The 56,644-nt window shown below is 41.1% G+C and overlaps 4 protein-coding genes across 4 annotated transcripts; all 4 read right to left on the minus strand.

Moving 5' to 3' along the window:
- Positions 1-3,938: 3,938 nt before the first annotated feature.
- Positions 3,939-13,535, minus strand: LOC146607482 (protein-glutamine gamma-glutamyltransferase K-like). Its single transcript, XM_085347660.1, has 13 exons — positions 13,253-13,535; positions 12,936-13,127; positions 8,970-9,221; positions 7,720-7,838; positions 7,520-7,627; positions 7,043-7,220; positions 6,820-6,958; positions 6,266-6,458; positions 5,919-6,072; positions 5,502-5,786; positions 4,432-4,592; positions 4,198-4,334; positions 3,939-4,098 (listed from the first exon to the last, which is right to left on the minus strand). Exons 1-13 carry the CDS (start codon positions 13,533-13,535, stop codon positions 3,939-3,941), a joined length of 2,361 nt encoding a protein of 786 aa, XP_085203786.1.
- A 13,404-nt stretch (positions 13,536-26,939) lies between these two features.
- On the minus strand, positions 26,940-37,788 carry rabggta (Rab geranylgeranyltransferase subunit alpha). Its single transcript, XM_085347603.1, has 17 exons — positions 37,698-37,788; positions 37,335-37,371; positions 37,079-37,189; positions 36,284-36,408; positions 35,993-36,180; positions 35,590-35,847; positions 35,372-35,455; positions 35,193-35,275; positions 33,659-33,754; positions 30,384-30,489; positions 30,245-30,296; positions 30,072-30,160; positions 28,972-29,060; positions 28,754-28,870; positions 28,545-28,658; positions 28,306-28,393; positions 26,940-27,639 (listed from the first exon to the last, which is right to left on the minus strand). Exons 2-17 carry the CDS (start codon positions 37,335-37,337, stop codon positions 27,491-27,493), a joined length of 1,752 nt encoding a protein of 583 aa, XP_085203729.1. The 5' UTR covers positions 37,338-37,371; positions 37,698-37,788; the 3' UTR covers positions 26,940-27,490.
- Positions 37,789-45,465: 7,677 nt separating this feature from the next.
- On the minus strand, positions 45,466-46,062 carry LOC146607484 (GTPase IMAP family member 9-like). Its single transcript, XM_085347878.1, has one exon. The coding sequence runs from the start codon at positions 46,060-46,062 to the stop codon at positions 45,466-45,468; it is 597 nt and encodes a 198-aa protein (XP_085204004.1).
- A 4,785-nt stretch (positions 46,063-50,847) lies between these two features.
- On the minus strand, positions 50,848-55,992 carry LOC146607485 (GTPase IMAP family member 8-like). Its single transcript, XM_085347257.1, has 6 exons — positions 55,977-55,992; positions 54,074-54,775; positions 52,619-53,317; positions 51,417-52,196; positions 51,151-51,318; positions 50,848-51,068 (listed from the first exon to the last, which is right to left on the minus strand). The coding sequence occupies exons 1-6, from the start codon at positions 55,990-55,992 to the stop codon at positions 50,848-50,850; spliced, it is 2,586 nt and encodes an 861-aa protein (XP_085203383.1).
- Positions 55,993-56,644: the final 652 nt, after the last annotated feature.

Genomic DNA, 56,644 nt, shown 5'->3' on the forward strand with positions numbered 1-56,644 from the left:
TATAATCAGTCAATATAATATATGCAGTCGAAGTCCCATTTGTAAAAACCCCTGGGCCATGTGGGTACTAAGGGTATGTTTTCTTTTGTTGTGCTGTGCTTTGTCCTGCAGGTGCTGATCAGAGCATGTATAGCTGCATGAGCTACGCCTGGGCCTGGTGTGTTCAGCTGTAAAAGCTCACTCATTCCTGCACTATGCATCTAAAAGACTTGTCCAGTTCTATGACAGCATGTGGTTTATTTTTTTGTGCTTTCCATAAGCACTAGCAACCACCCAGACCTGCTTTACACTTCTTTTTCTTTTCTTTCTATACTTTTCCTTTTGCTGGAATCATTCAATCTTTTAGGGACATTTTACCAACTTTATGCTGATGACATTCAGTCCTAAATCTCTTTTAAGCTTCGCTAGCAGAAGGTCCATCCTTGTTGATTGCTTAATCCAGGCTGGTTACTTGCAGTCTAATAATGATCTTGTTTTAAATTCCAAGAAGACTGAGACTGTGATTATAGCTCCTCCTGAATTACATCCAAACATCAGTCAAGTGATTGCTTCCTTTTGCTCATCTGCAATGTCACATGTGCAATATTTGATTCCTCTCTGGGCTTTGGCTTACATGTAAAATCTATTTCTCATTCCTGTTTCTTACAGTTAAGTAACATTTGCAAATTGTGAGCAATAGTCTCCTCAGTGGAACTGGAGAAAACTATTCATGCATTTGTATCATCGTGCCTAGATTACTGCAATGCCCGTTACCAGCTCAAACAAATAATCTCGTTCACACCTCCCCGCTATACAAACTGACAGACTATTAACACTTTCTAGTAAGTGAACTCACATTGCTTCTATTTTATATTCTTTACATTGGCTCCCAGCAGATTTCAGGGTTTGTTTTAAAATTCTTGTACTTATATGCAGAGAACTAGTTCCAGTTGATTTATCTTAGCTTCTTATCAAACACACCACTGCTTCCAGTCTTTGATCACAGGCTTGTGGTAGTCTACTTGAAGATGGTGTGAGCTTTTAGGATAATCTTAGACAAATATGTCCATTCCCCCAACTGCTGACTCTAGTTGCTGTCCATGGTGCTGATCAAATCTAGAATGATGCTATAGTTAATATTGAGAATTGCTATATGCTATATATTGCTTTTGCACCTACTGTGTGTGTGTGTGTGTGTGTGTGTGTGTGTGTGTGTGTGTGTGTGTGTGTGTGTGTGTTACAGAGAGAGAAAGGGAGAGAATAAGAGAAGCTCGATTGCTCCAGTACAATATGGTGGTATGGGCCCAATAAGAAAATCTGCCCTGGGACCTAACTCAGAGTTGTTACACCTGTGGAGAGAAAACTACTGGGAAAGCAAGATGAAAGTAGCCTTTTGTGAAGGAAGTAGTTTGTGTACAGGAGGTAACCTTGGGAAAAAGACAGGACTGGAGCCAAACACTGTACTTGATATGTTTTCACACCACTGCAAACAGCACACTCCAGTAAACAAATAAAACTGGAGTGGCTGTAGGCTATGTGAACACCTACAAGTGGTTTGGCTGTGGAGAGATTCAGTTTGCTTTTACCAGTTTGTTTGGATAGTTTGATATATAAACAGATGGTCTGTAACTAACCATAGTGATTTGAAAACTGCTACATTGGAAATTGATGGAAATACTGAAGGTCTGTGAAAGCAGGGACAGCAGCATCTACACTTCCTCAGAAAGCTAAGATCATTTAATAGAGAAAGACATTGATGAAACAGTTTCATAAATCCAACAGACTCTGTCCTTCCGTGTTATTTGTTGATTTAGAAATTTCTATGTGAAAAGAAAACCTCACTGAAACCTTTGGAAAGAGTGAAGAGCTCAGAGGAAGAGCGACAAAGCGGGTGACGTTTTCCAACGCTTTTATGTTCACCACATGTTAATTTTACACACCACAGCTGTAGCTGTATGTACTTATTTCCTGTGATGTGCCATTACTGAGTCAACATAGCTTCACTGGCTATTCTGGGTCTGTGCTAGCATTTTGTTGTAGTTAATATCAAAGCAATTGACAGCGTTAAAGCAAATACACAGTTATGTTGTTTCAGTTTCTTTATGTTGCATTTCACAGTCTGTTTCTAGGTTTGATTGACAGTGTGTAGAACAAACTCCCAGAAAGTTTAAAAGTCAGCAGGAACAGCAGCAGCAGCCACAGCAAGCAATTCAACAGATAGTTTGTGGGAATTTTTTTGACAGTGAAACCCACCCACACTGCAGCTGCTGATGCCACTGTAAAGGACAAAAACAAATACTCCACTGATGCATTTCTTCCAAGGGCACATAATCCAGTTTATTGGCAGAGACGATGCAATGCATATCCTCACCTTTATAGCGCTCTATAAGTGCAACTGCTATGTTGTGTAAATGGATTTTTGCCAGGGTTGAAGAGGCGATTTGCAAAAAGAGAAGCCAACGCTGTGTTAGACAAGGTGCTTATGTATAGAGAAGAGCTTGTATGAATGAGTGCGAGTGTTTGAGTGCTCAGTTAGAATGAAAAAGAGCTATATAAGTACTAGGCCATTTACCAAGGCTGTAGAGCAGTGGACTCAATACACACCCTTGTGGGGAGTCAGCACTCAGTGTTTGAGTGCATTCTTTGCATTCTGATGGTCTTTGGCATACTTTTAATTATAACAAGTAGTTATTTGAGTTACCATTGGCTTGAAGCTGCCTGAACGCTCTTCTCTAAATTCATCATCAAGAATTTTCGTCTAGAGAACGGATACTCACTGGATATTTTCTTTTTTGTATAATTTTCTGTAAACTCTAGAGACTGTTGTATGGGGAAAACCCAGTAGATTTTTAAAAATACTCCAGCCAGCCTATTTGCCACCAACAAACAACATTCAAGCACATGCTAAATAGTTTAACACTGGCAACTGGCAACATTGAAAAAAAAAATTCTTAGCAGAGACACAGAGAACTTTTGACAGCAGCTGCATAACAATGGGCACACGCTGACATTAAAAATCAATAAATCACAGAATAAAACATAATTTTAATAAGTGGCATTTTATTAATATAATAGCATTTAAGTAGTGATTTGATATTTAAATGATTCTTTTGGCATCACATAATAAACAAAATAAATATATATAAAAATAGAATCAAAGACATAAACATAACGCCAGTCTTTACATAAGCACATCTCTTACATTAAAGCCAGCAGATGGTCCAACCTCAGCATCTACTGTGGGTCCCCAGACTGTTTCCTAATCATAGTAACCACATACTTTCATATGCATACTTTTTGCATATTCCAAGAAAACGTGAGGTGCTTATGTGGTGTGTCGATTATGTCTCTATTGCACTGGTTGGTTTAGAATAATGTTCAATGCTTCTTTTTTTTTTGCAAGTCTAGAAGCATACAAGATGAGGAAATGTGAGTAATTGTCACTTTAGTTCAATACATCAATACATGTCAGTGCTAGCTATAGTGCTTGATCGGCTGTCAGAGCATAATGATGACATTTACAATGCTTACATAAGATTTCATAAAAAGTCATGATAAAAACTTTCTGGTTCCACATGGACACCTTTGCAAGAGCAAACATGTTCCAAAGAGGTTTTATGGATGCTGCCTTGTTCAATGCATTGTAGAAGTATGTTGCAAGAGTTTGAGCATTAAGATGTAAAGAAATTTTTATGCAGTTTAATACTGGTTTTCTTATTGTAGAAACAGTCTATTCTCTGTAACAGCCCATAAACGCCACCATGTTATCAAATATTTTATGGTTACGCGTGGTTATAAGTAATTTCAATATTCTACTGCAAAAATAAATCAGTACTGTGCTTTGTGAAAAAAATACTGGCTTATCATATAGAAAGCAAAAAGCAGAAAAAAAGACACAATCAGTGCCTATATAAATGAAATAACTGTCAGCATTCAGCCTCAAAGTGGCTCTATTATCACTATAGAGGGGCGTTGCTTTTCTCCTCCACAGTGATGTCACTCACACCATGAACCTGCGTGAGCTGCTTACAGTCCAGTGAAACTAGTAATTTTCTCGTTCCAGAAAGGGTGGGGATGAACTGCTCAGTGAGAGACACAGAAGCGTGGCTGCCAATATCTCTGAGGGTAGGACAGGAAATGACAGTAGCAATCACAAAAGAGATAGCTAGACAAGGTATTTAAAAAAAACACAGTATAAAGTATATTATTCCTCCTTACCCATAATTTATCATTCGAGCAGTCAGAAGGCCAAGTCCTTCCACATGGAATATCACTGCTTTCAGCACTTGTGGCAGTGGATTAGTAAATGAAATCTCTACTGACATCTTCTCTCCTACCACAGCCTTCCCCAGTGGCTATTTGACAAAAAACGGAAAGAAAACAACTTTAGATATAGATTTATATCTTAATCTTCTTTCCTGTAATAATCACCTGATTAACTACGTGGCTTACTTTAATGATGAGGTCTGGTGTTCTGAGTCGGAAACTGAACTGAGTAGCAAGGATCTGCTGTGTTTCTGTGACCCTGCCTGATACTGTAAGCATCAGGGCAGCCTGATCTATCAGTTTGTCCTTGTAGTCTTTGTATTCCAGGGCCCACTCCAGAATCTTTTCTGTAGACAACAGAATAGTGAAGATGGCCTTTATAATTAGTGAAGATGGCCTTTATAATTAGTGATATATATATATATATATATAGTTTGTAATTATTCAGGTGCAGTCGGTACCTCCCACACTACCCCTCAAAGTCACTCACTGGTTTCCTGTATTCTGCCTCCTTGATCCCCTCAATGAATGCGAATGCAACTGTATCATCCCAAAATTTGACAGAACTTGGTATTGTAATGTTAGGCACCAGTACATTATAATTTTTTACAATAATTTACCTGCAACCATTGTCAGCAGATGTTTTCAAACATATTTAGCTTCATAATATTATATCAAGTTAATCTTTTTTTTAATATATATATTTTTTGGCCTTTTTTGGGCTTTATTGGACAGATACAGTGAAGATTGACAGGAAAGCTACACCTAGACATCATTGATTCCTTTTATAACATATATGGATACAATGTATGGGCACCGCTGAGGGCAGAAAGCATCTCCAAGTCTCAAGCCAGCTTGAAAAGACTGGATTGCAAACTGTGGATTAGGAATGATTGAGTTTCTCTCTGGAGTGGAGGAATTCAAGTAATCTAGGGATTTGTTCACAAGTGGGAGAAGAATGGACCGTGTATTGTCAGATATTTCGGTGTCATGTCTGTGTGGTGATGCAGTGGTAACGGCAGAGATGAGCCCAAAGGCTTCCCCTCTTCATAAGTTTAAGACTATGGAGTCACGCAGTGGAAATTGGCTTCTTCAAAAAGGTGTCTGCCCTTGCCCATAGAGATGGTGGTGGAGGGAAAAAGGACTACGATCCAGACTTCAATAAATAATAAAAAAAATATTTATTCTGCTTGTGAGATAAGCCTTGTGATCTTGCTGATGAAAAAAAGTCATCCAAAATGAAATGCTCCACTCACCCTCATTGGGAAGTACTTCTATATCTGTCGTGTCAGTTCTGACTGTAGCTTTGTGGACACCGGTGTAGTACATGACTGACACCTGGCTGTGCAGACTGACACTGCGTTGCTGTGAACTGCTGTTTTTCAACGTGATCATCAGCTCTGCATCTTTTCCCATTTTAGGACCTTCACCATCTAGCGTAACTTCTAAAGAGACATCCTGAGCTGTAGGAGATGAATAAGCTTTTGCTTTGGAGCCAAAGCTACATGCTGTTTCCACAGCAATGCGTTCCTCATTTGAGCCTGAGAATGACAAGAAATGTTGAGATATTTGAATAAGTTATCCAAAAATAATATCTCAGTTATAGCCCTTTTTAAATTTTTTGTGATCTCCTTTAAGTCTAAGTAAGTGTCTGCTTTTTTGTTTGATGCTACCTTCAGGATGTTTGTAAAGGTGGGTGATATCACTGCGTTCATTAGAGCCAACTGCTTTGGTGCTGATGGAGATGCCCACAATCTTTTTCTCACTGTATATTTGAGTGAAGGTCCCATCTGCATTCTTCTGCCAGTAGATTTTATCACTGTTCACCTGAGATATCGATGAGACAGACCATGAGAGAGAGATGGGGTTAGAAAATAAAGTCCCCACCACAAAGGAAGCTGTCATGCATATATTTAATGCGTGCCATATGAATCCTTATCAGTATACAGTGTTTTCATATCTACTATGATAAATGTCTTCTACCTTCCCAAAACACAGTAAAGAAGAATATTTCACAAACCTCAGCAAACACAAAAGCTGTGTCACTTTTCAGGTAGACCTGACCATAGCGCACAGCGGCGAGAGAAGCAGGGCCACAGCAGTAGGTGCCCTGGCTGGTCTCTTGAGGCGTGGCGTCGACAGCCTGCCATCCTCCGTGGCCAGGAGGTAAGTCCTTACGAGCCATCCAGCAGTCATTCCACACATGGAAGTTCCTTCAGAAAACAATTATGGTTGGTAAACTAAAGTTATAGTGAAAACAGCTGTGGAAATTTTAGTTCTGCGTAAATCTGTCAAGTACTATGAGGTTTCTGTGGGTAGTTTTTAAAACCTGTTGTAACAATTTTAAAGTAAATCAACCACATACCAATGTATAAATGAAGACACATGTGCTGATGTTGCCATCTTTGTATCGTCAGACTTAAATTATTAGGCTATACCACTTATCTTTTAGTTGTTTCCAAATACTGGTACTTGTACCACTGAGGAGTAACTTTAGATTAAGCCACTAGAGTCATGCAACGCTTAACCTCCTTCTTTGTAAGTCAAGGTAAATGTGACATATGGTGAACATACCAAATTGAGTCCACATTGAGGTTCTCTATAGGCTCCAGGTTCTCATCCAGGTACACATCTGTTGTCAATGAAACATCTGTGTCATGTGCTGAGCTGAAGTTGGTCACGGTTCGGGTGGGAATGCCTAAACACCGTAAAACTGAAAAGAAGACAATGGGTTTAATATCGTATCAGCCACTTAGTTTGATCAAATAAATTTATTGTTAGCTGAAAAAAGTCTAACCTGTAGTGACTACACCAGCAAACACCCAGCACTGGCCATATTTAACAGGGGTTCCATTCTTTTTGTGGTATTCCTCAAGGATTTCTACACTTCCACTCCACACTGTTGGAGAAGTTCCATTTGAATAATCTCCTGACCAGTTTCCCTCCAAAACACCTTGGTCATCAGGGGAGTTTACCTGAGAAATAAAGGAAGTGTTTCATGTTTTCATGGTTGACTTTAAGGACAATACCCGAAATACCTTAAGTTAGCTAGGTTTTTTGTTTATTAATTCAAATCTGGACATTTGTTTTTTGCATTTAATCCATAGCAGGTGTAAGCAGAAGTGTGCAGCCACCATTTGGCCACTTGGTATCCACTCCAGCTTTCAGCCACTGCCTGCGTTTAGGGGACTATGATATGGCATATGCGGTTTAACATATTTTACTGTTTGTTGTATGTCCAGTGATGTCGTTGTTAGTTGGGATCTCGTCTCACCATTGCTGAGATGATTCGCACCACATTAACTGGGTCACCCCACCCAGATGGAGAAGTTCCACTCTTTTCCATGACAAAGAGGCAAGCAGCCAGAATCCTGTCATTAAACTGATATCAAATGAAAGGAAAACATGAGGAGACCATGTCAGTTTCGACCGCTAAGCTTGGTCATTAAACATTAAGATTCAGAGCACCCTCACCTGTCCGTAGTTCCATGTCCTCGCTCCAATTTGATCCTTTGTGCCATAGTAGATTCGTCCAGTGTCATTTAGGATGTACTCTTGCCTTTCATCTTCAGAATCCATGTACACAATGTCATCTGACAGAAAATAGGAAAGGCTAAATTTTTAACTGGAAATAACACAAGGTCACTCTGAAGCATAGACTCTACAAGTAGGCTTTATCTTCTAAATTTGGTTTCTTTTCTATCACAGTTTCATGGTATTTTTACCACCCTAAATATCTTTTATTAAACTGTCTGAGTCATTCTTGAAGGCTGTCTGTGGAGATTTATTTTGAACTGATGACAAGGGTATATCCATACTGTGCTTGTTGTATAAGAGCACCTCCTACACATATATTTGGAAACGATGGCATACGTCTGTTGTCGTCTGGTGACGCTTGTAATTTTTGTACTGAACTTTTGAGAGGTTCAGTAGTTGTCATTTTAGGGGCTGTCACTGCTTTGTATAGGGCATTATTTCAGAGAAATAGTGTGGTATTTTTGGAAAGATACACTCACTACAACATAAGAAGATGAAGCTGAACAGAAGGAGGGAGATGCTGGCAAGAAAAATACTCTTGCTAGCAGCATAACCTGAACATGTTATATTTAGTGATAACTGTGGGAAGATACTGCTATTTAGCACAAAAGATAGTAGCACCATAAGTGACCAGCCTACCACAAATAACAACACTGCAAACAAAAACTAACCCTTTAAAGCCTAAACAAAAAACAAATTTGTTTTTTTTTTAAAAATACATTTTAATTTCCATATATGATTTTTATTTTGTGTTGTATTTGATACATCTGGCATTTTTTTCTTGTTGTGTAACTTCTTTAGATTTATCAGGGGGGAAAATCACACCGATGATTTTGAAGTCACAAAACACTCACAAGAAACTGTATGTATCAAATATGATACACTAGGTGATTTAATAATTTTTTTATTTGCCATTCTCAATATGAGAATTTGATTTTCTTATTTAACACTAATGCCAGAGGACTTTATTCCAAAAAACTCCAAGTATGCAATTTTGTATGTACACAATAACCTACACAATAGCCTGATGTGGCCCAACCTAGAAATGTAACTGCACATCACCATCACCACAACCCACACAGGTATAAATACTGGTAGCAGGGTTGGCCACTTGCATAGGCTGCATTATAGGCTCTGCATAGATTCATTCCAGAAGTATAAATTAACCATAAGATGTCCATATTTACCTTGACACCAGGGGTTAAACAATATGTAGATGTCATTGGCAGGGTCATGTGTGGAACTGGCCGATCCATTTTGATTATTTGTTTCCACTGTGAGTTGATATCGGCCAATGACGGCTGTGGCTGGAGAATTCACCAACAGTTTTATCTTTTTGTCCTCCTGTTTCACAACAGCAGCCTCCCAGCGATCACCCTCCAGCTTCGCCACCAGTGGGATGATTACATGAGTTCCCTTTGCCACTACTGCCAATGGACCTTAGTAGGTGAAAAAGAAAAGAAAAAAAGTGTTACTGGCTGTTATTCATAACATGCCCAAACAGTTACTGTGCTTTTTTAAGAATCACTTCCCTCAATTAAAACCACACCTGCATTCCCAGAGTATGTTTGAACAACAGAAACTAAAAAGAAGGAACACAGAAAGCTCTGTCCTGACAAGCTGTCTACACACACACACACACACACACACACACACACACACACACACACACACACACACACACCTTGCGTGACAGCATTTGATCTCAGCGCAGCTGTGCTATAAAAGTCTCCATGTTTTCAGCTTCACTGTTACTGCACTATCTTGACGTTTGAAGTTAGTGTGGCCTCATCATTATCAAAAGAAAGCTTGATCTTCAAAGACAACAAAAAAAATAGTGTTTTCTATAATATATAAACTCACAATTTCCCACAGTACAAACAGCTGAAATGTTCAATTTGTTGCCACATTAAGGAGCTCTCCTTCTAAAGTGATAGTGGAAAACAACAGCTTTCCATGGCTATCACTCTCTACCCTCAGTGGGTGTGACCTTGTCTTGACTGTGTTTTCAAATGCCTTAAGAGAACTGATTTGCTTTTCTCCAGTTTCACCCTGAGATGTTTATCTGATTCAGTCATGGACAGACAGGCCACTGATTGTGTGTGACAAAAGGAATCGAAAGCGGCTCGCAAAGACATGAGGAAAATGAATGAAACGGCCATTGTTAAGGAAAAAGTAGTTGCCTCTGCATTATAGTGACCAAGAGGGAGGGAAAAAACAGACAGGAGATGCCAGGACGCCATAATGACTTACTGGCTGATGGGAAAGCAGCAGCTGTGCACCACTAGCCACCACGAGTGATAAAGATAGCAAGTTCATTAACATGGACAAAGACTACACCTTTACATAACCACTGAGGGACTCTAACCCAGTGACAGCTACTCGAGACTCTAACTCTGGTTCAGGGAAGACTTTATGATTTTCTTTTATAAAAACAAAAGAGAGCAAGAGATAAACAGAGGGAGAGAAACATAACACTCTCAGGCGCACAGCTCTGAGTGTGAACACATAAGCCCCTCCCACCTGCTGTCTAAACCTTCTGTTTTCATGAGGCTGCCAATCAGAAGAAAATTGACTTAAAGGAATGTTACCGGGAAAGGAGAAAAGTTAATACAGCTTTTTTGTTGTTGTTTTTTCCCAAACAGTGGATGAAATGTTGGGGTTCAACATAACTCATGAGAAGATAAATTAGGATATTTTAAACTAAGAATCAAGAAAGAGTTACTAAGGCCTCTGTAGCTGAGTCCAAGAATGAAAAAATATCCTTGGAAAGGAGCAAGACTCCTTTATAATTCGACAAGCTTGTTAAATCTAACAGATAAATATGCATGATAAGTGCTGTAGATATTCAAGGAGACCAGTTGATGAAGCCTTCTGTTTTCGGTGGCTATTGCTCAATAATTGGGACATAAATTATACCAGTGCACAAAAGAACTGTAATTAGCAGATGGCCATGACATTTTCAGACACTTCTGGGTACAAATGAGCAAAACCCAAAAAGTCTGATGATAATTGTTAAAGAGTTTACTCCTAATTGATGAGTAACTGCCACAACTTGACATTCTTACACTTTTGTTTTGTATCTTCAGTTTATGGTTTCCTGCTGCGCACGGCCTGCATTTCTGCAAAGCAACAGTAAACAGCTGCTGGCTAAAGATTCTAAAGACAACTATTCCTAGAAATATTGAGATTTGATAGTTCCAGGGTGTATTAACCCTTTTGTTTACTGCCAGGCCTTTTCTCTGCCTTACAGGGGGAAAGAACAGAGAAGAAAAAACTGTCAACGTGCAGTTCACTGTGCCTGACACTTTCATTTTGTCAGGTGTGACAAGAATCACCTCCTTAAAATTTTTTGCAGGGCTTCCAAACCAAAAGGTCAGAGCATCTGTCAACTGTCACTCTCTTTCGCCTAAAAAATCCTTGACTATTTAAAACAGTGTGTCGTTTTAGGTTGTGCTGTGATTAGCTTTTGTGCTGTGTGTCTGATGTGTCTCAGAGTACAGTCTTTAGACTGAATATAGGGTACTGTAAGCATGCCTGAAAACAGAGAGCTGGGGGCAATTTAGTTAGTAATGCAGTGCCATTCTGGAGAGCGGTGTTATGGTTTTCAAAAGCATAAAAACTGGCATTGTCTGCTGCTTTTGTTCTCCTGCTTATTGCTGGTATTACAGATGGCTTTTTAAATTAGTGTTCACGTTGAATGTCGCTGTTGTTTTTGTCTCAAATTATGGATAAAATAGGTTAGAACTATATTTTTTTCCCTCTAAATGCAAAATCTAGAATTTAAAATGTATACATTATTATTCTGTCACTTTACCAAAACAAAACCTTTCATTAAACAGTGCATTATAGAGCCCACCTTTTCTGTAGCAGCAGCACTGTAATTATTCTGCTTAAGTGTCCCTAACTTGCTATCACACACAGCTGTAATTGTAAGATCTATATTGGTTTTCCCTGTCTGACAGCATTCAATTCTCACAAGCAGTGTGCAGAGACAGGCATGCACACTGGGTAAACAGGTGGCGTCCGAGGCTCATGCAGCTGGCAGTGGCAGCAGTGACAGTGAATTCTCAGTAGAAGGGATCTCTAGTATCAGCAGGACTGAAGATTGCATCTGTAAAACACTCTCCCAGGACCATAGCAACCCCAACTGTTACCATAGCAATCTGAACTAAAAAATCCCCTTCTCTCATCCACAGCCTTCCCATATATCTATAAGTATCTATTTCACACATCTATGCAGCCTCAACACACAATCAGCAAAAAAACACAGTACAAGATGTGAGCATAAAAGAAAAAAATGTATTTTTTTTGTAAATTAGAGAGCTTCTACTCTCCGGAGAGCCATTTATAATGAATGAATGGGCCCTATAAGACCTGCAGTCCAAAACCTTTGATGCAATCCCCAGCAACTTCTTGAAATTGGCACTAAAAAAAAGTCAGCATGTGTGCATTCCCATGTTAAAATGCCCAATTTCAGCTGTGAGAACAAGTTTGGAGCCTGCAAAAGAAACAAACAACTATTGTGGTTTCTAGGGCTAGCTTAACTTTACAAAGCTGTCCAGTGGATTTTTTAATTTAAATACCGTGCCTTGACTTCAGATAACACAGGAAGCTGTTGCTGATAGTGATCTCCTATTTTACTGTAATTATTTGAGAAGTAATATCATCTGGTTTATGGATGCATCTTGGTGCTTAACTACTGCAGAAAAGAAATACTTCACAGGAGAATAAGAAAACAAAATTTCACTGCATTTCATTGAGTTTCATTTCAGTTCAGGAATATAATCAATACTGTAACTACAAACAATTAAAAATGGGGCTGCTTTGTCTGGAAGTGCATGTAGAAAAAAGAAAAAAGAAAAAGCAATTTAGCTCCATTCATTCCTATTCACAGTAGACTATATTAGAACAGGCTCCCCACTATATGCACTGTATCATGTGCTGCTCTGCACAAGATTTCAGGAAAACATGTGAGTATGTTGTGACCAGTTTGGATCCTTCCCATCCAGTTTCATACTCTGGCTCTAAATATTTCTGGCTAGTCTTGGATGAAATTCAGTCAAATTTGAAATTTTCTGTTGCCCCAAAAAACAAAACAACACTATAACATGTATTACTTTTATAAAAGTCTCCATTCACTTCTCACAAACCTGTTTTAAGGTCGAGATGAAGCTCATCGGAGGAGGGGTTGAAAGGTCGAGATAAGGTTATCCACATCTCGAAACTCTGCCCCCTGCGGATGATTAAATTATCACTTTGGTAGAGATGAGTGTGATGCTCTGTGCGATTCGCCCCTGATTTGCTTTTCAGGAGGTCTATTGACTTCACTTTGAGAAGGACTTCTGAAGAAAAGAAAAGAAAAAACATAGGACACGTTGAAGTATTTCATATTGTTGGCATTTCTTCCCTTTTGGGGGGGGGGGGGGGGGGGGGGTAAACAGTGGCTATATGGAGTCTCTCTAATCACCGTCAAGCTCTTTGTCACCAGGCACAGGTTTCTCGCCGTTTCCCCCGTCCTCCTTACCCGGCCCATCAACCAGCGTGACCTCAGTGTCTATGCCATCATCATGCTTGGGACAGCAGCATGGGCAGACCTTACGCAGCCACTCCTTGCATGCATTTCCTTTTTTAACATTGTTTTCCTTTGGCTCTTCTTTTTCTGCCTCTGTGTCCTCCCCAAATCCAAAAGTGACAGATGGAAAGCGACCTACTGCAGATCTGCCTCTTGCTGATCGCCTCTCTGCAGGCATTCTGGAGAAAAAAAAATTATAAAGAACAACAATTAGATAATCAATGACTTTGGTATTAATAATAGTTAACATCCCAGCCTTTACAAATGCTTCTATGCATATATTTCTTTTCACAACTGTTCATAAAATGGTCATAAATGATTAAGGTACCACAGTAAGTGATCTAAAAGGTAATCCATTGTCACTGTGAACAAAGACAAGAAGGGTCTTTTCATCAGCTAAGTTCAGCAGTATTTTTAATCCATCAAAGCTTCAGTATCTTATGATCTAAGCTCACCGGCTCATTACTGATGGATTCTATGCATCATGTCTTTGCTTCAGTGTGAGAAATTGCTGATTTAAGTCCTTTGAAATAAATTTAAAAAACCGGAACATAATCTTGCAGTGAAACTCTACCCTAACATATTATTTCCCAGAGTGCAACATCTGGGCAGGGAAAAAGAAGAAAATGGTAATGGCATGGTAATCTCAAGAAAGTATTATAAATATTACATGTTATTCATATTAAACTGCAACCATTTCTACTGTTTATTGGTTATAGTCAGTGATTTCAGTGTTGCTTGACTGCTTACAGATAGTCTTTCAACAATTTCTTTATCTTAGCTAACCATCTGAACGACTGAATGGCTGCTTTTAAATGGAGAATATTCATTATCCATTACCATTATCCATAAGAATGTCTATTAACTGGAGAAACATGTCTGGATTTCTGCTGCAACATTCGGTGTAAACAACATGAAAACGTCCATGATCTATCTTGCCTTGAAACAACAATTCATGCTGCTGGTAATAATGTCATAGTGTGCGTGATATTTTCGTAACACACCTCAGGCCCCCTTAATACTGACTGAACATTTTTTAATGCATGCAATTCTACACTGCAATCATCGAGTCCATCCTCACCTCCTCCATCACCGTGTGGTACGCTGGAGCCACTATCAGGGACAAACAGAGACTGCAGCATGTTGTGCGCTATGCTGAGAAGGTGATTGGCTGCAGACTCCCATCTCTGCAGGACCTTTACACCTCCAGGACACTGGGGTGTGCAGCTCGGATCACAGCTGACCCTTCTCACCCTGGACACAGTCTGTTTGACCTGCTCCCCTCAGGCAAAAGGCTCCGGTCCATTTGAACCAGAACCTCTCACCATAAGAACAGTTTCTTCCCCCCTGCTGTTGGACTCATGAACAATAACCATATGACTGTTCACACCACAAACACATGACTCTATACTGTGTTCTCTGCATCTGTTCCATTTTTGCACTGATCATCACTTATGTTTATTTAAGTGTTGTCTTACAGTATGTTTTGCACTACGTACCGCAGCAATTTCCCAATGCTGTAAACCTGCTCAACATTTGGCAATAAAACCCTTTCTGATTCTGAAATGGAGCACCAACCTTGAAAATGTGGTGGAATGGGAGCTTTTAATCACACCCACAAATTTGTAGGAGCCAACGATGCTATCACATCATTATGAACCAAAAACTGTGAGGAATATTCGTTCCTTCATTTATGAATCATTGATTTGTTTTCAAGGAGAAACTCAAACGTGTGTTTTGATTCAGCCTAGTCTGTCTCTAAATCTTTAAACTACTTTGTTCAACTTAGTTCTGTATGCATAAAGAATGATTCCCCCCCCCCCCCCGGCAAGACTTAGGAGGGGTGTTTTGACTCTGCAGTAGGCTACCCTCAGGAGAGTTCTGTAGCTGATCCTCTGAAGCTGATTTATGAGTCTGTGAAAGCATTTGAGTGGTCCTCTGGGGAACCGAGCACATGTTCTTATCCACAGCTGTGCAATGACAAAGAATTTTGTCATTGCACAGCTGTGGATAATGTAGAAACAAAGACACACATTTATCTACACACACAGAAACTGATTTATTGCCTAGCAACAAAACACTTTTTAAAAATATATGTATGTGTATATATATTGTACTCCACACAGCTACATTTATTAAAGATACAGTGGTTTTTCCCCCCCTTTTTCTACAGTCAATACGGCAAATCAATTTGTTCAATCAAGGTTCAAGAGAAGTAACCAGAATACCTACAATGTTGTGCCATTACAGTTTTAGCAGACTTGTATTCTACTGTGGAGGTAAGCATCAACGACACAGCTCTCAGTTCTCACTCCTTCTTTATTCGTCTCCAACATCAACTGCGCATATCGCGCCACAAAACACAGGAACACACTTCCTATACACTGGGTGTGAGTGGAGCCCTCTAGTGGTCCACCACACATGCCCCCCCGAACACCCAGCAGAACTAGTCCAGGACCCGGGGCTTAAGCAAACGGCCGGAACGGCTGAACTGGGGGGGTGGGGAACTGACAGAGGGCAACCCAGCCCGGGAGCGAGGCTGGCACTGGCGGTCAGAAAAAGCTGCAGACGACTCGGATTCCGTTGATTTTGGGTCGCTCCTGGGGGAAAAAACAGAATCCATCAGCCCGGTGGCAGGTGGGCGGCCGCGGCGAGGGGCCTGGGCCGGGACCACCTGATCCTCTTGCATAACATGTGCAGGCTTAAGTCTGTCAACAGAGACAACTTCCTGCCGACCGCCAAAGTCCAAAACGAAATGTTTGTTGCCTGGTTGAAGAACCCTGTATGGCCCGTCATATGGTGGACGCAGCGGAGTCCTATGGGCATCGTGCCTGACGAAAACGAAACGAGCAGAGTCCAATGAACTCGGAACAAAAGTGTCAGGCAGGCAGTGGTGCACAGGACCAGGAACAGGAAATGAGTCTCTTGGGGGGCGAAAAGGCAACAAAGAGGTATCGAAACATGGGGGAGGGCTCTCAGGTAAGAATTCCCCGGGGACCCGGAGAGGCTGGCCGAGGACCAGTTCAGCCGGGGAAACCCCGAGGTCTTCTTTAACCGCGCTGCGCAATCCCAGCAAAACCCACGGAAGACGGTCGACCCAGTCGCCACTTGTCAAGGAAGCACGGAGCGCGGCCTTAAGTGACCGGTGAAACCGTTCGCACATCCCATTAGCTTGCGGGTGGTATGCTGTGGTGCAGTGGACCTTGACTCCCAGGCCGTCAGCCATAGCAGACCAAAGCTCGGAAACAAACTGGGGGCCCCTGTCCGAGGTAATGTCAGCAGGGGGGCCGAAACGTGAAACCCACGTTGACAAAAATGCCCTGGCCACCGTCGCCGCTGTCGTGGACGCCAGGGGTACCGCCTCCGGCCACCTGGTTGTGCGGTCCACCACAGTCAAAAGGTGCGTGAAACCCTGTGACTGTGGCAAGGGACCAACCAGGTCCACATGAACGTGATCGAAACGCCTACCCGGGACACGGAAAGGTTCGAGGGGTGCCTGTGTGTGCCGGTGGATTTTCGAGCGTTGGCATACAAACCGCCGCCCATTCTTTCACCGCCTTGCGAAGGCCCGGCCAAACAAACCTGGCGCTGACCAGCTTGACCGAGGCCCGGACGCCGGGATGAGAGAGGGCATGCACCGAGTCAAAAACACGACGACGCCACGAAAGGGGAACCACCGGGCGGGGGCGGCCGGTGGAAACGTCGCAAAGAAGGTGCGGACCGCCGTCCCACACCGGGGTGTCCTCCAGCACGAGGCCCGTTTTTGTTGACTGAAGGGCAAGGACGTCCGGGTCAGCACGTTGCTCGGCGGCCATGGCAGCGTAGTCGATGCCGACATACACCGGAGAAACCAACACACGTGAGAGACAGTCAGCGACGTGATTGGACTTACCAGCCACATGCTGAATGTCTGTGGTAAACTCAGAAATGGCCGCCAACTGGCGCTGCTGGCGTGCGCTCCATGGGTCAGAGACCTTGGACATCGCAAATGTCAAAGGTTTTTGGTCAACGTACGCAGTAAAGTTGCGACCCTCGAGGAAAAAACGAAAATGTCGTGTCGCGAGGTGCAGGGCCAGCAACTCCCTGTCAAAAACACTGTACTTGCGTTCAGCATCCCGGAGCGTACGACTGAAAAAGGCGAGCGGTTGCCAGAGACCTGAAACCCGCTGTTCCAACACTCCACCCACTGCCACGTCCGAGGCGTCGGTGGTCAACGTGATCTCCGCCGATGGAAGCGGGTGGGCCAGTAGGGCGGCGTCAGCCAGCACAGACTTGGCTGCGGAAAATGCACGGACGCGTTCAGGCAGCCAGTCAACCGGATCTTTGGCTGTTTTACTTTTTAAGGCAGCATAGAGTGGCTGTAGCAGGTGGGCAGCTCTGGGGAGAAAGCGGTTGTAAAAATTTATCATCCCCAAGAACTCCTGCAACGCTTTAACCGACGTGGGACGCGGGAAAGCCGAAACGGCCTGGACTCTGTCGGGCAACGGAACCACACCTTCAGCGGAAATGCGGTGCCCGAGGAAATCCAGAACAGGCAACCCAAACTGGCACTTGGAAGGGTTGATGATCAGGCCGTGCGCTGCCAAACGCTGGAAAACCTGGCGCAGATGGGACTCGTGCTGGCTCGCTGAGCAGCTGGCCACCAATATATCGTCCAGATAAACAAAAACGAATGGCAGCCCACGCAAAACGGAGTCCATCAGCCGCTGAAAGGTCTGGGCGGCACCTTTCAGGCCAAACGGCATGCGCAAAAACTCGAACAAGCCGAAGGGGGTAATGACAGCGGTTTTAGGAACGTCTTCGGGGCGCACGGGAACCTGGTGATACCCCCGCACCAAGTCAATTTTAGAAAAAATCTACGTTCCGGCGAGATTGGCAGAAAAATCCTGAATGTGGGGGATGGGGTAACGGTCATTCTCCGTGGCATTATTTAAACGGCGGAAATCTCCGCATGGCCACCACCGACCGTCCAATTTGGGCACCATGTGAAGCGGAGAAGCCCATGCACTGTTCGAACGCTGTACAATGCCAAGGCGCTCCATGGCTGCAAACTCTTCCCGAGCGACGGACAGTTTCGCGGGGTCGAGGCGGCGCGCGCGCGCGAACACCGGGGGCCCGACCGTGGGAATATAATGCTCAACCCCATGCTTCGTTACCGTGCTAGAGAAATTAGGGACAGACAGCGATGGAAACTCTAAAAGCAAACGCTGAAAAGCATCCCCGGAGGTAACTACATTAGCCCGAATCAGGGGCTCGGCGGCCCGAGTAAAACAGGGTAGCGAAGAAAACGAGAGAGCATCGATTAAACGTCTGTTAGCAACATCGACAAGTAGTCCATGAGCACACAGGAAATCAGCACCCAAAATAGGTACAGAGCTAGCAGCAACAACAAAGTTCCACTCGAAATCCTGGCCATGAAAACAAACAGTCACCAACCTTTCCCCAAACGTTTTGATGGGAGAGCCGTTAGCTGCAATGAGCTGCGGCCCACAGTTCGCTGCTAGTCCGTCGGCAGCGGTAGGGGGAAGGAGGCTCTTCTGGGAGCCGGAGTCTACGAGAAAACGTCTCCCGGAGCGCGAGTCCTCTATGAAGAGCAGCCTTTCTGTATTGCCAGCGGTCGCGGCTGCTACAGCGCGCTGGCGGGTCCGTTTCCCTGGGCCGTGAAAGCGCAAGGCGGCAGGCAGCGACGCGCTCTGTCGCCAAAACGCTGATGGTAGAAACAGATGCTCTTTCCGTGGTGCCGGCGTGTAGCAATCCCTGCCGTCAGCAAGGGGGCGGATGCTCCGGGGGAGGCAGGTGGAGGCCTGGAAGGTGCCGCCGGCGTGTCCGTAGCCAGGGCGTGAACGTCGAAAGTGCGGCTAGCCAGGAGAATACGATCCGCTTCTTCAGCCAGTGAGCGATAATCCTTCTCAGGCAGAAGCGGAGAGTTCGCGAGGACAGCTCTCGCGGCGGCCGGTAGTTGGCGGAGGAAGAGGTGCACGAAGAGGAAACCACCGTCATCCGGCCCGAGCAACGATAGCATGTTCTCCATGAGCTCGAGCGCGGTACCGCCACCCAAGCCTGACAGGTTGAGGAGCTTTTCGGCTCGTTCGGCGTCGGAGAGGGCATAGCGCCGAAGAAGCAGCTCTTTGAGGGCGGCGTATTTCCCTTGGGCGGGTGGGTCCCGGAGGAGCGCCATCGCGCAACGGGTGGCCAGCGGGTCGAGCGAGGCCACCACATGGTGATACTTCGTGTCGTCAGCCGAGATGCCGCGAAGGGCGAACTGAGCCTCCACGTGTACGAACCATGACGGGGGGTCATGGAGCCAAAAGTCCGGCAGTTTAAGCGCCACAGCGAACGTAGCTGCAACAGGAGGCGGAGGTCCGGCGGCCGCTGATGCATCCATAGCGGAGTGTGCGTTATCTACGGCCCGTTGCATGCTCGAGTCAGGGGTCACCAATGTCGAGGTAAGCATCAACGACACAGCTCTCAGTTCTCACTCCTTCTTTATTCGTCTCCAACATCAACTGCGCATATCGCGCCACAAAACACAGGAACACACTTCCTATACACTGGGTGTGAGTGGAGCCCTCTAGTGGTCCACCACACTACTGATATTTTCTCTGTTTAAAGAGTTTAATTTGACACAAACAATGTAAAGCTTCAGCTGTTGAACTAATTTTCTAACTAAATAAGTACAAACATATAAAAACAAACTGTTTTCATTCTTGTTTAGAGAAACTGAAGATCCTTTTTGCCTACAGAGCATTTTAACAGCATGTGCTGAAAGGTCTGCTAAAACGCTACTTCTTTTTAAAATGTTTGAAATTGTTATAAGTTAATTCAAGATGGGTCATCCATTCAAGTCATCATTTCTAGTAAAAAAAAAAAGTGAATATCGACACATTTACAAAGTTATAAAGTTATCTAAAAATAAGCATGCAAATAACCTAAAATAATTGCAGAAAATCCTCCTGCACTGAATAGCAGGAGTTAATGTAAATGTCAATAGCTTTGCATATATTTGTTGAAAACAAAAGAATTGAATAAGATAAAAGTTATCCATCGAGATTGGCCCACAGTGGGTACAATGGACCAGACAAAATCTATATTCTAGATGACAGCACTTACTAATTACTCTCGATAGACTCGCTCTAGATTAGCTGGGATAGATTACAGCCTGCCCGCGACCCTGCTAAGCATAAGCAGAAGAGAATGGATGGGTGAATGGATAAATGTACTCATTGTCTATACTTTCCTTTCTTTTAGAAAACAACACATATTCTCAAGACTAGAAATTTAAGGATAATAGCAAAGACGCCTTTGATAAAGAGCCCCAGAAACCTTTTATGAACTTCATATCCAGATTTTTGTGATGAACTAGACTATTGTTCTGCAAAATTTAGTTAATCACGCAGCGGCACAACAACATATAAGATATGCTTAACTTGGTTTTTGGAAATAAATCCATTTGGATGTTTATCTGGTTAGAGGGCAGTAGCCCAGGCAAACTCATTCAACCTCACCACTACACCTATGTCCAGTTTAGAATCACCACTTAACTGAACATTCACATCTGTGAACTTACCAAAAGAAAGAATGCACGTGCACACAGGCTTGAACCTTGAACGTTACTGGGGTAACAGTGCTGACCAGCACACTTTTATTGTTTGTTGATTTAGTATAGTAAAAATCCCATGCCAGCAGAATGGCTAAAACGTTAAATTAAGCTGTTTTTTCACCCTCCACTTGACACTTAATAAGCTACATCTGTATAGTAGGCCTGTATGAGGGCCTACTATAGGTTTAGGAGACACACAGAATAGACATAGCTCCTGTTAGTTTGCTTGCAGGATGATGTTATATTAAATAATCTGTCAAATGTAAAATTTTGAGATAAGGGGAACTTTCATGAAGCTGCCCATCAGTGAGAAGGAGACAGCCGATTGTCATTACTTCTTCAGCTGCTGTTTTACACTCTAACTAATCAGAGCATATTTTCTCTGGCTGGCAGTGGCACATCTTGGATGACTGAACCAATGAGCAACTGAAACTGGCATTTATTTAATGATAGTCAAATGTCAGATTCTTAGTTTACCCTCATGACTTTAGCAGTTGATGTAAAAGACCCGAGTGTTATTCATTAAAGCTGGGTATTTTCCTTCAGGAGGGTGCTGAGCAGTAAGCATCCACAGCTGCACTCATGACCTCTTTGACCACAGGACCGTTTGTTTTGAAACACAAGGAGAAGTTCTGATATCTATTTCGCATTACAATTAAACTGACAGGAAATGATCACTGTATTTATTGAACTGTTATGCGTAATTTGGCAAATCTAATAGCTATTAAGGTGCTACTGTGAATCATATCTAATATGTACAGCATACAGATATTTTTTGAGGAATTCACTGTGAAGAAAAATACATTAATGTAAAAAATTGATTGACAGCAAGAGCTAATTTCGCAGGAAATAGAAATGTCAATGAACCTTTTCATTATTTTTTCATTAATACACAATCCTGACATGGCAACTGAGGTAGCAATACGTAACTGCGTTTGAGCCATACTCCTTTTCCCTATTAATGAATTACTTGGTGGAAAAAACTAATGTTTAGAAGAACAATTGAATGAATGTGAGCTAAATACAGTAAACATTGTTAGGAACACAAAGTGTAAATCTGTCTGAGCTACATAGCAAGTATAGAGTTCAAACTCACTCAGTTCAGTTTGAGAAGAAATGTGAAAGAAATGCAGTCTGGAGGGAGAAACCTTGTCTTCGATGTGCCTTTCCCTTTCTTAAACAAGCTCCAACTTCAGAGCTGCTTTAAATACTTGGCTAAGACTCAGGGGACACGCCTTTCTGTTGCACATGGAGCAGTCGGGCCAGATATTTCTCCAGACGCTGAAGCAACAACAGAAATTATTTAGGCATGGCACAAGCAGCCTTTTAAATATTACGAGAGAAAATAAATTTTTCTTGTCACTCTTGGTATGAACTATATCGGATAAGTTATGCAAAAACTGACACTGTCTCCTGTTTCAACGATTTTAGTTAGTAACAAATTTTCACCTGTGCCTCTCCCACTTTCACACAAAACAGGTTAATCCTCAGTAAGACAGTGAGGACACACCTCCCTGCTGCACTAGCATCAATCATGTCAAATGTTTAACCAGAAGCCAACGTCAGAGCAGGTGAAATCAAACATCCACTTAAAAATTTTTCCACTATTGGAAAATATGACAGTTTGAGAAACTGAGCTAGTTTCTTGTTCTCTTTAGTATTTTTCATCTTAATTATGTTAAAAAGTTCATTGTTTTTTAACATATGGAAAATGAATAAGTTAAGAAGAAGTTTGAATGGTTCTCTGTGTTGTTGACCCTGCGACAGCCCTCTTCCTCTATGGCAGCTGACACCCTCGTGACCATGAATTGGATAAGAGGAGAAAGCTGGACGAATGTTTTGGGACTTTTTGCTTGTTTTGGACAGTTAAAGTTACAAACTCTGTACCCCGTTATATTTAACGTGATTAGCTGTTCCAGTAAAGTAAAGAATTCTTTATATAAAGATGAATGCACAATAAAAAAGATGACATTTTCTGCTTTGACACATGACAAAAACCCATCCTTCAGCAAAGTGGCATGATCTGAAAACCTTTGACCTACCTGATGGCACATGTGGGATGCCTGCTTCGAGGAATATGTGAACCGGAAGGGAGTGGATGCCCACTCACTTTTATGCAACAGACATGACCACTGACTGGTTGAGTTGGTTTTCACTGATTGATAGGTAAATGAATGCTGAATAAAGCCTAATCCTATTAAGAGAGCAATTAATGAAGCGTAAAACCCCAATGAAAGTCATGTAACAATATTCTTCCTGATACCACTGGATACAAGAATTCAATAAACAGAGAAGACTTCACTATACATAGTGTGGAAAATGTTACTGACTGTGGTTCAGATGCTACAGGGTCCAGTAAACAAAGCACTGGTAATTTAGTCCCCTCCACATCCCAAGATGACCTTGGGTAAGATGGTGGACCCCCTGAAAGCTCTGCAGCCATTACTGCTTTATGACAATGTGTGGGTGTAAAAGGTTGAATGAGAAACACACTCTAAAGCACTTTGGACTGTTAAGCTTTAAAAGTACTTTACCAGTGAAAGGCATTTAGCATAGCATTACAGGCAAAGCAGAAACTTCTTTGCCGTGCTAAAGTAGATCTTGAGATGATCAGTCGATTCAAGAGGCTCCCAAAACCTTCCTTTCAGGAGTTTACATTGGGGGCGGGGGGTTATTCATTGATTTCCAACTTTTCATGTTGCTCAGCAGATTAATAATAACAAGACTGACAAATGATGTGATGATTATTATCTTGATTAGCTTTAAGGCATGGAAAAATGCTCATGTTAACAGCTTGTGACATCATTGTATGACTGCAGAATTGTTTACATGAAGATGAAAACATAACACCGTTATAACCCTTACATAGTGTTCATATTTGATGCCTGCATATGGTCCAGGTTAATTTTGACCCAGGATGAGAATTTGCTCATAAATTTTCAACTGCAGATCTATTTGAACCATATGCATAACCTATGTGACAATAATAAATGGATGATTAATCCTTAATTAATGTTTCAGAGACCAGGGAGAGTGTGTTTTTCTTCATTTTTATTATTATTATTATTTATTTATTTTTTTTCATTTTTTGATACCCCGTCAGTCAGTTTTAGGAAGCAGACTCGTGGTCTGAATGCTTAGTTGTGAATTTCAATTAACTTCTGCCTCTAAGTTGTAATTTTCAGAACACCTTCACCACTTCACTACAGTCAGGTAACATTAGATATTTAGGTATAGATCTCTCAGACTGGGTACAGGTAAAATACATTTGTCTTCTTAAAACGGTAGAAGATGATCTCACATGCTGGAAAACTTTACCTATATTTTTGAAGGTGAAAACGGGATAAGAATTTTGGACCTTTTTGGACTTAGATACATGTACTACCATTACAACGATTAAAGCCTATCCTTGCCACTATCATAAAAAATTGTTGTAATACCATTTATAAATAAGAATATGAAATCAACAGTAATAAACATTAAATTTATATTAAAAACACCAAACAACTAGTCTGTGTATTTAAAGAAATGATAAGAAAACGTGTGCTTCTGTATGAAATCTGTTCCTTATGTGTACCATACATAATGACTTTATGCTGTTTTACTATTTCACTGTTGCCAAGGCCAAGAATTAAAGTCCTCTTTGAACTCTGTCAGCTCTCTCCTATATAAAATAGACACACAGTGAAGAGTATATGAAAGTCATGTCCTTAAGAAATATCCAAAAACACACAACATGTTCAGTTTCTGAAGAATTTCTGAAACCATAACTGTCTTTGACTTTGCCCAGACACACTTTCACATTACATACTAATTTGGTAAGGGTCTTGAAATGCCCTCTTAAGGTAACTAGTAGCGGAGGTAAACTAGCAGCACAACCTTGCCCTAAACCTAACTTTAAAAGCCCGTACATGTAACAATTAATGTCAAGTAGGCATAATGTGCAGCTATATACGTATCTTGTCTATACTTCTTAGCCAATTCAGAGACAGCTGCCAGGGGGAAAGAACAGTTGCATTGTAAGTTACAATCACAGCTTGAATGCCTAAAACTCCTTACAGCTTTTTGAGTGCAGCATAACCTTCAAGAGGTGCCAGGCTGACAGTGACTATGACAAACATTTCTTTGAGTACAAAGGTGTGCCATGTTTCTAATTTTTTCTCAGCTTCTTTTATTGTTTTTAGACACTCCCAAAGAAAAGTTTTCGCCTAATGCAATTCCTTCTTAAAAATGACATCACAGTCAAACAAACCTGATGTGTTGCAAAATCCCAGCTCTTCACTCGAAAAGGCAAACGAATGAACAATGAAGGTGGCATCAGTTAAGGGTGGACCGGGTGACACACTGCTAGTCGCTCTGGCACACCTGAGTTTGGAATCATACATAAAAGTAGATACATATTTTTTCAGGCCTGTCATATAAGCCTACTCAAAAAGAAAAAAATGATCAATGGAAGGAGTATAATATCTACTTAATTTTCCTAAAGATTGCTCAGACCTCCAGTTGGGTGTGAAATTTAGGTGCTTCTGGATTTGAAGTTCATCCAAGAATAATATAGACTCTATGTTTAAGTGCCCAGCTTTACATTAGAAAAAATATATTTGCAGCCAAGTAAAACAATTAAACAAGAGGACAAATACAACTGTTTTGGTCTCTATAGCTATTTTCTCTGTTTTTTATAATCCACCTGCTTTCATTTAGTTTAGACTTAAAGTTAGCCTTGGCCACCTTGACTGACAGGTGTGGCAGCACTGGCAGCTGAAGCCCAACCCTTTCTGCACCCTGTCACCTTTGCTAATTGGAGTCACAGAACTGAACGTTCTATACCTGTGGTGCATTTCAAAGCTTCTGTAATAGAGTTAACTGACAAATAACATGCACAACCCAAGTACAGCACATCTAAAAAGTCTTTGCTTCAGTTCCAGTGAGTCGGATATTTCTTTTGTATGGTCATTTCCACTATGCACCTGGCAGTTTATAATTAATAAATACTGCTCCTAAATATGGCCACATCTGGGTAAAAAAGAAAAACTAAACACCAAGGCTTTAAAATGAAGATTTCGGGAGTTTAGAGTAAGTACTTTTTTTTTGTCTTGAAAGACATTTAACGCTCTTTTTTGGGATGTTGGCTGACTTTTCCCCCCAATTCCTGTTAAAATGATCCCATACTGCTTTAATACTTGCCTGTGCCCTGGGTATGAGTCTACTGCTTTGGCAGTGTGTTTGAGATCACCGTTATTAATGAAGTCGTCGCCAAATAGATGCTTTTTTGCATGGTGGCTCAAAATCTGACTATACTTATCTGCATTCATAATTCAATCAACTGTGCTTTTCAGCCACTGGCTGAAATTCAGCCCCATAACAGAACCTCCACCATGATTTACAGACGGTAGACACACCCTTATACCTATTTCCTGGCGTCCTGTGTATATACTGACAAAAACTTGTGAGTCCAAATTTTTTATTCATCACTCCTTAAGACCTGCTACCAGCTATTCTCAATCCATTTCTTGTGTGATTGACTTCAGCACACAGTAGATGAATCAACTAAAGGCCAGATGCACCTCTCCTGTGTCAGGTCTTTGCTGGATTTTTGGATATTTCTTAAGGACACTCTTCACTGTAGATGTTTTTTAAGCTTCCCACTTCTTCATTCTTTACAAAAAATCTTTAGGGATACCCTACACACCATCCTGATATATATGACACAAGCTTTCATTTAATAATGTTTTTGAAATCACCTTGGTGGAGCAAAAATGTTGTTGTATACCTGCCAAACTGCATTATCGAACTACTGTTCAAGACCAAGAAAGTCTGGCTGGTACTTTACATTGTAGTTGAGCTCCACCACATCCTCACCAGTATTACAGAAATGAGACAGTTAAGATCAAAATGTGAGTTAACCATTATGAACCTTTACTTTAAGGCATGCATTTTTCTTTCAGTGGAAAAAAGTCACAAGAGGCTTACTGGAAGGCAGTGACACAATGTGTGCTGTTTATTACTGGATCTGTGACTTACTGTGCAACAGTATAATGTCATAAATCAAATGCATTAACCGACCTTAAAAAAAATCTGTAGAGAGTGATGCAATACTCTGATCACCCAGTATAACGTTTTCTTTAAAGTCAGCCATTAAACTTTTGGAAGCAATAAGCCATCATCGCTGCCAATCCATAATTAGTTTACTTCATTATTAATGTTTCTGCATGCACTGGTCTGTTGCATTAAAGACATTTGTACACACACACAAACAAAGAAATGCAACATTGGTTATTATGCACTCACTCATACACACACACACACACAGAAATGTTGACTTTTTGCTGAAGATGCTAGAGAGGGTTCTGACATTTGCTCCGAAGTATGAGGCTTTCAGACCAACAGGGTTCACTGTGACTGACATTTTTCCAAAACAGGTGGAACAGACACAGTCACAAGATGACACCCACTCACCACCAAAAACAGCTCAGAACGTGAAGGACAACTGAACGACAGAACAAAGATGGCAGTGATTCCTGCCCTGCGTTGGATCAGAGCAGGAGGTCTGTGACTGAGGGCAGCAGTTCGGCTAACTCCGACTCGACATTGGCCGTTTGAGTGACGGGGTTTCCACGGAGGTCAAGGCGTTTCAGCTTGGGGCAGGATGCCAACGTCTGAAGATCTGCCAATGTAGAGATTTCTGCATGTTTGAGTTAATGAAAATCCCTTGCAGTGTGCTGTGGTAACATCAGTAACAATGAATAACATGAGCTCTGATGCACATATTCCAAGCACCGGTGTAAAAAGTAAGATCTAAATGACAAATATGACACTGAGATATAAATTCATTTTTCTAAAAATAGCAACTGTGATTGCCAGAGGAAAAAAAGAAAAACAGTAACTATCCTCATCATAACCTGCAAATCACATTAATTCCTCCCAAGTGTAGCAGGGGAAGTGAAGCATGAAGAGGAGGGAGTCTGTGGTGATGATGTGTTGTTAAATGTTTCTTCGCTTCTTAATGATGCTGTTTGTTCGGTGAAATTGCGGTGCTGTTTTTATTTACCCGATCGATTCAGACGTAGGTAAAATAAATTATTCATGTATTGAGCTGAAGAGTCTTGTTAAAAGTGCAATTTTCTAAATGCTGTAAACACAATCTTAGTGCGTAGCGTGTCTTTTACATCAGCTGTTCGCACTCTTTACAGGATTGTTTTGAAGCACTGAGCCACTCAGAACTGATTAACGCATTTCTTGAGTCACTAGTTCCCTGTGAAAAGACAAACAGACAATATAAACTGATCCCTATGACACTAATTCTGAAGGATGACTGGAGATCCAGAACACACTACTAACTTAAGGATACTGTTGTTTTTCAAGAGGACTTCCTCCAGTTTGGGAAGGTGATAAACTCCCTCCAGGTTTTCTATGGCGTTGTTATCAGCCTCCAAGACCTGCAAATATGAAGAAGTCATTGAATTGCAGGAGAAGAATTTCATCAATATCTGTCTTTCCTTTTCTAATCTATTGGTGCAGACACAAAAGAGGAAAAAAATCACTGTCCATGCAGGAGAGCAAATTGGATTTCAATTGCAGCTTCATCACCTCGAGACACTGCAACATGGCAAACTGAGGAGGCAGCCGCTGCAGGTGATTAGAGGACAGATTGATATGGGTAACCAACAACAGCTGGTCCAGGTGGCATAAAGTGGTCAGGTTCTGTTACAAAGAAAAAAAGAAATCAAATTTAAGCACCTCCCTAATCAGCAAAAAAGGTTTCAGGGAAATCTGATGTCTTGTTATTCTGACCCAACCTTGTCAGAAATGCTGAAGACGCGCACTTCAGCATACTCCATTTTCAGGATGGTGTTTTCAATCATAAACTTGCTGCACAGGTCACTGTAATATGCAGAGCGCATGGAATCCACTTCCTAGTGAATGAAGCCATTGAATTAGTGATTGCTGACTGCATTGTAGACAAATGCATTTATTGCCAGTCCCATATACTGTACTGTATGTGGTTTATACTCACTTTGAGTGTTCTAAAATGAGCAAGCATCTCCTGTTCGTATCCCAGAGGGTCTAGTGCCCTCATCAGGAGAATAATGGTCAGTAAGCACCCTGCCGAGGCAAAGCTAGCAGTCAGTGGTTGTATAAGACCTTTATCACCAGCAACATCAAACTTCAATACTCAACCTAATCTTGTAATGGGAACAAGCACACCATCTCACCAATACGTTCCTTAACTCCCATCATCAAAGCTGCCTTTCATGAAAATGTCAACTACACACCTGCAAAGTTTCGCAACCACATTGCACACAGTTATAATGCTAATGTATTATGTAATTATGTTTATAGGCCAGAGATTCTTAAAGATTCTCCATTTCAGAAGCTGAAAAAAATACTCACACCCCACAATTTTTTATCAATGACAACACAAATGGATAGAAATTGACTTTAGTGACGTAAAGGTCAACCAGATAGCATCAGCAAACATTTGCTTGTGTGTTTTTCCTGCAAATCATATTTATTTTAGTTAGTTTCACTCCATAGTTTTCCCCAGGGTCAGCCCAAGTAGTGTCTCTATGCCCTACCAGTGGGCTCCACTTCTTTTAGAGAACAATTACTCAAGAGATTAGTACTTAAAAACAACAACAAAGCCATATTCTTAATTATGCAGGAATCAGATTCACATTTAGCATTATTGTTCTGCTCTGATCTGTCATTCTGCACGCATACATGAAAAGCCTGAGGCAGGGGATCGCTTCTGCAAGCACAAGGACATAAAGGCTGCATAAGTAGGGCACAGCGTGAAAAACAGGGGTGAATGCAGGTCGCAAAGCAGCTTGAAGAACAAGCAGCAAGGGTAGGCAGGCTAAAACACCTAAAATAGCACACTTTATGTGATATTTCTCAGCTGGTCTCAGCTGATATGGGCTCCTGTTTTAGATCACCTGTTATCAGCTGATTGTGGGCTGAGCTCAACTTTGTGGCCTGTCTGAATCGAGGCTTTGCTGAGTTTTACAAAATTCATACACATGCACACATTGTAAAAAAAGAGCCACAGATCTGTTTCTGTGCGAAGCTGGTGATTTCCTGTAAACCCTGTAACATACAAGAAAAAGCACTTACATTTATTGAGTGGCTCCAATTCTTGTAGCTGCTTGACCGACTGTAGCTCCGACTGTAGCACAGAAGTCTTTTCTACTGAAAGTTCGCTCCTGCAAAAAAAGACCATATCTAGTTCCTAATCCCTAAAGAAGGCCAACTACAAAATGTTTCAGTTGTTCCAAAAACAAAAGTACCTGAAAAGTTCCTGATCTGTAGCAGAGTCCCTACACCAACTCTCAGTTCGACCTATGAAAGTTAAATGTTCACAGTGTCATGAAGGTCATCATCCTGCCTTTCAAAGAACACAACATGGTAGATATGTATATGTGTCACCTGTGTAGAGAGCACAGTCCCTATGAGTGTGTTTTTCAGTCCAGTGCACAGTCAGGTTGCGTTCATTGGTGATGTCGCTAATCGTTCCAGGAGGCAGATTGCATATCTAAGCCTTTGCTAAGGAGAGAAAACCTCCAAACATGAATTATGTATTCCAAAAGTGAAACGGAAGTATTTGATTTGAACATAAATTAGTCACTTTAAAGCAAACCCGCGCAGGCCCACAGTGTGAGTGTGCATACTAAGTCCATGGCTGATTTCCAGGGCCAATACGGCAACCTGGTAGAGCTAGGCATTATGACTAAAATATTAATATTTAGGAGTCTGAATGCTCGGAAAGCTCCCGGCCCAGACGGTGTGTCTCCTGCCACCCTCAGACACTGTGCAAATGAGCTGGCCCCAGTGTTTTCTGGCATCTTCAACTCCTCACTGCAGGCATGTCATGTGCCTGCCTGCTTCAAGTCCTCTACCATAATCCCTGTCCCCAAGAAACCTAGGATCACTGGACTAAATGACTACAGACCCGTGGCTCTGACATCTGTGGTCATGAAGTCATTTGAGCGCCTGGTTCTCTCCCATCTCAAGACCCTCACGGCCCCCCTCCTGGACCCCCTGCAGTTTGCATATAGAGCCAACAGGTCTGTAGACGACGCCATCAACATGGCCCTACACTTCATCCTGCAGCATCTGGACTCCCCAGGAACCTACGCCAGGATCCTGTTTGTGGACTTCAGCTCTGCCTTCAACACCATCCTTCCAGACCATCTCCGAGGCAAGCTTTCCCAGATGAATGTGCCTGATCCCATCTGCCGGTGGATCACTGACTTCCTGACGGACAGGAAGCAGCACGTGAGGCTGGGAAAGAATGTCTCGGACTCCCGGACCATCAGCACCGGCTCCCCTCAGGGCTGTGTTCTTTCTCCTCTGCTCTTCTCCCTGTACACCAACTGCTGCACCTCCACCCACCAGTCTGTCAAGCTAATCAAGTTCGCAGATGACACCACCGTTATTGGGCTCATCTCGGACGGGGACGAGTCTGCCTACAGGAGGGAGGTTGAACGTCTGGTGTCTTGGTGCAGCCACAACAACCTGGTGCTGAATGCCCAGAAGACAGTGGAGATTATTGTGGACTTCAGGAAGCACACAGCCCCACTCCCCCCCATCATCCTGACTGACACCCCCATCACCTCTGTGGACTCATTCCGCTTCCTGGGTACCACCATCACCCAGGACCTGAAGTGGGAGCCCACCATCACCTCCGTCATCAAGAAAGCCCAGCAGAGGATGTACTTCCTGAGGCAGCTGAAGAAATTCAACCTGCCAACACGGACGATGATGCAATTCTACACTGCAATCATCGAGTCCATCCTCACCTCCTCCATCACCGTGTGGTACGCTGGAGCCACTATCAGGGACAAACAGAGACTGCAGCGTGTTGTGCGCTCTGCTGAGAAGGTGATTGGCTGCAGACTCCCATCTCTGCAGGACCTGTACACCTCCAGGACACTGCAGCGTGCAGCCCGGATCTCAGCTGACCCTTCTCACCCTGGACACAGTCTGTTTGACCTGCTCCCCTCAGGCAGGAGGCTCCGGTCCATTCGCACCAGAACCTCTCGCCACAAGAACAGTTTCTTCCCCTCTGCTGTTGGACACATGAACAATAACCACATGACTGTCCCCGCCACTAACACATGACCCTACGCTGTGTCACTGCATCATTTCATGTTTGGCACTGATCACCACCTGCACTCATGTATATATCTTTCTACGTAGCACTCATAATTCTTATTCTCATGTATATATCTCATGTATATCTCATGCACATATCTTTCTTTCTACATAGCACTTTAATTCTTATTGTCTGCACTGAAGCACCGCAGCAATTTCCTAATGTTGTAAACCTCAACATCTGGCAATAAACCCATTCTGATTCTGATTCTGATTCTGATTAAATCTCCAAACTTTATTGAGGCTTTAATAAGTTCATTTAGATTTACAAAGAGCACTGAGCACTTTGTTTCAGACAAAACATTTTAGAATATACCAAAGAGAGAAGCAGCCTAAGGTAAAGAAGACTCCTGTTTCTGTGCGAATGACTGCATCTGGTTTAAAAAATAAAATATTCACGTGGAACTGTGAATGAATATGGATGTGAATGACAGATATCGAGGACATTTTACTAATTACTGAGCTTGCATATCAATGAGGGTCATTTCCATGACTACTGTGCAAATGCCATCACCCTATGAAGACAGTGTTAAGTGTGCCCACTTACACATTGCTTACGACCAATGTGTTACATACTGCACACTTAGAAGAAAATCCTGATTATTACTCCAAAGTTTTTCTCCTTATATGCCACTCCCATTGCTTTTAACTGCTTACCGGGAAACATGTATCAATTTGTATGGTACTGGTATTTGCTTTTTCCCTACTCTTCACCCAAATGTAAAGGTAACTCTACAGTCACACAAGGAAAACCAGTAGTTTGAGACTGAGACAAGACAGAGGTGGTCTGTGACTGCTTGTTGTCAGCTGCCATCTTCAAAAAATATATATAAGTGATAAAGTGGTAATAAGATGGAATGAGTCTGCTAACAGTTTGTGATTGAATTGGTTCACATTGGCATTTACAATGTGACCTGTTGTGGTACTAAAACTATAAATAAGGTTGCCTCACATCAAGCAAACCTGTGCAAGGTTAAAGCTGCTTGACATTTAACCTCTAGGCAACCAGTTGGTATTGAATAAATCCCAGGCAACCACCAATTTTTCCCAGTCGCCAGGAGGTTGCCATCCTAGTTTTACTCTAGTGCCAATGAACCATAAAGCAATGAAGTTGTTCTACATACTAATACAGTTGGAGTTTTAACCATTTTTCCATCTTGTTAGCTTGGCCTCTGAGGTCAGAAACAAAGCTAATCTTAGAGATACTCTTTCCAAAAGTATTAACTTCAGCTATCAACTTTAATAGTCAGTCTAAACATGATGTCATGTATTACTAAACTCTGACAAGCACTCTGACAAGGAACTCCCTTCACTAGTGTGCTAAAGCCAACATAACATTCCACTGCAGTGCACTGATCAAAGTTTCATGATGAAACCTTTTCTCTTGATGCACATACCACAGAGTCTTAGCAGCATGAGGTACGTGCAGAATGATAAGAGCAGAATGCTAAACCAGTATGCTGTTCAATCAGCAGCACACCAGGAAAAGTATTCTTATTCTCTGCAGGGGTAACCTGTCAGTTTTAAGTCACAATGGAAAAGGATACCCAGACAGGGCTCTGTTTAAAGCGCGGATGGACACTCCTCCACTCCACTCTCTGGGGCTGACCGTCAAGGACGAGGAACAAGCCGACTGACTGCGCCTGACAGGACAAAAGCAGGGAGAACGTTCACCAAGAATAGACAGGGTACCATATGAAGGCAACTTTGTTTAAAAAAAACAACAAAAAACTGGTCAGACACATCTTACCAGTCTTCACTTTTCCAAAACTGTCACAGTCTCCATGACAGCAGAGGAAAACTCTTTTCTTGCTCACACACAAACTCCACTTTGCACATGATTATATGCACATCATGAATACCTAAATCTACACTCTCCAGTCACTTCATCAGGTACACCTGCTTAGTTGCTTTTTTAGCTAACATCTAATCAGCCAATCACAAGGCAGCAATTCACTGCATGTAGACATGGTCAAGACCATAAGTTAAAATTGAAACGTGTTTTTAAGTGACACCTATTTGAGTACCAAAGTTGTTGGTGCAAGACGGCCTGGTGTAAGTCTTTCAAAAAGAAATGGTCCACTGGGATTTTCCTGCACAGCCATCTCTAGAGTTCGTAGTGAATGGTCTCAAAAATAGAAAATTCAGACAGCTTCAAGTTGATACAAAGGCAACGTTAATTTGCAAAGACTCACCAAAGTTAGACAAGTGGCAAATAAAAAACATGCCTGGTCTAATGAGTCTTGATATATGCTACAATATTCATATGATAGGTTCAAATTTGGCATAAACAACATGAAATCACAAATCCATTCTGCCTTGTACCAACAGTGCAGGTTGGTAATGGTGATGTAATGGTTTGGGGGGCATTTCCTTGGCACACCTTGGATCCCTTAGTGGAAAGGAACATTGTTAAACACCTGAGTTCGTCCCATCATGTCCACAGTGTACCCATCTTGTGATGGTTGCTTGCACCAACATAACGCACCGTATCATGAAGTTGAAATCATCTCAAACTGTTTTCCTGAAGATGACAGGAGGCTCGCTGTACTGAAATGGCCTCCACAGTCACATCTCAGACCAAAACAACTTTTGAGACGTGAGGAAACGGGAGATTCATATCACTGACGAGTGGCCAGAAAATCTGCAGCAACTCTATAGACTTCTTTAGACCTAAATCTTTGAGAAGGTGCTTCCAGCACCTTTTTGAATGTGTCATAAAGGCTTAAGGGAATTCTGGAGGAAAAAGTACTAACAAGGTGTAGCTAAAGAAGTAGATGGTGAGTGCATATTCATACCCTTACATATCACAAATCTACAACATCTAACTAACTAAAAAAAATTAAAAAAAAAAAAAGAGTATATAATTTTCTAAAAGGACAAATTAAAGTACTTATGTGAAAAAAATGTATCTGCAAGTCTACTTTAGAATATTGTCACATTTAATTTCTTTAGGACAATGAACCCTAAAATGCCAGGGTATTTATTTAGGTCACCTTATTAAAAAAATAAAATAAAGAACAGCTCATCCTGAATTCCATTACAGCATTTTCTAAGTGAAGAAAAAGTGGAGATACTGACATTCACAGGCCTGGAGAAGGCCACAGCCACTCTCTCCTCATCCCGATTCACATACACACAGCTTATCATCTCTTCACGCTCCGCTGTTAAAAAGACAAAGAACTTGTGATTTACAAAGCACAGCAAAGCTGAAATGTATTCTTGTTCATACTTACAGACACTACGACCAATAGACATACCTCTGCCTAACAGCCAGCGATAGTAAAACCACGCGCTCTGGTCATTAGGGTCAGTGAAGAAAGCGTTCTGTACAAGCTCATATTCTGAAAGTAGTTAATACAATTTCACTGTAATAGAATATACAATCTGACTTCATTTGCAAAATAACACCTTTTACTTAAGGATAATAAAGACTTACACTGCCCCCTATCAGTTGCTATTGGGAACTGCAGTTTACCTTTTAGTAGTTGCTCTTCACAGACCCGATGGGAATGGGTTTGAGGAGAAGGTGGGGGGGAGGACTGCGGAGGCTCACAGCATGGTGAAGGGGGCTCTGGAGACTCTGGGTGAAGCAGAGGCAGAAGGGTGCTACGGTAGTGCCAGCTGGAGTAGTTGGAAAAGTTGGAGCCAATAAGACGATCAGTAAATGCCAATTCCTGATCTACAGGCACGCCAGACATCTTTACAACCATTCGGCGGTAATCCCAGCAATGGACTGGGCAAGACAGAAACACAGAACATGCCAGAACATGAGTAAAAATAATGTAGTGAAGGACAAGGTTTAGATCGATTACTTTTAAAAAATGCATTATTACACATCTTTAACATTCAGCTCCTTTTTATTTTTTTCTCCCACTCACAGTTGCGGTCATCCAGGCTCAAGCAGCGATCACACAGAGTCAGCTCCCTGGCCCAGTCCGGTCGAGGCAAACGGGCGGAGGCCCAACCTCGGTGGTGCCAGCTGCCATAAGATTTTGGGTTCACTTTCAGGCAAGACTCAGTAAACGACAGCTCAGCCTCGTAAATCTTCTGCACTTCATCTTTGTCTCTGCAGAGGATATTGGGAAACAAAATCGTCATTCTCCTGTGACACCGCAAATGACTTACCATTCAGTAAAAAGGGATTCAACTATGAATCTGTGAGTACTAACTTCACAGTCTCCAGGTGCATTAGGATTTCTCTTCTGTAGTTCCACAGGGTTGCAAAGTCAGGATTGGATGATAGGAGCTGCTGGGTGAGCTGAAGAGCCTCATCATCCCAGATACCCTCATTTCTCTGTCAAACAGGAGAAAGTGAGGAGGGTGAGGAAAATACATGGAGTGAAAAGCAGGCGGAGAAAAACACAACACATTTTTATCTGTTAAAGACACACACCTGAGCCACAAAAACATTTTACATATGAATATCACATTAAGTTTAAATCCTGTCCATTAGTTAACTATTTACAACTGTTAAAAGATGACTACATTAGAAGACAGATGAAAATTTAGAAAGGGATAAAAGGGGGCTGATATCCAAATGTGGACAAAATTGAATTGGTTTTTTCCTTGTTCTGACCAACCACCTATGGAACTCAAATTTCTGTCAATGTATAGAAGTAACTTCACATTTAGTTCATAAGATATAAATAAAGAGAAGCAGAATTTTAACAAAATCTTTTGATTTTTTCCCCCAATTTTTGTACATGATTTAAAAAAAATTGCTGTTCTTTACAGAAAATTCTCCTTTTTAAAAGACCCACTGTAAAAGAAAAAAAAAAGGTGAAAAACCTTTCTGTCATTTAATTGTTTAGTTATTACTTAATGTTGGTGTAATCAAGTGGAGTACATTGGAGTCTTTGCTGGACTGATTCTGGCCCCCAGGTCTTATGTTTGACACCCCTACACTAACCCAAAGACATGCTGCAGTATTGCCACTAAAACATAAGGGAAATTTAATATTCCACCTTAGAAAAACAGGCATCACGTGCTGCTACGTATATCTTGAGCTTCTTCTCCCTCTCCTTTCTTTTCTCCTCCTCCTGCTGGGCTGTAGTTTTAATTTTCACTCTGCCATGCTGTCAAAAGCAAAAAGAGAAGGATATACCAGCAGAGTACAGTTTATTCTGCTGGCTAAATGTGTAAATAATTGACCTACTGTAATTCCACATGCACTGGAAATGCCTAGATTTGAACAAGTATAGTAAATGGCTCATCTCTTACCATCGTTGCTGTTAGTGAAGGAGGCTTCTTTAAGAATCTGTTTATGAGGGGTGACAGTCATGTTTAGGCCAGAGTAATGTTCACATGACATACAGAAGCAAAGTGCTGACAGACTGACACAGAAGCTTTAACAAGTTAACGTAAAGAGCTCTCAGTATTCAGGTATACAGTGCTCAGTAATGCCAAAACACTGAATACAAGTATCACTGAATGTAAACTTAGCATGCTAATTAGCTCCGTTGTGGGCTGGGCTCATTCAGTTCAATGAAACGAGCACAGATTAAGCACAACCGGCGGTATACAACACTTCTTCATTAACGCTGTACACTGAACGCAGCACAACCTATCCCATTAAATACATACCTGGTGTTTCACTGACGCTGATTGTGTGTTTTAGAATGCAGTTTGATTTGTCATGTCACCATCAGGAGTGCTAACGACTACAATTTTTTCACTTCCGTCTCATGACATCTACGTCACTGAGAGGCTCTCGCACAGCCGCCGCGCTTTCGTTGTCCTCTAGTGGCGAAAACGGCTCACAGCTAGTGATGGGACGTTCTGTATCGAGGCTTCGGAGCGTGTGTCGAGTAATGGAGGGGGCGTTTCCGCGAAGCGCGTATCAAGGCTTGCTTCATTTATGGGAGGAGCTGAAAATGATGACGTCCGAAGCCTCGCTGCCCGGCTGTACCACGTGACTGGTTCATGAAGTGGTTCGAACTTTGCCGCGAGATATGACAGCGATATAAACCCCTCAGACTTCATTCAAAAATGTGGGTGTTTGATGGAGAGTTGCGGTTAGTGAGAGTTTGGAGACCGTTTGGAGGTTTATGAGAGTGAGGAAAGTCAGGAGAGAATGGAGCCAGCTAAGAAGAGGAGGATGTCCTCCCCTGTGTGGGAACATTTTGATCTTATTCCTCCCAACAAGGTATGTAAATTTCTACAGAAGATGTATTGTCATGATACTGATGGTGCAATACAATTTATGTTGAGCTGTCTTGACTTTTGTACAAGGTGAAGTGTTTGCTATGTGCCAGGGAGCTGGGATATGACAACAACAACACCTCATCCATGCTTGGGCACTACAGAGCTTTGCATGAGAATAAGGGGGACACCGATTGTGGAGCAAGACCAGGTGAGCCATCAAATGCAATGATAATATAGGATGCAGTAATGTTACTAAATGATATAACAATATTATACAACTGTTATAAGTTACGTGTGTGATATTTATATTTGTGCTTTATCTTTATTGTCTTTCCTCAGGAGAACAATCTCAAATAGATGAAGACCTGGTCAGCATGGTGATTGAGGACTCCCAGCTATTTAGCATTGTGGAGGACAAAGGATTCAAAAGATTTGTTAAATCATTAAATCCTAGCTATGTTCTCCCCACTAAAAAGGTCATAAAAGCAGTGAAAATTTAGTTTTTACAGAATAAAATGTGAACAGGCAGGACTGAGGCTCAAAGCCTCAGTGTGTAGCTGTCCATACCTCAACGTTACAAAAGCACAACTACTGTCCACACCCCAACCACACCTCACCTCACAGTAAATGATCATTTCCATTTCAAGCATTTCCAAATAATCATTTCCCATACTGCCACTATAAATATACACAGTATACTGCCATCACTACAATATACATGTTTTACACACTCCTTTTGTTGTTGACATTTACAGGCTGTGTGCAAAATGCCACACTCTTCAAATTCATGCCAGCTATTATTTTTACGTCCAGTAGGTGTCCTGCTAGAGCAAATGAAGCTTCATGAAGCTTCGCGTTGGGGTGAACCAATTGGATGAAAAGCTTCAGTGCTTCATGGGGCTTCATCTGCCCATCACTACTCACAGCTGCGGAGTTACAGGGGCCACATAAGGTGGTGACACTTAAGAAGGTGACACTAGTCTCTAAGCGACTGGATGAGGCGTAAAGTCAAATAAGACAGAGGATCGGTGTAGTTCAGTTCAATTCAGGTTTATTCACAGCAAAAGTCGACTCAAGGCGCTTTACTGTGAGGTAAAAACCTACAGTTTGGGAGAAAACCCCAACAATCGAGCGACTCCCGTGAGCAAGCACTTTGCGACGGTGGGAAGGGAAACCCCCTTTGTAACTGGGAGAAACCACCGGCAGAACCATCCCCTTCAACTGGTTGGTGGTGAAGGGAAAGAGAAAGGAGAAAGGGAAGAAGCGATCTTAAAGAGACTGGACAAAACACACTATGAGAGAGAGAATTTTAATGACACTCAGCAGTGGCTCTACCATCCAAATGTCACAGCAGAAATTGAGATTCATCAGACTAGGCAATATTTTTTCAATCTTTCCTTGTTCAGTGTTGGTGAAGCAATGTGAATCAGTTTAACTGTTCTTAGTGGTCTGCTTTAGCATAGTTCAAGGTTTTACATTTTGTACTTACAGAGATGCTTTTCTTCATAAATTGGTTGTAATGGGTGGTTATTTATTCATTACTGCTCCCCTCTTATTAGTTTAAAGGTTTCTCTCTTTTTTGAAGATTCTCTGTAACCATAGAAATGGTTGTGAAGGAAGATTCAGTAGATCAGCAGTTTCTGAAATACTTAGACCAGCCTGCCTGTCACCAACAACTATACAACATTCAAAGTCACTACAGTCAGTTTTGTCTCCATTCTGATGCTTGGTTTGAACTTCAGCAGGTCATCAGGTCTACATGTCTAAATACACTTGAGTTGCTGCTGTGATTGGCTGATATTTGCATTAACGAGCAGTTGAAGAGGTTAATGTAATAAAGTGGCCAGTGAGCGAGGACTGTCTTCCTCACTATTTAAAAGTAACTCAAAAAGACCTCTTAAAAATGTCTCAATATCATATCAAACTCACTCTCAATAGTGGGCGAGCACATGGTGTGGCAGCATCAGAGTGTCTGAGTGGGTGAATGCAAAACATACTAAAAAGCACTTTGTAGAATGTAGCTAAGGTTGAAAGGTTCGTCATGAGTGCAGAGCATTTTATTTGAGGACTAGAAAATTTACATTTTTTAAACTTACCAGAAAATGTCTCTTGATACTGGCTTGCAGAGAGGCTCTTCAGATAGAAAGGTCAATGCAATACCGCTTGCATTATTTATAAGAAACCAACCCTGAATATGACCTTTTTAAAATGTAATGCCAGAAACAAGCTCTATATACTCAAAGTGTCTCTTTAAAGTTGTTCCAAATTGTTCATGGCCTGCACTATAAAGAAAACTATGCATGTATTGATTTTTAAAGGAAAAAATTACTGACATCTTAAGATAGTTTCAGGGCCACAGACTTGATGTGTCCTTTTAGGTTAGGACATTCTTCAGAGACATAGCAACTTGAGTGGAAAATTGATTTGTTATCATAAGGAGAGACTCCGACAGCTTCTCATGTCACACTTACAGTTTTTCTCAGTTGCTTTGGTGCATTTCTCACAACAGAATTGATCTCTGCACCACTACTAAGGCTCTTCTCAAAACAATTAGTGCAAACTGCAAAACATGGTGGATAACTTGCAAAAGTGAGTCACTTCATCAAAAAGAAAAGTCAGTTGTTCAAAATAAGTAGTCAATGCTTCAAAAGCAAGTCCCTTAATCAAAACAGATAATACATTCATCAAAAGCAAGTACTTATATCAATCAAAGTGTCAGGGCTGTCACAATTACAAGTCATTACACCAGCACCTTTGGTCACAAAATCAAATGGTTTGAACATGTTCTCATTGTGACGGATTTCTTTGTAGGTGCTTCCCAATGACATGTCAAGTCTGGACAGCATGCATGGCATGTTGAAAACCATAAATTGTAAAGGAAAATCAAGACACTCCATATGCACTCTTGATAATATTTAATTGAAACTGTTCACAGCATTGTGCAAACTGGGGAAATACAGTAAATCAAACATTTTACAGCAAACATAAACTCACTTAGACAGTAAACCTCACTCCAGTGGTTATGAAACAAAAAAACAAAACTGAAAAACAGACACTGCTGCATATCAATCATTGATATCTAGACGCTCCCGTCTGTCTGCCCACATATTTGCATCAACATCACAGCGAATGTCAGCTCTATCGATGCATCGGGGAAAGTATCTTCTGGAGTGTCAACTCCACCCTCTGCAGGACTCTGCTGTGATGTCATCACAAGCTGCATCCATAGCTGCTAGCAGGGTCATTTGGGTATGTGGATGCCTGTCATATACCTTCCACCTCCAGGAAGAGAAAAACTCCTCAATTGGATTTAGGAATGGAGTGTAAGGAGGAAGAAACTCCATAAGCATCCTGTCGTGTGCTGCAAACCACTGCCCGACTACAGCAGAGTGATGGAAGCTAACATTATCCCAAACCACTACATACATTGTCCGATTGTCACCAGGATCATCCCTTTCATTTTGTGGGATTAGGTCCCTATAAAGAGCGTCCAGAAAAGCCAACCGGTGTTGTGTATTGTATGCACCAATACGAGGAATATGGGTGTGAATGCCATTTTCTGAGATTGCTGCACACATTGTAATATTTCCTCCTCGTTGGCCTGGGACATCAATGGTGGCTATTTCTCCAATGTGATTTCGTTCACGCCTTTTGCAAGATTGAATCCCGCTTCGTCAAGATATACAAACGTTTGCAGGGGTTTCATGGAAACTCCTTAAAAATAGGGTTTTCAAAATGGGTGTACAAAGTGTTTGACAAGATGTTCAACAATTTTGAGTGCACTGACATAAGCAATGAAATGAAGACTATTAGTTGTAAGGACAATGACTATTCAGCCGGTACAAGTATAAATAATTGTGACATTCATGATAAAAGAAAGGAGATAGTGATGAATAGCAAGTCAAAAGTGACCATTCTTTAGATATTTGTACTTACTCAACTGCTTCATGTCCAAAGGCATTTGCCTTTGGACGCAATGAACATGAAACCGCCACAAGGTTGTGCCAAAACGACTACATGTTGTGGAGGTTGAACTAACTGTTGTGCAAAGTTTAATTCTGTTGTGAGAAATGCACCAAAGCAACTGAGAAAAACTGTAACTGTCAAGATAGTTTTTTGTGAAATGTGGTGAATTAAAGGATCAGAATACTTTTTTTTATTCCTAGAGGAGATTATGTAAAATTGTGTTTTTTAATTATCATTTTGTAAGAAGTATAAAAAGAAATCCATCATAACAAACTGATGGACATAACAACGATCTGTATCGTTTTAAACACAAAAAATAGAAAAAGGAAAATCATAACTTTGTACAACTTTGTACTTTGTTTTTATTTTCATTGTGGGAAATCCCAGCATGCATGGAAGTGAAGTGACGATTTTTATCTTTCCTTTTATAAAGATAAGGGAAGAAAATACACCGATAGATAGATAGATAGATAGATAGATAGATAGATAGATAGATAGATAGATAGATAGATAGATAGATAGATAGATAGATAGATAGATAGATAGATAGATAGATAGATAGATAGATAGATAGATAGATAGATAGATAGATAGATAGATAGATAGATATTAATCTCAGCTTCTGCTAAATCGAGTGAGAAACTTTCCACATTGTTGTACCTTCTCCTGAAATTACTTTTTCTAGCAAAAAAATAAAAATCCCATAACATGCTAAAATTATCATAAATATAAAAGTATTGAGAATTGGCACAGTTTTTCAGTTAATAATAATTAATGAAGACAATTATATTATTTACCTTAACAAGGAATACAGAATCATAAGATTTATTGGAGTCATTTTTAAAATGTAAATATTTTCTAAAACAGCTACTCTTTAAAATCACTATTAAACTGAATCATGACATCCAACACAAAGCATGGAGTTAATAAATAAATAAAAATGAAACATATGCTTGACAAGACAAACGGTATACCTCTCTCTAAATGTTTATTAATGCTACTGAGCGATCGTAGGTCAAGAGTTGGCAGTTCGTCTTGTAATCGGAAGGTTGCTGATTCGAGCCCCGGCTCGGACAGTCTCGGTCATTGTGTCCTTGGGCAAGACACTTCACCCGTTGCCTACTGGTGGTGGTCAGAGTCCGGCTGCCTCGCCTCTGTCAGTGCGCCCCAGGGCAGCTGTGACTGTAGCTTGCCATCACCAATGGGTGGATGATTGAACATGTAAAGCGCTATACAAATACAGGCCATTTACTACTGCTGAATATGATAAGGTAAAAAGCTTTTAACATACATCTCAGATAAACTACTGTTTGTGAGGATTAATAGTATCTTTTGTACCATCTTCACAATGTGACTCCTTGGGAAAAAGAAACAAGAAATTATATAGTGTTTACATGAAGGTCCTTTTATTTATCAGATGTAATACCTGAAATGATTTATTTAACTGAATTGAAATGATTAGGCTCTGATTACCCTGAGTTCTACAATACTCCTACAAAGGGAACTGGCCATCAATAAAGGTGCAGATTTGGCTCTTATAGTGCTGAAATGTGTACACCATTACATCTAATAATGCTTAAGCCAACATTTGCACTTGCATAGAACAACTGGCCAGGAGCACTGTGGAGGTGATTTCCAACCTGGACAAAATTTAGCACACTTTGAGCTCCCTCTGCTGTTTCAGGAACTCACTCTAGCATAAGCACATAGGCTTTAAGGCATGTAGACATGGAATTGGCAACTCATGTGACGGTGCTTATCGAAGCATATGATTAAAACAATATAAAAATAACATACAACATTAAAAATCGAATATACATTCGTCCAAATTAATTACATTCTATGTGCTCAAATGTTGCACATGCTGGACGTATTTCCCCTCTTTGTTGTGACGAGATTTTGGGGTCATTAATCAAACAAAAGTAATCCAGTACATTGCTGAATTACTCCCAGGAGAAAGTAATTTGTTTAACATTACTCTTACGTTTCTCTGTAAAATGACCTGAAACACATTGTCTCATGATTACCAGGTAACAATATAAACCTATAGGCTACAGTAACACGCGCCAACAAATATCCCTACAGCCTGAATGCACATCACTACTTTTACCTGTTGAACTTCCGGGTCTGGCTGCTGGGCTTTGGGCGGCATTGAACTACTAGGAGAGAACCAGTTCTCCAGTCCCATCCCTAATAATTATCCCACTCTGACCTACAGCGTAGCACTCCTATACAAGTGATAGAGCCAGTGTACCAAAATAATTACCTCTTCACTCTACACCCACCCACAGCCTCACTTCAACTGACATTTTTCAGTTAGTAACCCCTGATTTGTTATTCTTGCATCTTAATACTCACTCAGTGACTTGTATTTCATGCGTCTCACACATTCCTTGATGTCATTTTGCAGCTCAGGGAGTGTTTCCTTGAACCCCATCATCAACTCCAGCTCTCTCCTCCTGTTTCGGCCACTTCCTCTTGAACTTCTCCTCATTTCTCAGGTGGATGTCGTCTCTGAATGTCAGGTCCAAAGGAATGACTAACAGAGTAACATGAACTCCTACTGGGCTCAGTGAAATCTCAACTCGTCGGCCCGAAACCTCCTCCTCTTGCACTTGACATTGTTCATTCTGACTAGATGCAAAGACTTCTTTATGCAGGAGAGTATTTCCTGTTGCACTCTTTCCAACAGTCTTCTGACCAAGCAGTATTATTCTCAGTTCCTGTAGCTTATTACTGGAAACTGAGAAGAAGACAGCTGTCAGAGCAAAGTGAAATGGGAAAATGTCATGTTGCATATAATCTGAGTGAGGATGCTCTGTCACTGGTAAGATTATACACTTCTGTCTATATTGTCCATTTTGAGGGGTGAGGGGTGGTCGTTTCTGAGTTCGGTAAGATGTAATTACCTGGACATTGTGTTAAAGCCAAGTTATTTGACATGTGACAGACACTATACTGCTATCATTACTGAATAACCATACTGTGTCTATTACAGTCACTCATATCCTCTAGCATTTTCAACAAAAGGTACTGCTGTTCTTTTGAAGTATATTTCTGTGTTTTGTTCATCTCTAATATTTATTTAATATGAGGGTGTGGAAACAGCTCTGACATTGCGGCACGTTTTTACTTGTGACACTGATGCTAGGTGATAGTGAAGCATACCTCCAAGGGATTCTCGTGTGGCCTTGACTTGACTTTGCCTCAGCATTGCTCCTTCTTTCACCTTCCTTCTTCTCTATTCGATGGTCTGAAATATCTGCTGGTCTGGAACAAAGTAGCTCCACCCATTTGCTGCCACAGTCTCAGTGATTTTCTCCAGCAGCTCTGAGATTTGTGTACCATCACTTGCATTCTTATTATCAACTACATGATATCTATTTCCACATTGTTCAACTAGAGGCTGTAGGGCCTCCCCCTCTGCTTCGATGTACTGCTCTATGCTGTTTGTTTCTAGCCAGTCTCCTCTGGTAAAAACTATAATAGTGTGTCTCCACACTCCATCACCAAGAAGCTCCACATGTGATGTCACTGCATCTAAGTGTTTGGCATTAAATGACGCATCTGCATCTATCACCAGGAGGAAGACATGGGGCCCAGGAGGGCACAAAAACATGCTGCGCATCAGTTCATCTTTGATCGCTTCAGGAGTGTCGAACACAGGGAAGCCTTTCCACCAGCCTGGTGTGTCAACAAGAATGATTTCAGTTTTAGCCACAAAACCCCGGCAGGCAACAGACTTTGGCGTTCTTTTTCCATCTTCCTGGTCTTTGTACCCCAAGATAGTGTTCCCTACAGAGGTTTTCCCAACATTACGGCTTCCCAGAAGAATCATCTGCAGGAGTAGTTTATCTCTTCTGTTATCGGACAAAACATTTATTAGGCTTGGAGCTCACAGATCATGTAAGTTATTAAATTCAGATACAATGATTAAATTCCCATAGTTCCGATATATTTTAGTGGACATTTGCAATACACCATACTGACATCTATAACGACATTGAGAAAAGAAAAATCACTTTTTTTTAATTCATATTTTTTGTGGCTTCTCAAGATATTATTTAACCTGACATTTTATAGATCAGTTTTTCATTTTCTGTGCTTTCTAAAATAGTTTTTAAGTTTTTAAGTTAAGTTTTAAGTTTTTAACATTTACAAAGTTCCCCTATGACATCTCTCCACCTGTACTTAAAAAAAAAGTTTGTCATTTTACAAGACTTTCATGTGGTGGATGTTTTCCTGGACTGAAACTATGTACTGTACTGCCTATGCAGTAATCTGCACAAGGATGCAAGAGCATTCAATACAGGAAGCTTTTGCTCGAGTGCACCTTCTGTCAAACTCACCTGGAATGAGTGCTTTGATGTGTTGTCTTTGGTCCTCGGCCTTCTTCCTTCTCTCTTCTGCCCTCTCAGCTACCTCCTTTTGCTTCTCTTTGATGACTTGGAAAATGTGCTCTTCTACCTTGTAGTAACTGCCACCATTGCCATCTTCTGCAGCAACTTTGTGACCTGAGATAAGTTACTCTTGTCCTTGTTGTTAAATACATGGTACCTGTTCAAACACTTTTCTATTAACCACTTGAGTGCCTCTCCCTCGCTTTTGATGTGTTCTTCTATTGTCTTTTCCCAGAGGAAATCCCCAAAGGTGAACAGCATAGTGCATCGCCAAACCCATTCACCCAAGAGCTTCATGTGCTCCCCCACACTCATCTTTTGCTCCACAGAGAAAGCTGAGTCTGTTGGAATAACGAGGAGAAAAGTATTTGGTCTAGGCAGTTTAAATCTTTGATTGTCCCTGTCTGGGATCTTAGAGAGGGAAACACAACTCCTTCATCCAGGAATAAGATAAGATAAGATAAGATAGAACTTTATTAATCCCTCGGGTGGGTTCGGGTGGGTTCCCTCGGGTGGGTTCCTCTGGGAAATTCGATATCAATATCAATCACAGTGAGCTTCCTGCCTTCCACAACTTCATGTCTCACTTCAGACTGAGTTGATCTACTTTGACCTCACAACCTAATCCTAACCATTTAAAAACAAAACTAAATTACCTGTTTGTTTATATCCATACCTTTAGCTGAGAAGATCAAGAATATAACTGCAACGTCAACAAGACTTAAGAATAAAGAGAAAAAACAAAAATTGCTTTGTTGAAGAAAGTTTTCATTGAACTGCGTGGCAGTTTTTCCTCTTGTTTATGTTCAAGGTACACAAAACTGTTTGAAGTGGAATTTTGAGTCATTTGATATGTGTGTGATGTGTTTTTGATAGCCTGCAGGAATTCAATTCATTTTGCCCTTCTGGCCAAACATAACTCAGGTTTAACTGGTTTTATTGTGTTTATGACATTTATTTTCCCTGTTCCATAAATGCTAATATTATTGCACAAAAATAATAGCAATAATGGGCAATAAACAGGCAGTTTAACAGAAAGCATGATTTAGTGTTAGTTCACTGGTTAAAGATGTGTCGAACCAAAGTCTTCAGCCAGGGTGCAGCTCATAAAAAAAAAAACCATCTGCATGACAGCATGTTGTAACCAACTGTAGTATCAGATTTAACAGACTACGAAATGAAAGTAACAGAAAGCTATTCCTGATTATTAATTTTAAACCCTGCTCATGAACTAACTGCAGGGTGTGACAGATAAATTTGCTGTACTAAGGGATGGCACTGAAACCCACACTGTTTCCATCAGCAGGCAATGGGCGAGCACCTTGCATAGCAGCATTGCTGCCACTGGAGTGAGCACAATTGGAGTGACAGGGTAGTCTCTTCAACTGTGAAAGGTCACTACAATGCCTCTGGGACTGCATTATAGATAGGAGAGCAGCTCTGAGCTTTTTCACACACAAACCATCTGCACATCCAACAGGAAGGGAAGGGGTTTTATTATGTTTTGATTAAGAGTCTCTTTAAAGTTGTTACAGTTAATATATGTTTTTGTAGTGATAGAAAAGTGGACAGCCACACTGTACACTGCTGTTGCGTAATGCGTCTGTGAGTAAACAAGCGAATAAGGCTCATAATAGTAATTTATGAAGGGAAACTGCTCTTGAAGCACACTGGTATATGGAACTTTGCAGGAAATATGGTTTAATCGTGGTGGATTAAACACCAAGGTGAGACAGAATTCATGCTAATGTTATTCAAATATGAAGCATAACTTTGGTCTTCTTTTGCTGCTGGCTGACACTTCCAATTTTGAAATCTGTGAGATCTATCCTTTCATCACAGACAATGTCTGTCTGTGTATATGCTGTGGGGTGAACAAGGGAATCTGATCTTTGTTTACATCTTTTTGTAGAATCTGTTTACCTGCTCTTTCATTCCTTGTTGTTTTAGCTGTATCTGGTGGACATGTAAATGGTTTAATGAGTATTAAGCTGAGATTCTCATGTTTCTGTAAATACCATACATGTCTATATTTAAATAACAGGTCTGGCGCCTCAGAAAAGTTGAAAAATTGGGCACTTCAGTGTCACATAAAAAAAGAAAGAAAAAAGTTGCAAACCCAACAAACTGTACTACTTACCATTTAGAAATGGAAATGGAAAAGAAATCACTTCAGGTCAGCAGACACATAGCCACAGATGTTCTTTTACATAATGAAAAAAAGCTGAAATTTCATGCCAAAGCAAACCCATTGTAGGCTTGGGCACAATATTAGACATATACCATATTTCTCCATCTGCATGCTGATGGAGAAAAGCACTACATAATTTTAAACCTATAAAGACAGGAACCTGAGATACAGACTGAAATACCTTGCCACTTTAGCATCCCCAGCAATCTTAAAGTGAACAAAAAGCTGGCAAGATATTTCAATTTTAATCTCAAGTCATCGCTGACAATGGAATGGGGACATCTAGGTGATGCATACCAATGCACACATTACCAATGTTAGGGTTACAAATGAAGTTGATGCATTTGTGAGATGGGGAGGAGTAGCATTGCAGTCTAGTGCTAGTGAGCTAATACTGTAGGTACTGTAGGTCGTCATACCCCGCACCCCGCAGCTTGATTTAAATTGCATGGAGGCGGAGGGAACAGAGGTAGAAAGCGAGGCAAATGTGGAACCACAGGACAAAAAAACCCCATGTGAAAAATACAAAGCTACATAGCTGGTCTGTTTTCAGAAGCCTGATGGTGTCAAAACATTCATGTCCCAAGGTTTGAGTTTATGTGGCCATGAGGTTTGCCACTTGGCTTCAGTGTCTGAGATTTCAATCTGGTGGTATAAGTTTTGCAGGGTCATCCACCTTGAGGTTGACCTGGGTGTTGGTGCTATCCATGGTTGAGGATTTCTGCAGGTTGCAATCCTGTTTTGGCCTGCAGAAATCCTCAGAAGTCCCCCACCGGCCCTGGCTCTGAAAGACTTCTGTACCACAGATCGGAGCATGAAGAAATTCCACCTTTCTCTTCCTCCCTCATTTCCTCCCATGTCTGCGCTTGGGTTGGGACTGTGGGTCTCGGGTGCAGCAAAGAGAGGTGCAGGATGCAGATGAAACCAGTGCCTGCAATGAAGACCCGGTGAAGAGTAGGGACTAATGCGGGGGAAGGGGGTGTCGTTAGGGGTAATGGAAGGGGTGCTACCTGGGGTGGATGATGCTGATGTTGTAAGCCTGTCATCTTTAACCTCCTAGGACCCGGCGTCCACATATGTGGACATCACATTTTGCGTTATTTAGACCAAATACTCAATTTTGCTCTACAAGAGCCTGATATCCACTTTATACTTTATACTGCTAAAATTTAAACGAATATCCTCATATGTGGCTCTAATTTTTCTTAGAAACAAAAAATCAGGTTAAAAAAAAAAAACTGGTAATTCTTTGTTTTTACATTCATCAGGTGCCAATATGCCCAAATGTCAAAGAGAAATTAAAAATGCATGCCGTGGAAGAGTTCGGGTCTTAGGAAGTTCCACTTGGCATTCTCAACTTCTTTTTCATGATATCTTTTCTTTGATGCCTCGGTCCAACAGTTTCTTTCACTTTGTCCATAAATTCCAGTTTAATTGATTATTTTTTTTCTTTTTTCATGTCCTTAACGGCACTGCAATTAGAATTATTACCTGAAGACCAAGAAAAATGCCCAACAGCTTTATTTTCTCAAGTAGAAAATTACAGCTTTTGCTATACTGTCCACTTGATTGTCATATTTTGTTGAACCTTTATTATTTTTTATTTATTTATTTTTCTTTTCATTTTGAGTTATTGCAATCAGAACGGACAGGACCGCGGTCAGTGAAGGGAAATAAAGAGAAATAAATAGAGGTTCCAGGTTCTGGAACACCTTACTCAAGGATGTAGACTGAGTTTGTGATATATATCATATTTAAGAGACGTGCCCCTTGGGCACCGGTTTAGCTCAGTGGGTGAACAGTCGATCACATTCCCCATAGTCACTGTTCCTTGTTTGCTCAAAGGCAACCAGTGCTAATGGGGCTGGGACAAGCAATGGTAGCTTATTTTTCAGATTAAGCTACCTGAGCCAATTCTCCAACAGTTCTCCAACATGAGAGGCGCTGCTACCCCATAAATTCACAGTATTGTTGGACTCTTTTTCTCTACATTTTTAAATTCACTACAGAATGCAGTAATCTTTTAATTTGTTCACTCGGGAACTTCAACTTCTCCGTCAAAGTCAAAGGTGTCGGATGGCACCATAGATCTGTAGCCTGATGTTTGAGAGAAGTTGAGAGTCAGCTGGTTCTCCACATTTGTGCCGATATGAAGATTCGATAACCAACTCAGAACTTTCTCAAAGTTGCCGGTTGATTGTTTGCGCTCTAAGAAAGACTCAGGAATAGAAGGTGCTGGACTGCTTCCTTTAACTGAAAACAAAACACACATTTAGACTTATTTTGTGCTTGATAATACTTTAAATGCTATGATTGATGATATAATTGGACTTACAATCAGGGATCAAAAATTCCTTGCTGTTTCCAAGAAAATGTGATAATTTCTCTATATCTTCATCCAGCTTTTTAATTTTTTGGCTGATTTTTGTATCTAGTTTTTCCTCCTTGCCATCTCTCTTCCCCTGACCAGTAGACCTGGTTGCGAGTTTCACCCTGTCACCAACTAATAATAATCATCAAAACATGTTAATAAAAAAAAAATCATCATTTACAAAATAGGATGAATAGAAACATATTTATTATCTTCCTCAAAATACTCACCCAGTGACTTGGATTTTGTGCCCGTCGCACCTCCCCTAATGTCATTTTGCAGCTCATGGAGTGTTTCCTTGAACTCTTTCATTAGCTCCAGCTCTCTCCTCCCGTACTCCCGCACTAGTCTTTGCTTCAGCACATGTTTCAGCTGCTTCCTCTTGAACATCTCTTCGAATCTCAGGTGCATTTCATTCATGTTTGGACAGAAGAGCTTGCCACTGTTTCCTGCTACTATTTCCTCTATCTTCTCAAACAGTTCTGTCACCTGATTCATATCCATTTTTTTCATATTGTTAATGGCATGGTACCTGTTCTCACACTTCTCAATCAACCAGCGCAGGGCACTATGCTCCCTTTCAATGTGCTCCTCCAAAGATTTATCTGCTAGTTTGTCTCCATATGTGAACAGAACCATTGCGTGTTTCCATACAGTGGCATGAAAAAGGTTCATGTGATCCTCCAGAGTGACTCGTTGAGAATCTCTGAATGTCAGGTCCAAAGGAATGACCAGCAGAATAACATGAACTCCTGCTGGGCTCAGTGAAAAACCTCGGGCAATTTCTTTGTCTATCTCATCTGTGCAGCATGAGGAGTCCTGCCACCAGCCCGGGGTGTCAATCACTGTGACTCGTCGGCCCGAAACCTCCCCATCTTGCATTTGACATTGTTCATTCTGACTAGATGCAAAGACTTCTTTATGCAGGAGAGTATTTCCTGTTGCACTCTTTCCAACAGTCTTCTGACCAAGCAGTATTATTCTCAGTTCCTGTAGCTTATTACTGGAAACTGAGAAGAAAACAGCTGTCAGAGCAAAGTGAAATGGGAAAATGTCATGTTGCATATGATCTGAGTGAGAATGCTCTGTCACTGGTAAGATTGTACATTTATATTTTCTTTTTTAAAAAGTTTTATACAGCTCCACATTCTCTTTGGGAATAGATTTCTGCATTTGATAAGATGTAATTACCTGGACATTGACAAGTTATTTGACATGTGACAGACACTATACTGCTATCATTACCGAATAACCAGAAACATTGTATCTATTACAGTCACTGATATCCTCTAGCATTTTCAACAAATTTTGAAGTATATTTCTGTATTTTGTCCATCTCTGCTATCTATTTAATATGAGTGTGTGGAAACAGCTCTGACATTGCGGCACGTTTTTACTTGTGACACTGATGCTATGTGATAGTGAAGCATACCTCCAAGGGATTCTCGTGTGGCCTTGACTTGACTTTGCCTCAGCATTGCTCCTTCTTTCACCTTCCTTCTTCTCTCTTCGAGGGTCTGAAATATCTGCTGGTCTGGAACAAAGTAGCTCCACCCATTTGCTGCCACAGTCTCAGTGATTTTCTCCAGCAGCTCTGAGATTTGTGTACCATCACTTGCATTCTTATTATCAACTACATGATATCTATTTCCACATTGTTCAACTAGAGACTGTAGGGTCTCCCCCTCTCCTTCGATGTACTGCTCTATGCTGTTTGTTCCCAGCCAGTCTCCTCTGGTAAAAACTATAATAGTGTGTCTCCACACTCCATCACCAAGAAGCTCCACATGTGATGTCACTGCATCTAAGTGTTTGGCATTAAATGATGCATCTGCATCTATCACCAGGAGGAAGACATGGGGCCCAGGAGGGCACAAAAACATGCTGCGCATCAGTTCATCTTTGATCGCTTCAGGAGTGTCGAACACAGGGAAGCCTTTCCACCAGCCTGGTGTGTCAACAAGAATGATTTCAGTTTTAGCCACAAAACCCCGGCAGGCAACAGACTTTGGCGTTCTTTTTCCATCTTCCTGGTCTTTGTACCCCAAGATAGTGTTCCCTACAGAGGTTTTCCCAACATTACGGCTTCCCAGAAGAATCATCTGGAGTTTTGGGATATGTTTCATCTCTTCTGTTATCGGACAAAACAACGATTGGTTAGGCTTGGAGCTTACAGCAGCTTATACTGAGATAAAATTATCAAGGCATATGCAGGCCAGTAAAATCACTGAATCGCAACGGGCAATGGAAGTATGTGGTAATAGAATTCATTAACATATTCAACACATTAAAATACTGGACTTTAAAAACTGGAAATGTTTGTTATTGTAATGTTGTTTTAACACAGAATTTTATGCGATTTTCTGAGGTATAATTTATTCTTTTTTTTTTCTAGATGCATGTATTTGTTTGTAAAATGTCCCTTTATTCAGTCTTTCTTTGCATTAAATGTCACTTTTTTCCAGGTTCTCCCTGCACATAATGCTGAAATAAATAGTTTGACATTTTCAGATGCTTAAGTTAGACTGGCATTGCTTTCACGTCTGTATGCTTAACATGCAGTTTTAACAACCTGATTTTGTTTGACTTTTGCAAAATCCACCTAACGTACTACTATATGAACCTTGTTTAATCCAGTCTTTATTTTAATGCACACATCTATCCAGTTGTATTAACAAATACTTTTACAGGACGTTGTGTGGTGGATTATTTCCTGGATGGGCACAGTTATGATTCTGGGAAGTTGTATGTCCCATAAAGTGGCAAATTAGTCCTTTCATCTTGATGTTTGCATTGATTGAATAAATATGGTACCATGATTTGCTGCCATTATGTCATAATATATAATACAGGGGATGTGTTTGAGTGCTCCTTCTGTCACACTCACCTGGAATGAGTGTTTTCATGTGTTGTCTTTGGTCCTCGGCCTTCTTCCTTCTCTCTTCTGCTCTCTCAGCCACCTCCTTTTGCTTCTCTTTGATGACTTGGAAAATGGGCTCTTCTACCTTGTAGTAACTGCCACCATTGTACCACACCATCTCTTCGATCTTTTGCAGCAACTTTGTGACCTGAGATAAGTTATTCTTGTCCTTGTTATTAAACACATGGTACCTATTCAAACACTTTTCTATTAACCACTTGAGTGCCTGTCCTTCACTTTCAATGTGTTCTTCTATTGTCTTTTCCCCGAGGTAATCCCCGCAGGTGAACAGCACCATCGTGTACCGCCAAACCCGTTCACCTAAGAGCTTCATGTGTTCCTCCACAGTCGTCTTCTGCTCCACAGAGAAAGCCGAGTCTATTGGAATAACGAGGAGAAAAGCATTTGGTCCAGGCGGACACTTGGATGCATTGAGTTTAAACCTTTGCTTGTCCCCCTCTGGGATCTCAGCAAGGGAGAGGGAGCTGCTCCAACCCGGAGCATCAATCACAGTGAGCTTCCTGCCGTCCACCAATCCATGTCTCACTTCAGACTGAGCTGTTCTTGTTCGGCCACACTCAAATCTCTCCTTTCTCAGAATGGTGTTACCAGATGAACTCTTGCCAGCCCATCTACTCCCTATGAGTATGAGCCTGATCTCAGTCTCCTCTGAAAAACAAAGAAAATATTGAAACTTTTTTGTTGCAGATAAAAAGAAATAATATTGTGTTCTTATTAGGATTGTGAAACAACTTATTTGGATTAATGATAATGCAGCTTGTTGTGACCAGATTGGCATAGAAGCTTTAAAATAGAAGGCGGGCTTATCTCCTCAAAATGAGGAGCAGAATAGAATCCTTCAGCGTGACATTGTTATCACCACAGTTGTCTCCACTGCTTTAGATGATTGACACAAGAGGAACGTTCTAAGAAATTTGTGCATGGGAGAGTTATTTCTGACCCTTTCATTTCTGTCTGAGGAATAACAAGTCAAAACTAAAATAGTGAAACATTTTTAGAATGACCCTGAACCAAAATAAATAAGTGATCAGAAGCAACAAGAGGAAAAAGAGAAAATATTAATTCAGATAAGAATGCCTCAGTCCCACTTATTGACAAAATATTCAGTTGAAACAGCTGAAAAGCGTAGGCTATATGATGCAATGCAGTGCAACACACAAATGATCTTTTCTGGCATCAAATATATAAGCTCAGACGATACTATAGAAGGCAACGAAGAAAACTGCAGTGTCAAAACACGATTAAGAAGTTAACCAAAAGCAGAATTTTGCAGGGCTGTTTTTCTTTGGAAAGTTTTTCTCTCAACTGTATTGACATATACAAAGCTTCTTGGGCGGAGCTCTCATAAGGAGGAATGTTTGTCAAAAGGTTGCTGGGAACTCAAAATGTTCTTTCCTTCCGGGCAAAAAAGGAAATTCTGGCATAACTGGTTTAGTGGCATGTCTCCTGTCTAAAAGCAAATGCCCAGACTGGTGTTTTTGGTTTTGGTTCTGTTTTTGTTAGCTAGTGTCTAACAGGGCTCTCAAACCTACAACTACATGCTCCAATTGCAAACACATGAATTTTGTCTATGACCTCTAGTTATTGAATCCAAATCCAAACAAATACATTTAATAACAATTTAGGAATGTGTTTAACAGATTTCTTTCTTTCACATCATTGCTTCTGAGTAACTGGTATTCACAATCTGCAGTGAAAAATTAGCAAACAACAAAAAAGTGGATTGTGGATAGACTTTATAAGTTGTTTCACCTTGTGATAAGCCCCAAGTACATTTCACAGCTCCATGCTGATTCATTTTTATTCAAATTGCTTCAAAAAAGTAAACAATATTTCTCAATTAACTTACCAAGATTGGCTTCCATTTTTCCTACTTCTGTTTTAAAAGTGCCTTTGAATGGTCCCAAGCTCTTCACTGAGGTCGAGTGGATAAAGTCTGTATTCAGGCATATTTTAGTACGAGTTCTTGCAGCCTTGACTGCATAAAGTGTGACTGAGAGGGCAAAGTGTTTGTATCTAAATCATCACAGCAGTGCAGAAATCCAGACTAACTGGTTTCAGACAGGTAGTGAGCGGTAAATGTTATGTCAGTTTAGCCACAGTAAAGCTACATAACTACACTACATCATTCAATAGAAATCATTACATTTGCTTTTTTTTTAAAAAGTAAAACATCTTACTATAGCTTATGGAAATAATGAGTGTAGTGGGTGTTTTAGCACCAAAGGCCATAAATAAAAAATATATTGATTTTTAATTGAAGAAATTAATTTAATCAAATCCAAAGATAAAATGTTTGTCTACATATACAGTATATACATGTATTTCCAGTGATGTACTTTCAAATTACAAAACCATTACATATTCAAGGATGAGTCATCCAATGTGCCGTGCTCCTGTAATTATCCTGACAGACACATAATGATGTTGGGTCTCCACAAAAAAGAGCATCATTCAAATCCAGAGCATAAATGAGCCTCTAGGGGATTGTGAAATTATAAACCTGACTTTCACTAA

The sequence above is a fragment of the Diplotaxodon limnothrissa genome, linkage group LG23 (assembly GCF_057381915.1).
Source record: "Diplotaxodon limnothrissa isolate DT_005_m linkage group LG23, D_limnothrissa_male_GT1.1, whole genome shotgun sequence".
Lineage (NCBI taxonomy): Eukaryota > Metazoa > Chordata > Actinopteri > Cichliformes > Cichlidae > Diplotaxodon > Diplotaxodon limnothrissa.

Bases quoted from the DNA above. Each gene is read 5' to 3' on its own strand.
- LOC146607484 (XM_085347878.1), bottom strand. From the start codon at position 46,062: ATGATTCTTCTGGGAAGCCGTAATGTTGGGAAAACCTCTGTAGGGAAC.
- LOC146607485 (XM_085347257.1), bottom strand. The intron at 53,318-54,073 runs GTGAGTGTGACA...GTCCGATAACAG, and splicing joins CATGAAAACACTCATTCCAG to AAGAGATGAAACATATCCCA. The intron at 51,069-51,150 runs GTAAGTCCAATT...TTTTGTTTTCAG, and splicing joins GGAATTTTTGATCCCTGATT to TTAAAGGAAGCAGTCCAGCA.
- LOC146607482 (XM_085347660.1), bottom strand. From the start codon at position 13,535: ATGCCTGCAGAGAGGCGATCAGCAAGAGGCAGATCTGCAGTAGGTCGC. The intron at 13,128-13,252 runs GTGATTAGAGAG...TCTTTTCTTCAG, and splicing joins TGGTGACAAAGAGCTTGACG to AAGTCCTTCTCAAAGTGAAG. The intron at 7,839-8,969 runs GTAAATATGGAC...ATTTTCTGTCAG, and splicing joins GTTTAACCCCTGGTGTCAAG to ATGACATTGTGTACATGGAT.
- rabggta (XM_085347603.1), bottom strand. The intron at 35,848-35,992 runs GTGAGTGGGAGA...TGTCTTGCCCAG, and splicing joins GAGCCTGGATGACCGCAACT to TCCATTGCTGGGATTACCGC. The intron at 27,640-28,305 runs GTATCCTTAAGT...TCAAACATGCAG, and splicing joins AGTCCTCTTGAAAAACAACA to AAATCTCTACATTGGCAGAT.